The 72,089-nt window shown below is 41.8% G+C and overlaps 3 protein-coding genes across 3 annotated transcripts; all 3 read left to right on the top strand.

Annotated features, from left to right (window-relative positions):
* The first annotated feature begins 8,440 nt into the window (after window positions 1-8,440).
* Window positions 8,441-17,332, top strand: LOC124020036 (lymphocyte antigen 6D-like). The gene is made up of 3 exons (XM_046335461.1): window positions 8,441-8,602; window positions 16,258-16,368; window positions 16,868-17,332. Exons 1-3 carry the CDS (start codon window positions 8,551-8,553, stop codon window positions 17,092-17,094), a joined length of 390 nt encoding a protein of 129 aa, XP_046191417.1. The 5' UTR covers window positions 8,441-8,550; the 3' UTR covers window positions 17,095-17,332.
* Window positions 17,333-40,798: 23,466 nt separating this feature from the next.
* LOC124020034 (protein Bouncer-like) lies at window positions 40,799-44,668 on the top strand. The gene is made up of 3 exons (XM_046335460.1): window positions 40,799-41,007; window positions 43,589-43,699; window positions 43,936-44,668. Exons 1-3 carry the CDS (start codon window positions 40,956-40,958, stop codon window positions 44,151-44,153), a joined length of 381 nt encoding a protein of 126 aa, XP_046191416.1. The 5' UTR covers window positions 40,799-40,955; the 3' UTR covers window positions 44,154-44,668.
* Window positions 44,669-49,049: 4,381 nt separating this feature from the next.
* LOC124020040 (protein Bouncer-like) lies at window positions 49,050-52,898 on the top strand. Its single transcript, XM_046335465.1, has 3 exons — window positions 49,050-49,240; window positions 51,820-51,930; window positions 52,167-52,898. Exons 1-3 carry the CDS (start codon window positions 49,189-49,191, stop codon window positions 52,382-52,384), a joined length of 381 nt encoding a protein of 126 aa, XP_046191421.1. The 5' UTR covers window positions 49,050-49,188; the 3' UTR covers window positions 52,385-52,898.
* The last annotated feature ends 19,191 nt before the right edge of the window (window positions 52,899-72,089 follow it).

Here is a 72,089-nt window from a genome sequence, read left to right as displayed (position 1 = left end):
TGGTTCACAGTATCGAAGGCAGCCGATAGATCTAGAAGGATGAGAGCAGAGGAGAGAGAGTTAGCTTTAGCAGTGCGGAGCGCCTCCGTGATACAGAGGAGAGCAGTCTCAGTTGAATGACTAGTCTTGAAACCTGACTGATTTGGATCAAGAAGGTCATTCAGAGAGAGATAGCGGGAGAGCTGGCCAAGGACGGCACGTTCAAGAGTTTTGGAGAGAAAAGAAAGAAGGGATACTGGTCTGTAATTGTTGACATCGGAGGGATCGAGTGTAGGTTTTTTCAGAAGGGGTGCAACTCTCGCTCTCTTGAAGACGGAAGGGACGTAGCCAACGGTCAGGGATGAGTTGATGAGCGAGGTGAGGTAAGGGAGAAGGTCTCCGGAAATGGTCTGGAGAAGAGAGGAGGGGATAGGGTCAAGCGGGCAGGTTGTTGGGCGGCCGGCCGTCACAAGACGCGAGATTTCATCTGGGGAGAGAGGGGAGAAAGAGGTCAGAGCACAGGGTAGGGCAGTGTGAGCAGAACCAGCGGTGTCGTTTGACTTAGCAAACGAGGATCGGATGTCGTCGACCTTCTTTTCAAAATGGTTGACGAAGTCATCTGCAGAGAGGGAGGAGGGGGGAGGGGGCAGAGGATTCAGGAGGGAGGAGAAGGTGGCAAAGAGCTTCCTAGGGTTAGAGGCAGATGCTTGGAATTTAGCGTGGTAGAAAGTGGCTTTAGCAGCAGAGACAGAGGAGGAAAATGTAGAGAGGAGGGAGTGAAAGGATGCCAGGTCCGCAGGGAGGCGAGTTTTCCTCCATTTCCGCTCGGCTGCCCGGAGCCCTGTTCTGTGAGCTCGCAATGAGTCATCGAGCCACGGAGCGGGAGGGGAGGACCGAGCCGGCCTGGAGGATAGGGGACATAGAGAGTCAAGGGATGCAGAGAGGGAGGAGAGGAGGGTTGAGGAGGCAGAATCAGGAGATAGGTGGGAGAAGGTTTGAGCGGAGGGAAGAGATGATAGGATGGAAGAGGAGAGAGTAGCGGGGGAGAGAGAGCGAAGGTTGGGACGGCGCGATACCATCCGAGTAGGGGCAGTGTGGGAGGAGTTGGATGAGAGCGAGAGGGAAAAGGATACAAGGCAGTGGTCGGAGACTTGGAGGGGAGTTGCAATGAGGTTAGTGGAAGAACAGCATCTAGTAAAGATGAGGTCGAGCGTATTGCCTGCCTTGTGAGTAGGGGGGGAAGGTGAGAGGGTGAGGTCAAAAGAGGAGAGGAGTGGAAAGAAGGAGGCAGAGAGGAAAGAGTCAAAGGTAGACGTGGGGAGGTTAAAGTCGCCCAGAACTGTGATTTGCGACTAAGCTTTAAGCTTTAACAACTGATGTCTTGAGATGTTGCTTCAATATATCCACATAATTTTCCTGTCTCATGATGCCATCTATTTTGCCATCTATTTTGTGAAGTGTGCCAGTCCCTCCTGCAGCAAAGCACCCCCACAACATGATGCTGCCACCCCCGTGCTTCAGGGTTGGGATGGTATTCTTTGGCATGCAAGCCTCGCCCCTTTTTCCGCCAAACATAACGATGGTCATTATGGCCAAACAGTTCTATTTTTGTTTCATCAGACCAGAGGACATTTCAACAAAATGTACGCTCTTTGTGCCCATGTGCAGTTGCAAACTGTAGTCTGGCTTTTTTATGGCGGTTTTGGAGCAGTGGTTTCTTCCTTGCTGAGCTGTCTTTCAGGGTATGTCGATATAGGACTCGTTTTTACTGTGGATATAGATATGCTTTTGTACCTGTTTCCTCCAGCATCTTCACAAAGTCCTTTTGCTGTTGTTCTGGGATTGATTTGCACTTGGCACCAAAGTATGTTCATCTCTAGGAGACAAACGCATCTTCTTCCTGAGTAGTATCACGGCTGCCTGGTCCCATGGTGTTTATACTTGTGTACTATTGTTTGTACAGATGAACGTGGTACCTTCAGGCGTTTGGAAATTGCTCCCAAGGATGAACCAGACTTGTGGAGGTCTACAATTTTTTTCTGAGGTCTTGGCTGATTTATTTTGATTTTCCCATGATGTCAAGCAAAGAGGTACTGAGTTTGAAGGTAGGCCTTGAAATAAATCCACAGGTACACCACCAATTGACTCAAATGATGACAATTAGCCTATCAGAAACTTCTAAAGCCATGACATAATTTTCTAGAATTTTCCAAGCTGTTTAAAGGCACGGTCAACTTAGTGTATGTAAACTTCTGACCCACTGGAATTGTGATACAGTGAAATAATCTGTCTGTAAACAATTGTTGGAAAAATTACTTGTGTCATGCACAAAGTAGATGCCAAAACAATAGTTTGTTAACAAGAAATTTGGGGAGTGGTTGAAACACTTAGGTTGGAGTCATTAAAACTTGTTATGTAAACTTCCGACTTCAACTGTATGTAATCTTTTATAACTAAATCACGTCTCGCTTCTGATGTCGGTAACAATTCTTTGATGACCATCACTCTGGTGGGTAGCTAGCTAGCATCACGCCGGCTGGTAGCTAGCTCCATCGACAGAAGGCAAACATTTACAGTCCTTCGGTGATATGGAACAATCCTCTTCCAGAAGCTGAACATACTTTTTCTCCAACATTACTCCAACATAAGTTACTTTCTAAATTCGGCTCTTCTCTACTCGTTATCGTTCTTTAACTCTCTGCTCCTTTTGCAACACATTTGAGGGTGATGTAGTAAACCTGTCGATGTTACATTGAACTGGGTGAATGGAATATGAATGACAGTAATCCAATATGCTGCAATAGAAATAAGGCCATGCCCATGAAAAAAATAATCGTCCTCCCTCATCTTAAACGACACCGACCACCACTGGCTTAGAGTTGGCCTAGGCTGTAGGCTATATAAGATCATTTCTTCTCTTTTCTTTTTATAAACGCATTTCACGCAATTCTACTACACATTATATGACTGTAGAAATTAGCAGAATATTTTTTAATAAGACAAATTACAGGGCTACTGCTGACACTGACAAACAGATCACTACAAACAACCTTGTCTGCAACCATCTAATCTAGGCCTATGAAAAGGGGAGACAGAAATTATACAAAATGAAGTCCATCTAACCTGGAGCAGGAAATGATTGTTCAAAAATAAAGTTTCAATTTGCACCGATCTATTGAGTGAATATGTGCACTCACCTGGGATATGGACAATACTCTCTGCTGGTGTCAATAAGGCTACGGATTCACAGTCCTTTGAATCCCTTCACCTCCCCACGCAGCTAGACACAGGTCGTCTGCAGCTCCAACTCCACATGTTGGGAGGAATCACAAAACATACCCCATACAGCACTGTCCCTGAGGTTGCTTACACTTTGGCCCACTTCACCCACAAACAAGAGGACTCTTCAGAGAGGTAGAAACCCTAATTCGATCTCTGTTGCATCCTCGGAGAGGACGTTCTCCAGTCCTCACCACTTTTTACTTTCCTTAAACAATACTTGTCCACCTCAGTTGTCAGAGATTTGAGCACTAAATGCATTAGGGCATCGCATGCATAGGCCTATAGGCTTATGCGTCCACTGTATGATAAGAGCAGTAGAGAGCTCACATAACACAAGCCAATGTTTATAGGGGTTATATGTGTCTCTTCCTTGGCCTGGGCTATTGTTTGCATTCAAGACAAGGTTGTTTTTGTCAGAGTAGCCACTCATTTCGGTCATTTGCGTGGCATTCAAAATGATTCCGCTAACGCCTTCTCTCATGTAAATGACATAGAAATGTCTTTACAGAAGGCTCTTTCTTTTAACCTGCTAAATAATGTCCCCCATGTGTGGAAATCCTAAAAACGCATCTGCTCAACTGTATGCCACTACACAAATGCAATTATAGATGCATGTAATGCTTTATTATGAAGGGGATTTTTTTTTCTTCTTAACCCAACTCTAAACGTCTTCCCTCTGCTATGCATACGGGCGAGCAAGCACATGCTCTGAGGTAAAAATGTGTGTGTGTGAATGTGTGACTAATATATCCAACCTCTTCTATTCTAAGGGCTTACTTTGTGTGTCTTAATTCCTGGCAATGTGGTGCGTCACATGTTTGTGAAAATTCATACAGGGCTTATTTATTTACAGGAGGTTAACACATTTCCATAGGGATAGATTGAGGACTAGATTGAAGTAGTACATTTTATTCACGATTATCTTACTTTACAATATAAAACAATATATATATTGGACCTTAATTGTTGTATTAAGGTAAAAAAAATATCTTGAAAGAAGATGCATTACTGTGAAAACCAAAAACTGCATTCCACAGTAAGAACCTCATACCAATGGTCAAGCATTGTGGTGGTAGTGTGATGGTTTGTGGATGCTTTGCTGCCTCAGGACATGTACGACTTGCCTTAACAGAAAGAACCATGAATTCCACTCTGTATCAGAGAATTCTACAGGAGAATGTCAGGCCGTCTGTCTGTGAGCTGAAGCTGAAGTGCAGCTGTGTCATGAAGCAAAACACACAATCAAAGTCTACATGAAGATTGTTATAAAGCAACAAATGTTAAGTTTTGGAATGGCCTAGTCAAAGTCCAGACCTAATTCCAATTGAGATGTTGTGGCAAGACTTGAAACGAGCAGTTCCTGCTTGAAAACCCACGAATGTCACTGAGTTAAAGCTGTTCTGCATGCAAGAGTGGGCCCAAATTCCCCCACAGCGACGTGAGAGACTGATTTACAACTACAGGAAGCATTTGGTTGCAGTCATTGCAGCTAAAGGTGGCACATTATGTTATTGAGTGTAAGGGGGCAATTTACTTTTTCACACAGGGGAATTGGGTGTTGCATAACTTTGTTAATTACATAAATAAAATAAGTATACATTTGTTTTGTTATTTGTAAACTCAGGTTCCCTTTATATAATATTTGGTTTTGGTTGAATCAGAAAGGGGCCAATACTTTTTCACGGCACTGTATCTACTCTATAAGATATTTAAAAAAATAAAAAAAATCTGCTTAATCTCTGAAATGTTTTCCTTAATGTGTTTTTCTGTGTAAACAAGAAAGACCAATGCCATGTCAAAATCCAAAACTGTGAAGCCTTGCCAGTAGACTATTTTTTATGGGGAGGCAGGGTAGCCAAGTGGTTAGAGCGGTGGACTAGTAACTGAAAGTTTGCAAGTTCATATCTCCCAGCTGACAAGGTACAAATCTGTCATTCTAACCCAGAACAGGCAGTTAACCCACTGTTCCTAGGCCGTCGTTGAAAATAAGAATTTGTTCTTAACTGACTTCCCTAGTTAAATAAAGGTAAAAATGAAGACTACTGTCTTCTACTTTTTTCCCCCAAAAGACAGTGCTGCTCCTCTTTAGTAAAATGAGCTGTATGCAACCATGTGCCTTACCTGCCCTGTCTCCGTCACATTTTCCAGGGAGAGGAGGAGAGCCTACACTACTCAGGAGTTTTAACCACAGCATCAGCATGTCCCTCCCTTGGTCTCTTCTCACACCACCCTGGGCACACTGGGCAGGAGGCCAACAAGTTTCTCCTTTGTTTCTTACTGATATGACCATTATTTAACAATTGTGTTTTTGTGATCTAGTGTTTGCTTTCTGGGTAGAGCACTCGAGGCATTGCATTGGGCGACATACAGTCATTTAAAAATATATATAAGAGTGATTGAATTTGTATGAGAGGATCCAAAAGAATCCTCAAAAGCTTGTTCAGTCGATCTGTGTTTGAGTGTGTGCTTGCGTATGTTATGTTGTATGGAAATGCATGTATAGTCTGAAGTTGGAACAATGAAAAACAATTAGTGTAACAGCACATTATCCGTGACAGTATGCCTGTTGCTCACAGAGTCATGTGACATGCTCCCTCACCAAGCCTGCTGGCTTCACCACACCCTTCCCTCCGCAAAAAAAAATAATAATATCTTACTCCTAGTCCTAAGATCTACAGTAGGCTCTTTCTTACAATTGTTTTTCAAAATAATTTTAAGCCAGCTGCAACTCCAGAAAAAAACACCTTTGGAGGGAGATTTATTGTCCACAATTACATTATAATCAAAAGCTCTACCTCTCCAATCCTTTCCATACTCCCATTTCTCCTCTCTTGTATAACTCCTGGGATCTCTTCTGCTGCAGTGACTGATCAGAAGAGAGATTAGCATTGTTGTTCACTCCCAAATGCCCTTTGCTTTAATGACAACAGTTGAGAAACATGTCAGAGACTCTGGGATCTGTGGGCAACACAAAGACTGCATTCAGGGTTTGAGGTAATGACTCTGATGAAGGCATTTCATAACTGTTTTCCTCTGAAGAGGAGACACAACCGCTCCTTAAAGCCACAAACAGTCTTTCCTGCTCAAGGTCACCGACCATGCAAATGCATACAGTATCACAAACAATATTTACTCAATCACCGAAAATCTTGCAACAGGGTAGGGAAACAATGATTCAAGATAAACTCAAGCAGTTTTTCAAAAGTAACCAATATTTGCTTTTCCAGTTACACTGGTGGGAGTCAATGTTAACTAATTTGCTAACTGTTTGGTCTTTTGCTGACTCAAACCTGAAAGCTGACATATCATGAGCACAATTTAGAGATGCTTGCACAGACTGCAAGACCAGACTTCCGACTGGGCACACTACTTCATTTCATTGTGGATAATTGGGTAATATTTGATTGAGTCCTTGATCAAAGATTACAACCTACTGTATAGTCACCCACTGTATAGTTTCATCTAATAGCAGAACCATAGCAGAACCAAATGACCTGGATTGCAGTTGAGATTACTTTAAAAGTACTGCCGTTCGAAATTCTGCGCAGATCAACCTCAATGTGGCCATGGATGTGTTACTCATTTTAAGGTTAAATGTGAGATTACTTTGTGAGATTATAGCCTTAACTTTAGGCTATTTACTGTATTAAAAAAAAGTTATATTGAATTGTGTTTGATTGACGGCCAGTAACTGAAAGGTTACTGGGTCGAATTCCTGAGCTGACTAGGCGAAAAATCTGTTGATGTGCCCTTGAGCAAGGCACTTAACCCGAATTGCTTCTGGAAAAGAGCATCTGCTAAATGACAAACAAATTGATAATGCAACTAAATACCAACATTTATAGGAGATGTACCTACTCCAACATATAATTTGTTAACGTCTTGATAAGTTAATGGGCTATTTATTGTATTAAAACAATTATGTTGAATTGTGTTAATTGATAAGTTCGATTACTAATTGATATGTTGGAGTCACATCTCCATCGCAACCAAAAATGATAGAAAAGGACTAAATAAAATCATACTTCATGTGAAGTTTGTTTTAGTCCTATTCTTTAATTTACATTTTTGGTTGAGATGGAGGATGTGAATCCAACATATACCTTTATTTTATTTTTTTACACACACTGGAATTAAAACATCTACTTCAAATGTTCAATGTTGACAACCAAACACAATTGAATAGCACAAAATATCATTACATTTGACATCAACCAGAGCTTGAAACACTAGGCCTATTGTAGTGTCTATTTGTTTAGTTAATTCTGGGTTGATGACTTTGCAAATGCTATATACTGTAGGCCTAAATAACATCATTGATGATTGATAAAGTATGGTCACATTTCATTTCCTCTGTTAAGCCTACCCTTTGGAATGTCTTCCGTAGCAACAGTGAACATATTTCATTTCTTTAAGTGGAGATGTCTCAACAATCATTCTCAGGATAGTATGTTGGTAATAGTCAGTGACAAATATGATAGCTGGGCTGAGCTTGGTTAAAACCTTGGATGGGAGGCCAAGAGGTAGCTGTAGATAGATCAATTCTCCAATAGGAGGTGCTGCCCAGCCTATCGTTTTTTTTCCTTCATAATAGTGGATATAACATTGAACATTTGATGTTGTTCTAAATACAACATGTATACATATTTTATTCAAGGTTTGTCTGTGTTGAGATTTGGTTGTCATGATGACATAATCCTGTGGTTGAATTTTCACCCCGCCCATTTACAAAAAAAAAGTTTTAAATTGATGACTTTTTAAAGCATTTGTATTTTCCACGTAGATTCCACGTCACACTTAGTTGACAAATTACGTTGAAACAACGTTATTGCACCAGTTTGTGCCCAATGTGTTACCAGGAAAACAAGCAAACAAAACAGAATAGCAATCTTGCATTGCAGAAGCCAAGCCAATAACGGAAATAATTGTGTTTCTCTTAGTGCCGGAGGAAGATCGTTTCTGTTCAGACAACTTCAGACAGTGATCTATTCTAGCATGTTGACACAGGTTGAATTGGCTTTACGTCTGTGCTCAGTGGGTCCGCTCTCTTGATGGAATTTATATCGGCAACGTTCAAGAACGTTTAGCAACTGAACGTGGCCCAGACACTTCTATGTTGAATAGGATAACGGTGACGCGTCTGTGAAAATGGGTGGGAGATCATAAATAGCGAGTTGGTGACGAATTTTTATGTTTGATCACATTAGCTAACTGTCCATATAGCGGCACGGAAAAAAACTCTGGTAAAGTTGTCGACACTGATCTTTTTTTTTTTTTACATTTTCCAAGATGAACAGAATTCTTCTCAGCATTTTCGCAGTTGGCCTGTGTTTTTCAGTTGGTAAGATACAATTGTTTGTCAACTGTATTTGTTTGCTTATTTCAATCGTTGTTTAGTTAGCCTATCATTTTGATAGCCAAAGCAAAATGTTTGATACGATTGTAATGAGTTGGGTAGTCAAAATTATGTTCGTTTTTTCACAATTCGAATGCTATGTATAATTTCAATGTATTGTAAAGAGGCATTAAAGTTTATCATATAAATAGGCAAGCTTTACACCCGAATACAACCAATTAGAAAATTTGGACGTCTTAAACCGGTGTTTCTTATCTTTTGCCCAATTATTGGCAAAAGAACTGGTCTGATTGGTCAAAATACCAATTAGTAGTGTAAAAATATCTCAAATGGGCTGCCTGTGTAAACGCAGCCTAGTGTTTGTAGTTGAAGGTTGAGATTCTCCCATACGCAGGTTACAATAAAAATCATGTCCACAGACCGTTTACAGTGTAAGGAAACCATTATGTAATTTGGGGGAAACTTTCTGAGCCTTTCTGAGCTAATGGTTCAGAATATTCAACTGTAAAGACTAAATAATCTATTATTCTTGCCTTAATGTATGACCCATAGTTGAGGTCACTTAGTTCCGCTAAACAAGTCTTTGTCCCCATCTTAGGTTTCAAACCACACCCTTATTATATCATTTTCTGCAGTTGTCGACCTTGATTGAGTTCTTCCTGAATTGTGAATATGTATTCCTCATGACCTTTACCAAATATTTTCGGGAACACGATCTCATACAACGTTTGCATAGGTTCCCTAACAAAACATTTTAGTGAAACTAAGACATGAGAAAATGTAGTTCTGCTGGCTTCCCCTTTTGGCCCTTAACTTGGAGAGTATCAGTCATTCTGAGTGTAGTGCTCTAGGGCAGTGGTTCCCAAACTATTTATAATCCCGTACCCCTTCAACATTCAACCAGCTGCGTACCCCCTCTAGCACCAGGGTCAGCATACTCTCAAATGTTTTTTTTTTGTTGCCATAGTTGTAAGCCTGCCACACACACACACACACCATATGATACATTTCTTAAACATAAGAACGAGTGAGTTTGTCACAACCCGGCTTGTGAGAAGTGACAGAGCTCTCATAGGACCAGGGCACAAATAATAATATAACAATGATCAATAATTTTGCTCTTTATTTAACCATCTTACATATAAAACCTTATTTGTTATTCGAAAAATGTGAATAATTCACCACAGGTTAATGAGAAGGGTGTGCTTGAAAGGATGCACATAACTCTGCAATGTTGTGTTGTATTGAGAGTCTCTGTCTTAAATCATTTTCCACACAGTCTGTGCCTGTATTTAGTTTTCATGCTAGTGAGGACCGAGAATCCACTCTCACATAGGTACGTGGTTGCAAAGGGCATCAGTGTCTTATTAACAGTGTGATTTGGCAAGGCAGGATATTTTGAGCGCAGCCTACTAATCCAGAAATCTGGCTGCTTCTGATTAAATTACATTTTCACACAACCGCTCCTTGCAATTTCGATGAGGTTCTCTTGTTCAGATATTGATAAGTGGATTGGAGGCAGGGCATGAAAGGGATAACGAATCCAGTTGTTTGTGTCATCCGTTTCGGGAAAGTACCTGCGTAATTGCGCACCTAACTCGGGTGCTTCGCTATATCACATTTGACATTGTCCGTAAAATTAGGTTAATTTGCACACAAAAAATCAAACATTGATGGCAATACCAGTGTGTTGTCCTTGTTAATGCAGATAGAGTAGAGCTCCAACTTCTTAATCAGCCTCAATTTTGTCCCGCACGTTGAATATAGTTGCAGAGTCCCTGTAATCCTAGATTCAGATCATGATATCTAGCGCTGCTCATATCATTGCATAGTGCAGGAAATACACGAGAGTTCAGGAACCTTGCTTTAACAAAGTTAACCATTTTCACTATCGTGGCTCAAATGTCTTTTAACCTGTCAGGCATTTCTTTGGCAGCAAGAGCCTCTCGGTGGATGCTGCTGTGTACCCAAGTGGCGTCGGGAGCAACTGCTTGCGTTACCACTCCACTATGTCTCCCTGTCATGGCTTTTGCACCATCAGTACAGATAAAAACACATCTTGACCACTAGTCTATTTGATGACACAAAGCTGTCCAGTACTTTAAAAATATCCGCTCCTGTTGTCATGGTATGCAGAAGGGAATATTTTACTTAATTGACCCCCCAGAAATTTAATGGACATATACCAGGAGTTGTGCCAGGCCCGCCACGTCTGACTCATCCAGCTGTAAATGCATAGAATTCACTGGCTTGCATGCATGCGAAGTAATTGTTTCTAAATCCTCTGCCGTGTCACTGATGCGTCGTGAAAGTGTTGTTTGATGAAGCCATTGTCTGTATAGTTTTTTCTACCTTTTCCCCTAGCATTGTCCCAGCCTGTAGAGCTGGTATGTGTCTCTGGATGTGGGCCTTATTTTTTTAACCATTTATCAATTTTCGAGCAAACAGAATGAGCAGCAGCTACGTTTGGCTACATACGGACTGTTAATGGAATTCTCAAGAGGGTAACAGTTAATGTGATTGGATGTTAATTATTTGACTAGGCTACCTATATTTGACTGTTATTTCGCTGAACACTAGATGATTTTATTTTATTTTTGGCAGTGAAACGAGGCTACTCAGGCGAGAACCTCACCCAAATGTATAGCCCCGTTGGAAAATATAAATGGACTGTTTGAAAATGTGGAGGCATTTATTTTTTATTTAAAAAAGATATATATATATAAAAATTATAGATTTGATATGTGATTCACATTTTTAATGGGCGTACCCCCGACAGCATTGCTGGTACCCTAGTTTTGGCTCCTAGGGTGTATTCCCTAGGAGCTAAAAGGAATTAAATGGGGAGGGGCCTACCTCAGATTGGAATAAACGGTTTCCATTGCCAAACATTTTATAACTGTTTGCTACGATCTTTGTCTAATGAATACATACACCCCTGGTGTCACAGGTTTGATTCACGGCCAGTTACATTGATGCCGTGACTCTAATCACTTGGCAGATGTGTAGGCTAATGAGCCTCTTAGTATACTGTGTGGAGAGCAGGCCCAAGGGAGTTGTCTGTAGCTCAGTTAGATTGAGCTCTACTTTAGTGTTAATGTTGTGACAGCGACATTAAGAAAGCAGTTAAGGTTAGGTGTTTGGTCCTAAGCCTTGTGGGTGGAAGGTGTTGGCGATTTACAGGGAGTCATTAGTTTAAACCTTTCAGGGACACTATGGAGTAAAACTAGTATATATTACTGACTATCCTCAAGGTAAAACGTGTTTGCTCAATTAGGGTTGTGAAGACTGTCTATAGATATTATTTGACAACTGCATTTTGTAATTGTCAAATATACCTTTTTGATTTGATTTATTAGCATCCCCATTGAATACTTCTGATCCAGGCTCTTGGTTAGAAGACAGGACACACCATTGCAGTCTCAGGCAACATTGCCAGCATGTGGACAACTTTGGTATTATTTTTAGAAATCTGTATCAAGACTTGTTTCGCATATCAATATCCCAACACAAATGCCTTACTTTGAAGAGGATTCATCAAAATAGATTTTGACCAATGTTTGGTGTTTTAGAATCCCAGTTATGGTATCCATGGTTCCCATCATCATGGGGTCTCATAATGAACTTATAAATTACTTTGACGTAGTTGCAGTGAGTGAACTGTAGAGTGCAACAGTAGTCTGATTTGAACTGTGGTACTTGGCTTTGTGGTTATGGGCCCTGATCTGAAACCAGTTGAACAGAGTAACTTGATCTGCTCTCCCATTTGGCCAATTACACAATACAGCATTGGTTCTTTCATTAAATACACTATACCCAACCTCTTTATTAGTAATGTTACTGTTCCTTCCAATTCCACCACCAGTATGTCTCCAGTGTAAAAACTCATTACATGACATAAAAACAACACCAGACAATATACAAAAACATACACTGAGTGTACAAAACATCAGAAACACCTGCTCTTTCCATGACATTGACTGACCAGGTGAATTCTATGAGCCCTTATTGATGTCACTTGTTAAATTTACTTCAATGATGAAGGGGAGGGGACAGGTTGAAGGATTTTTAAGACAAAAGATGAAAGTGCCTTTGAACAGGGTATGGTAGTAGGTGCCAGGCTCACTGTTTGAGTGTCAACTGCAATGCTACAGGGTTTTTCACACTCAAAAGTTTCCTCTGTATCAACAATGGTCCACCACCCAAAGGACATCCTGCCAACTTAACACAACTCTGGGAAGCATCCCTGCGGAATGCTTTTGACACCTTGTAGAGTCCATGCCCCAATGAATTGAGGCTGTTCTGAGGGCAAAAGGGTGTGCGACTCAATACCAGGATGGTGTTCCTAATGTTTTGTACACTCAGTGTATATTTGCCTGGGGACTGTACATGGGACAATATAACTGATGGTCAGGTCAGTCAGTCCCCCCCCCCCGCTATCACACTTTGTCCTATCACACTTTGTCCATGTAATAATGATTCCCCTTATGTGGTACATATAACACAAACCATAGGGTTAATAATCATCATCAAGAACATTTCCAATGACAATGTGTGGTCTGCACAAAAGCAAAACACGTTGATAGTCATAGGCCACAGGAAAATTCTTGTAGCTTTTTTTGCTTGAGTTGTATGAGCAAATGTTTATTCATACTCAATGGGCACTGTGTCCTCAGTCCTCTTAAAGGTAAGAATAATGAGAGATGGTGGAGACCAATTGTGAACATCATCCCCCTAATCCGTATGACTCATTTCCCCGTGCTCCGTATTACCCAATCAAGGCTTGGACGCTCCTCCTTAACTTAACCCCTCATTGCCTCTGTAAATTACCTGTTGTGGCTAGAGTACAGCCAAGTGTGTAAGCCAAGAGGCAGCTTTGTTTGCGAAACCTGACTGTCACCTGTTTCACCTGTGTGTGTGTATGAGGCGGTGACAGATTGGTGGCGTGACATTTGCGAAGGGAACCAATTTGACCGGATTTCTGAAGGGGATAAAGTAAAGGTGTGGCCCCAAACCCCCCAGGCAGAGGCTGACAGAAATGTGCATCATGACTCATTTACGTAATGTTGGCCTGTATGTAATGGTAGGGGAAGAGGCATTCTGATGGAAGACTGCTGATTGTTTTCACTCTAAGTTCCGGTTTCCCAAGCAGATTTGAACCTATTCCTGAACTAAAAAGTGTGGTCAATACTCTCCATTTAAAATAGCTTTTTAAAACTTAATCTGTGTATCGGGAACGGCCACTTAGACCACATTTACACAGGTAGCCCAATTCTGATCTTTTGACCGATTATTGTCAAAAGAGCTGATCTGATTAGTTTAAAAACCAATAAGTGGAAAAATATCAGAATTTGGCTGCCTGTGTAAACGCAGCCTCAATACATTTTGGTGAAAGCATTCTTGAGTGGGAGGGTGTTTGACAAGTGGAAGTTTACTTGTGCGCTGGCATGTCTTACTCATCTGCGTTCTCTCAAGGATGTATTTGTCCTTCCCGGAAGGACACCTTATTTGATATTTGAACCTAAAGAATGGAATTCAAACATTGATTGAATGATCAGATCACTTGGCAATTACTTTTTTGGGATCTTTAGTCCACCAGACTAAAGTTCCCAAAGCTTCTGTGCATGTGCAGATCACATTCTGCGCAGATCACATTCTGCGCATGTGTATATATTTTCTACTTTATACGTAGAGAGCAGGCTACTCAGGTAAACGATGCTTGTTAAATAAAGTTACATTAAAGCTAAATCGATGTCTGCAAGATCACATAATGATAGTCTTTGATATAAGTGGACACCCAAGCCGACACAGATTCTGTTGCGTCCCTCTTTACATGTGATCAATGTGAGTCATTTGGTTGGATTGTGGGGATGCACTCAATGTACACTGAACAAAAATACGCAACATGCAGCAATTTAATTGATTATACTGAGTTGCAGTTCATATGAGGAAATCAGTTAATTGAAATAAATGTATTAGGCCCTAATCTATGGATTTCACATGACTGGGAATAGAGATATGCATCCACTGGAAAAATGGGACTCACGATGGATCTCGTCACAATATTTTTGTGCATTCAAATTGCCATTGATAAAATACAATTATGTTTGTTGTCCATAACTTATGCCTCCCCATACCATATTCCCCACTGTCACCATGGGGTACTCTGTTCATAACGTTGACAGCATGCCAATTGCAGGCTCCTTCAGAACTTGAGATGTTTGTGACATTGTGTTGTGTGACACAACTGCACATTTTAGAGGGGCATTTTATTGTCCCCAAGCACAAGGTGCACCTGTGTAATGATCATGCTGTTTAATCAGCTTCTTGATATGGCTCACCTGTCAGGTGGAAGGATTATATTGGAAAAGGAGAAATGGGATGTAAACTAATTTGTGCACAAATTAGAGAAATAAGCTTTTTGTGCGTATGGAATGTTTCTGTGATCTTTTATTTAATCTCATGAAGCATGGGACCAACACTAGATGTTGCATTTATATTTTTGTTCAGTGTATAACTTGTTTGTTTGGAACAGGAGTGGCATTCTTTGTAACCTGAGTCACTTGTGAACTCCTTTTCCATGGGGTGTGACCGAAACCAGTTTTTGGGAGGGGAAGGGGGGGGGATCAGGCGTTGGCATGGCATTTTTACAACCTTGCTAAGCAGCTCAATGTTCACAAATTGCTTAGATTATTTGTGTCAACCAGACATTCATAACTGAAGGCCAAAAATGAATAAAAATGAATTTGGTACCTAAATGTGACCAATATGCGTCGCTCATTTAAAATGGCAGCTATGCTGTTCTGTAGAATCGTCCCGTGACGACGTCTTTACCACTTGAATGGCATGAATGCAAATGGTCTGAGTAACTTTACTCAAACAAGGAACAAACAAAATGGTGTATTTACTGTATGTGTCAATGTGTGCACGTCACCTATAAACGTATGCCTTTCCATGATGGATCCAGTCATGGGATGAGTTTGTCATAAATACGACTTCATGGGCAGGTATTTAACTCCTTTAGGTACTTGCGTGTCTGTAGTGTTATTTGCAGAAGTCAGAACTTGCCCAGGGACTTTCCATCTTGCAACTAATTGGTTGAATTTATGGGTCTCACTGTCTTCCGGTTAATTATGTCGTTTATGGCGGACTGTTCCTCCTCCACCCCCTAAAAGCACCAAACTACTCATTATAAAGGGCATAAGAATTATGGGGCCAAAGGGTAGTTCCATGACCCAATTGGTTCTGTCTGGAGTGGCACTCACTGGGAAGCAGCCATTTTGTGTGTCCCTATCAAGAATTAAGGAAGGCTACACTCAAAGCATTCACCCTGTATTTTGAGAAATGGACAAATTGTCAAACAACTATGCCCTTCTATGAACTAACATCGTAAGAACTTGCGCAGGTTGGGCTTCTCATCCATTAAAGTGCACAGTCAGTAAAACCGGGGAGTGTCAACTGGCTAAACCATTGTTTGGACCATCCCATGTTTAGAGACAAACCGTCCCAATGACGTAGGATTGCATCAACAAAGCGGTCAAGGGAGTTGTCTACAAGAATGTTTACTTGAACATGAAGATAATTTGTAGAATGGCATATGGTAATATATTGCTTATTTATTTCCATCTCTGTTATCCCAGGCCAGGCTCTGAAGTGCTACAAATGTGACTTGGGCTTCTGGGACTTGTGCTACACCACCGAAGTCAACTGCAATGCCGGGGAGAATTGTTTCAGCGGTGTCGGAAAAGCAAGTAAGGACCCAATACCAAAGGACCCAAGGCCTGGCAGACACCAGTCATAGGTGGCTCATATGTGTCGTATAATTACATTGTAATAATTTAGCAGACGCTTTATCCAGAGCGAATTAGTCAGTGCATTCAACTAAGGTACTGTAGATAAACAAACACATATTGCAGTCATTGCAAGTAAGATGAAAGCAGCTATCAGCAAAATCAGTGTTGGTAAGAAAAGACAAGTTTGAATGTAAGGATTTTGTTTTGGCTAGTATGTTTTTACACCCCATGGTGCCTCTGTCCTCTTCAGAAGCAAACAAGGAAGGAAGACAAGCTGCAAATATTCCTTTTGCAGATGCTTAAATGTCACTTTCCAGCATTCTGTCTTGCGCAAAAGTTAATGAAAAACAACTTGCATTTCATAGTTTGTCAATTTTAAGAGGCCTTACTGTGTGTGCCGTTTGGCACGACAAAGCCTAAGTAATTCAGTTTTTTCTGTGTTCCTTTTCATCCACAGTTAAGTTTGTGGACATCAAGATGAAAGGCTGCCTGAAAGTGAATGAATGCAACAAGACGATCACAACCGATTTCCCTAACAGCTCCAACCGCACAGTGTACAACATAATGAAGGCCTGCTGTGACACGGACCTGTGTAACGCTGCCCCGGGCCTGCCCCGAATGAGCATCCTGCCCCTAGCCCTCGCCACCCTGTCCACTGCCTTCATGACCAAAGTCCTGGTGTAAAGGGGCGAATCCCTGTGTGGCCTACACACATACATATGCAGAGGTTGATATACATGTAGGTTGATGGTTCGCACACCCACACGCACTCATCAAACATTAGCACCAATCTGTCTGTGTGTATAAGAACTGCATTACGTTTGTATAATTTAAGCCAAGGAGGAAACATATGTTAAAGTGTACCATATACCAGCTAAACCTTTTAAAATGATTTCTATTAAAGAATTTGATTTGTCCTTGATGCCTCTGGAAATTTCTCAATTTGTTTTATGGCTCACTTGGAAATGCAGTTGTTCAAACACAGATTAGCAGACCCTTATTCAGTTGCACTTATGGAAAGCATTGAATTTAAACTATTTTGTATGGAATGCTCACATACAATTGGCAAGTTTCTATTTACATAATTGAGTTGATGTCTTCAGACACTTTAGTGTGATGGAAATCTGTCAGTCAGCATTATATAACCAATGACTGTTCATACTGACAATTCATTGATCTTCAACAGGGAGCTCAGCTAACAGACTATTTTCTATCTCTGGTGTTAGTTACGAATGCTTATTTCTAACCACTATTTCAAATAGACTTTCACTGTTAATTCTCCCATTATCCAGCCCCACTTGCTGTTGGGGAGCTCTACTGATCACTCAGTTTACAATGAATAATGCAATTGCCATGTGACCTCATGTTGCCCCAATTCTTGAGCTACGTGATGACCTAGACCAGGGGTGGGCAACACCAGTCCTCGAGGGCCTGATTGGTGACACACTTTTTTCCCCTACATCCCTAGCAAACACAGCTGATTAATAAAATTGATTAGGTGATTATGTCACTTGTGTTAGCTGGGGCTGGGGCAAAACTGTGCCACCAATCAGGCCCTCGAGGACTGGAATTGCCCACCCCTGACCTAGACCAAAGGAAGGAGGGACAATTGCTTGACTGTTCTGTCTTGCCACGTTCAAAACAACTGGGAACTCTGAGATCTCCGACTTCAGGCAGATCAAAACAACTGGGAAGTCTGGGGGGGACTAGCTCCGACTGAGGAAAAATCTGCCTGAATGATCATCCAAATTGGAATTCTGACTCGGGCCTCTTTCTAGAGCTCAGACTCTCTGACCCGAAGATACTGATGTCATGATTTGACCTGCTGTTTTTCAGTTGTTTTGAACAAGGCATCTATCTCTCTAGAAAGGGCAAACAACAATGTGGTTCAACTTGTGTTGACTAGGAATTGAAATGAATTCCTTTTTGCCTAAAGTAATTATTGTATTTGTCTTGCAAGATTAGAATGTATACTGAACAAAAATGTAAACGCAACATGAAAAGTGTTGGTCCCATGTTTCATGAGCTGAAATTAAAGATCCTAGAAATGTTTCATACACACCTTATTTCTCTCAAATGTTGTGCACAAATGTGTACATCCCTGTTAGTGAGCATTTTTCCTTTGCCAAAATAATCCATCCACCTGAGGGGTGTGTCAAGAAGCTGATTACACAGGTGCACCTTGAGCTGGGGACTAAAGGCCACTAAAATGTGCAATTTTGTCACGCAACACAATGCCACAGATGTCCCAAGTTTTGCAATTTGCATGCTGACTGCAGAAATGTCAATCAGAACTGTTGCCAGAGAATGTAATGTTAATTTCTTTAGCATAAGCCACCTCCAACATCGTTTTAGAGAATTTGGCTTGTTTACCAGCGGGATTGTCTGAGACCAGCAACCCGGACAGCTGATAACACTAATATTTCTGTCTGTAATAAAACCCCTTTTGTGGGGAAAAAACTCATTCTGATTGGCTGGTCTTGGCTTCCAATTGGGTAGGCCTATGCCCAGTCATGTGAAACCCATATATTAGGGACTAATTTATTTATTTCTATTGACTGATTTCCTTATATGAACTGTAAATCCGTTTTTTAAATATTGAAGCATGTTGCGTTTATATTTTTGTTCAGTATTAATATAGAGTTAAATAAAGCTTTTAAGTGCTATTTGTTTGTGTTATTATTGGGATTCTTTTCTAGGTTCATTTGAGATTTGTCTGTGGTATTTCCTTGTTTGGGAAGAACTGTGTACTAATTTAATGTTAGCCGTGTACTAACGGTAATGGGTTGACTGATTTAGGTATGTCTGATCACTTTGTTGCTTGTAAAACCTTTTTTAAACTGGAAATGTGTATACTCTGAGTGGCTGCAAAATAGTTTGAAAGAATTCAATTCATGTTTAAAACTTCTACAAAATCCCCTGCCTACTAAATGCTTTGCTATTTTCTATTGGCGTCATGATGTTTTTCCCACTCCCAAACAAACCATTCCTCAATGTGTAGCTTAGCAGGACATAGAGGTTTCCTTCTTCCCCTCTAGTGCCCACTCATTCAAAAGCTGGTGAAAACATTGTCGAAACATTTCTATTGTCACATGCCTCATACTTTCTATAACATGCCTATGTGTTCAGTAGTCAAGTACAAGCAGTATTTGCTAATAACCCAGTATTAGTATTGATAATAACCCATCCGCAACCGTCTGGGGCCTGCACCCTACCCTAACTCTCAAATGGATAGCTTTTGACGGGATGCAGACGTATTTTTTGAAAGTGAAATTTAGATTAAACGCAACTCCACAATTTACAATGAATGTTGAGCAGCGACTAGTGTAGGCAGACTGGTGCTCTAAAGTCACATAAAATAAACAACATTGTTCTGTGTAATTGCGGGCTATTCTTTTGGAGCTGAAATAAGTCGTTTTTCATAACTTGATTGTATCCTTTGCGAAATACGATTGCAGTTTTGAAATTGCAGTAAAAGTGCAGTAACTGCAGTCAGTGTTGTGGTACTCGAGACCACCTGGTGTCTCGGCCTTGTCTTGGTGTCAGATACATGTGTACTTACATAGTGTCTCTGTGTCAGATGCATTTGTACTTACATAGGGTCTTTACTCGGTCTCAGACAGTGAGGACTTAACATCTTCTGAGACTAGCAGAGTAGAACTTCCATTTGGTCAGCGCATAAAACCGCTTCGCCAAATATTCTTCAAACATGAATACATTATCTTAACAGCCTTCATATAGACATGTTTGAGCAGTGGCGAACCTTCAGTGTGTGACCGGTTCCTCATTCTGAAAGGACAGCAACCATAATAACAGCACACTCAAGTGAGAGAGCTCACTTTTTGTGAAACACAAAAGGGCCTGTGGTGTAGTGAAGGCTATAATGAGGTATAAGCAGTATGCCCACTTTTTTTGTGGGCATTGCATATACTCAGTGGCAACAGGTCATTCAAGGCAGGTGGGGCAGAGCGTACGGGTTGGTAATGTTCTCTAGTTGCGCCGTTATTGGCTCAGTGTTCTGTCACTCACGGGAAAACTAGGTCACCGCAAAATCTACAGTTGAGCTCGAAAATTCAAGCACTTGGGTGCTGCCATAGAGTTACATTAGAAGTGCCCATCCATAAAGGCTCAAGGTCATTGGCCACAGATAAAATGAAGTCAAATCACGTTATATCTACAGTAACTTTGATTGGACTGATCATGTCAACATCATACTTTCAAAATCTTAGCTAGCAAGCTAGTATTCATCATCATGAATCAAGTCGACAATCTACTGGCACATATTTTTTAATCCTTGTCATATAAAGAGAAATAATGAAGATAAATTATAGATATAACGTATCAGTGCTCATTGGCTATTGGACATAAACATTACACAACAAGTTGGAAATTGCAATTTCAGCAATGAGTGGTTTGGAAGGAATCAGTGGCTAACTGCAAGCATGGCAAAGCAATCACTAGCCTGCTATTCAGAGGAGTGGGTGTGTGGTCCAAGTCTGGGTTTAAGGGTTTCTTTTCCAAGCTTAAAAAGATAAACATTCAACATTGGCCAGGCTGTGAATCCAACATGACTTCTGCCACCTTCAAAACAACTGGAAATTCGGGAACAGGAAAATATCAGACTTCAGTGAGTTCAAGACAACTGGGAACTCAGAAAAAAAATGAGCTCCGACTGGGAAAATACATTTTGAACGGTCATCCAACTCGGAATTTCAAGTCGGGAACTCAGGCCTCTTTTTGGAGCTCCAACCTGAAGATTTATGACATCATTATGATTCGATCTTGTTTTTTGGATTTCCCAGTTATCTTGAAAGCACCATAAATCCAGAGAATGACAGACATTGATGACAAATTTTGATGACAAAATTTGCCCACAAAAGACTGCCGCACCACATTCCTGTTCAAGTGAGCACAGCACAACAAGGTGAGTCCAAAAATGTATTGTATGCTGCTGCATAAATTATGTAATATGCCAGGGAGACAGTATTACTTTCTTAGCTAAAGTATACTTAGGTGTATGTTGTGTAGTAGCCCATGTGCCTCACCCTAATAATGTGGTCCCTTTTCCCATCATAACTTAGCCTACTGTTCTGACTTGGTGGTGCACATGTAGCCTGTTTTAGAGAAATGTCATCATCAAATATTCTAAGAGCTTTCATTGTCTGCTTATATGCCCCCTTTATTTATCCTACGGTTCTGACTTAATGTACAGGGAGAATACTGTAAGAACGGCCCATGTTTTGAATTCTGTCTCTGTACATTTCAAAAGTGCTGAACAAATAGTTATATTGACAACGTCCGTCCTAGCTCGCTCATTAATGTCATAATCGAAATGACGGATTGACTCTTATCTACTCGTTGTCCCCTTATGCCATAGTTTGTACATCTCAATTGTCAGTAGAAACCACATCTGTTTTAGCAAGTCAGCCATATCAGCTGTTTTTTTAATGAGGCTGAATGAGGCTGAATTAACTGTTTCGCTACCAGACAAGGCTCTGCTGAAAGCCAGGTGTAGCAGTGGTAAGGTGTCAAGACTCGGCTACTGGGACAGATTTACTGTAAGGGGTGCATAACCGGTGGCAGGGAAGTCAGACGCAGGAGAGCAGAACTAGGTAATAGCCGGAGCAGTTTAATTGCAGAAAATAACGTAATAAAGAACAACAAGACATGGGTACAAAATCCGTCGCGCACCAGTCAACATGTGCACAAGCACTTACAATAAACAATTCCACACAAAGAAATGGGGGGGAACAGAGGGTTAAATACACAACACTTAACGAGGGAAATGAGAACCTGGTGTGTAGGAAAACAAGACAAAACAAATGGAAAATGAAAAGTGGATCTACGATGGCTAGAAGATTGATGACCCCAACCACCGAACGCCACCCGAACGAGGAGAGGAACCGACATTGGTGGAAGTCGTGACATTTATTTAGGCTCTAACAGTTTGTGGGCACCGTTGTCACTGTTATAGTGCAATTACTCTATTGTAAAGTGTTGTGGTATGTTGTGTAGTTGCTTTGCTAGCATGCATCTACATTTGTTCTACTTCCGGGTTGGAGCGAGTGGTCGCATCCCCACTTCGGTCCGCAGGTAGTATAACTTTTCATTACATTTCATTATAGTACAACGGTTTGATTTGTCTAATCTTAGCAATTTCTTCTTAGCTAGCTACATAGCCGTCTTTGTATCAAAGATAATTGCGTAATTATCGTATTTCGTCGTCCTAACGTAGTCTACACTGCTATCTGCCCAGCAGCTAGCCAGCTAGCAAACGTCCACCGTCTACCGAATAGCAGCAATGTAGAAACTATTACACTCAACTGAACGACTTGATTAGTGTAGTGTTAGCTAGCTACATAGTTGTCTTTGCTGTCTTCGTATCCAAGATAATTGTGTAGTTTAGAGTTTGTAGTCTTAGAGTGATTATCTTAATTTACCGAGGTTAGCTAGCCAGCTATTTGTCGTCCTTAACGTAGGAGACACTGCTAGCTAGCCAACAGCTAGCCAACGTCTACCGAATAGAACTCAACAACTCGGTCGCATTCCGCTTCGCTCCACAGGTAGTATCACATTTTCATTTCATTTCATTACAGTACAACGGTTTGATTTGTTTGATCGTAGCTAGCTACATAGCTAGCTACATAGCCGTCTTTGTATCAAAGATAATTGTGTAGTCTAGAGCGATTTTCTAGGTTAGCTAGCCAGCTATTGTCGTTCTTTTAACGCAACGTAACGTAATCAACACTGCTAGCTAGCCAGCTAGCCCCCGAATAGCAGCACTGTAGAAACTATTACACTCAACGGAACGACTTGATTAGTGTAGTGTCAACATCGCAGCCACTGCCAGCTAGCCTACAAAGTCAACAACGCAGCCACTGCCAGCTAGCCTACTTCAGCAGTACTGTATCATTTTAATCATTTTAGTCAATAAGATTCTTGCTACGTAAGCTTAACTTTCTGAACATTCGAGACGTGTAGTCCACTTGTCATTCTAATCTCCTTTGCATTAGCGTAGCCTCTTCTGTCACCTGTCAACTATGTGTCTGTCTATCCCTGTTCTCTCCTCTCTGCACAGACCATACAAACGCTCCACACCGCGTGGCCGCGGCCACCCTAATCTGGTGGTCCCAGCGCGCACGACCCACGTGGAGTTCCAGGTCTCCGGTAGCCTCTGGAATTGCCGATCTGCGGCCAACAATGCAGAGTTCATCTCAGCCTATGCCTCCCTCCAGTCCCTCGACTTCTTGGCACTGACGGGAACATGGATCACCACAGATAACACTGCTACTCCGACAGCTCTCTCTTCGTCCGCCCACGTGTTCTCGCACACCCCGAGAGCTTCTGGTCAGCGGGGTGGTGGCACCGGGATCCTCATCTCTCCCAAGTGGTCATTCTCTCTTTCTCCCCTTACCCATCTGTCTATCGCCTCCTTTGAATTCCATGCTGTCACAGTTACCAGCCCTTTCAAGCTTAACATCCTTACCATTTATCGCCCTCGAGGTTCCCTCGGAGAGTTCATCAATGAGCTTGATGCCTTGATAAGCTCCTTTCCTGAGGACGGCTCACCTCTCACAGTTCTGGGCGACTTTAACCTCCCCACGTCTACCTTTGACTCATTCCTCTCTGCCTCCTTCTTTCCACTCCTCTCCTCTTTTGACCTCACCCTCTCACCTTCCCCCCCTACTCACAAGGCAGGCAATACGCTCGACCTCATCTTTACTAGATGCTGTTCTTCCACTAACCTCATTGCAACTCCCCTCCAAGTCTCCGACCACTACCTTGTATCCTTTTCCCTCTCGCTCTCATCCAACACTTCCGACACTGCCCCTACTCGGATGGTATCGCGCCGTCCCAACCTCCGCTCTCTCTCCCCCGCTACTCTCTCCTCTTCCATCCTATCATCTCTTCCCTCTGCTCAAACCTTCTCCAACCTATCTCCTGATTCTGCCTCCTCAACCCTCCTCTCCTCCCTTTCTGCATCCTTTGACTCTCTATGTCCCCTATCCTCCAGGCCGGCTCGGTCCTCCCCTCCCGCTCCGTGGCTCGACGACTCATTGCGAGCTCACAGAACAGGGCTCCGGGCAGCCGAGCGGAAATGGAGGAAAACTCGCCTCCCTGCGAATCAAACTAGCAAGGGCAATGATCACAGTCAGTCATAACATGGCTAATAGACTAGCGCATCTATTGATGTAATTTTCTTCCTGGGGGTGTATTTGACCAGATTTGAATAAGATGTAATGTTGCTAAAATGCTTTAAATGCAACATTTTTTTACAAACATAAGTTATTTTGAAAGAGATGGCTAACAACAGCAAGCACGCTGCAATAAAAAACACTTAAATGTATTCTTGAAAGGGAGAAGCTAACAAATTAGCAACAACATCCTTCTGATAACACCTGCTGCAGCTGCTGAAATGTAGCCGACAACAAAATCTAGCTAGCTCGACCGTAGAAAACTACTGTTCGCTATTGTGCAGTGACCTGTTGGCCTTCAAGAAGCCAGAAGTTTCCATAAGTCTCTTAAAAACGGTCCCACCCATTAAGTCAAAATGTGATTGGTTGATTCAGCTGTCACATTTTTGCCCTAATACAGTTGAATGGTAGATGCCTTTATCTAGCTTCTGATGGCCGAGCCAATGGCTGACTTAGCTGGCTAGATTTATCTCCCCAGAGACCAGCAAAGAATCTTGATTGGATATTTTTCTCTCTTCGGTGTTAACCCTTTCCATTCCAAAATAAACTGAAGAGATTAAATCAGAAAATCATCCAAAATAGTAATTTTAGTATTATTATTATTATTATAATCAGTTTTTTATGAATTCTTAACCCTTCACTGAAGGCGTAGAAGACCCATTGTTCCCCACTATGTTTGGGTTAGTAATAATTAACGGATTGGCTCTATTTTCCTTCAGCACGCATTTTTTCACCATTTTGAATGTTTAAAGAATCCATATGATGTTCTGAAATATGAACCCAGCAATACTGGATATTTTGAACTCTTATTATGGTGGTGAGTTGACAAAATTACAATCAAGCTCTTGAATATTACTTTTTCTGATCTCGATCTTGACTCAGTCTCGGACTCCTTGTCCCCCTTCGGTCTCGAACACAACACTGACTGCAGTCGACTGGTATTTTGGATGCAGTAATTGCAGAATAACTACTGCAGTGTCCTGCAGTTGAGCTGCAGTTATACTGCACTGTAAAGTGTCAGTGTAGTTACAAATATTTCTTAATATAGATATTTCTGAAAAATAGTACAACAGTGTCTGCTATGAACAAACGTTTACACTATGGAATAAAATAAAACGTGTCTGACTATGAAAATGGCGCCGGAGGAGATGGCCGCCGTTTTACGGTCTCCTAACCAATTGTGCTATTATGTGGGGGTTTTCGCGATATTTGTAAATTATTTTGTACATAATGTTTCTGCAACCATATCTTACGGAAGAAAAGAGCTTCTGGATATTAGGACAGTGATCACTCACCTCGGATTAGACAAAGATTTCTTCAACAACAGCAGCAAGCAGGGCTCACACGATATTCTCCAAACACCCCACAGGGCAGACATCCCAATTATTCGCAAAAGGAAGTGATGCAGAGGGCCTGGGGGTCTGTGCATATTTGTAAACAACAGCTGGTGCACAAAATCTAAGGAAGTCTGTAGATTCTGCTCACCTGAAGTAGAGTATATTGTGACAAACTACAGGCCACACTACTTGCCTAAAGAGTTCTCAGCTACACTTTTCGTGGCTGTTTATTTACCACCACAGACAGATGCTGGCACTAAGACCGCACTCTGTCAGCTGTATAAGGAAATAAGCAAACAGGAAACCACTCACCCAGAGGCGGCGCTCCTAGTGGCCTGAGACTTTTCAACATGTCCCTGATTGAGTTTAATACCAACATGCTTCAAGCAGACCACCATAGTCCCTGTGCCCAAGAACACAAAGGCAACCTGCCTAAATGACTACAGACCAGTAGCACTCACGTCCGTAGCCATGAAGTGCTTTGAAAGGCTGGTAATGGCTCACATCAACACCATTATCCCAGAAACCCTAGACCCACTCCATTTTGCATACCGCCCTAACAGATCCAAAGATGATGCAATCTCTATTGCACTCCACACTGCCCTTTCCCACCTGGACAAAAGGAACACCTATATGAGAATGCTGTTCATTGACTACAGCTCAGCGTTCAACACCATAGTACCCTCAAATCTCATCACCAAGCTAAGCATCCTGGGACTAAACACTTCCCTCTGCAACTGGATCCTGGGCTTCCTGACAGGCCGCCCCCAGGTGGTGAGGGTAGGTAGCAACACATATGCCACGCTGATCCTCAACACTGGAGCTCCCCAGGGGTGCGTGCTCAGTCCCCTCCTGTACTCCCTGTTCACCCGCGACTGCATGGCCAGGCACGACTCCAACACCATCATTAAGTTTGCTGACGACACAACAGTGGTAGGCCTGATCACCAAAAACGACGAGACAGCCTATAGGGAGGAGGTCAGGGACCAGGCCGGGTGGTGCCAGAATAACAAACTATCCCTCAACGTATCCAAGACTAATGAGATGATTGTGGACTACAGGAAAAGGAGCACCCAGCACGTCCCCATTCTCATCAACGGGACTGTAGTGGAGCAGGTTGAGAGCTTCAAATTCCTTGGTGTCCACATCAACAACAAACTAGATTGGTCCAAACACACCAAGACAGTCGTGAAGAGGGCACGACAAAGCCTATTCCCCCTTAGGAAACTAAAAAGATTTGGCACGGGTCCTGAGATCCTCAAAAGGTTCTACAGCTGCAACATCGAGAGCATCCTGACCGGTTGCATCACTGCCTGGTACGGCAATTGCTCGGCCTCCGACTGCAAGGCACTTCAGAGGGTAGTGCGTCCGGCCCAGTACTTCACTGGGGCAAAGCTGCCTGCCTTCCAGGACCTCTACACCAGGCGGTGTCAGAGGAAGGCACTAAAAATTGTCAAAGACCCCAGCCACCCCAGTCATAGACTGTTCTCTCTACTACCGCATGGCAAGCGGTACCGGAGTGCCAAGTCTAGGACAAAAAAGCTTTTCAACAGTTTTTACCCCCAAGCCATAAGACTCCTGAACAGGTAACCAAATGGTTACCCGGACTATTTTCGTTGTGTTCCCCACCCCTCCAACCCCTCTTTTACGCTGCTGCTACTCTCTGTTTATCTTATATGCATAGTCACATTAACTATACATTCTTGTACATACTACCTAAATGGCCCGACCAACCAGTGCTCCCGCACGGTGACTAACCGGGCTATCTGCATTGTGTCCCACCACCCACCAACCCCTCTTTTTACACTTCTGCTACTCTAATCATACATGCATAGTCACTTTAACAATACCTACATGTACATACTACCTCAATAAGCCTGACTAACAGGTGTCTGTATATAGCCTTGCTACTCTATTTTCAAATGTCTTTTTACTGTTTTATTTCTTTACATACCTACACACACACATTTTGTTTCCCGCACCATTGGTTAGAGCCTGTAAGTAAGCATTTCACTGTAAGGTCTACCTGTTGTATTCGGCGTACATGACAAACTTTGACTTTATTTGAGATGTCTGAACAACAGAACAAGCTGTTAATTTCACTGTGGTCCATGTCTTCTATTTGAAGTCATGCACAAACTCATGCAGCTGGTGACTGAATTCCTGTCAGAGAGCTCATCCATGAAATCAGCTATAGGTGAAAGGACCCTGTGGAGAGGAGCAGCGGAAACGCAGTCGCTGGAGTGATGAATCACACTTAACCATCTGCCAGTCCAAAGGATGAATCTGGCTTCGGCGGATGCCAGGAGAATGCTACCTTCATGGTTCGTGGTCCTTTAGTTCCAGTGAAAGGAAATCTTAACGCTACAGCATACAATTGTTATGCGGGGCGGAGCAGGTGAACCCAAATGCAGACTCAGACGGAGACACGGATAGGTAACCAATGTATTTATTGAAAAGCAGAAGAGGAGATGGGGTGCAGTCCAGGGGAATCTCGGGCAGTTAGTAGGGAATCCAGACTGAGGCTGAGGGCAAGGAGATTAGGAACCGGGTAAGCAGGTATGGAGAGGAATCCAATGAAGCACTAGAGTGAGGATCCAGGGCAGGGAAGCAGGACTGAGGAGAAGGGTACCAGAGTCACAGCAGATGGGACTGTAGCAGAGAGAAAAAGCAGTGTGAGGCTAGGGAAAACAGGCACAACAGGATAACAAAATCTATGCAGGAACTAACAGCTAGAAATGCAGACTGACTGAGTAGATGCTACGATCTGGCATCGTGGAAGAGGCAGGGCTGAGTATTTGTAGGATTCTTGATTATGGAACAGGTTGCAGCTGGTGGGAATCTGCTCTGCTTCCAGCACACCTGTCTCCACTCACACAATCACATACACACAGAGAGAGCGGTAGAGAGAGAGCACTGGGGGAGTGGTGGCAGGTTAGGGAGGTCCAGGATGAGAAGTAGAGGGCCTGGCAGGAGCAGATGTAACAACAATGACATTCTAGACGATACGGTGCTTCCAACATTGTGGTAACAGTTTGTGGATGGCCCTTTCCTGTTTCAGCATGACAGTGCACCCGTGCACAAAGCGAGGTCCATACAGAAATGGTTTAACGAGATCAATGCGAAATAACTTGACATGCCTGCACAGAGCCCTGACCTCAACCCCATCGAACACCTTTGGGATGAATTGGAACGCTGACTGCGAGCCAGGATTAATCAACCAACATCAGTGGCCGACGTCACTAATGCTCTTGTGGCTGGATGGAAGCAAGTCCCTGCAGTATTGTTCCAACATCTAGTGGAAAGCCATCCCAGAAGAGTGGAGGCTGTTATAGCAACAAAGGGGGGAACAACTCCATATTAATGCCCATAATTCTGGAATGAGATGATTGACGAGCAGGTGTCCACATACTTTTGGTCATGTAGTGTTTTTCTCCCCTTAGTCTTTCGCCTCAGTGGATTGGCTGCAAGGGCTTAAGTCAACAAATATTAAACCACTTTGTTATGGCATGCCTAAATAAATTCAGGAGTAAATGTTTGCTTAAAACAAGTCACATTATAAGTTACATGGACTGACTCTGTGTGCAATAATAATGTTTAACATGATTTTTGAATGACTACTTCATCTCTGTACCCCACACATACATCTGTAAGGTTCCTCAGTCGAGCAGTACATTTCAAACACAGATTCAACCACAAAGACCAGGGTCTCACAAAGAATTGCACCTATTGGTAGATGTGTAAAAATAAAAAGCAGACATTTAATATCCCTTTGAACATTAAACTTTGAATGGTGTATCAATACACCCAGTCACTACAAAGATACAGGCGTCCTTTGTAACTCAGTTGCCGGAGAGGAAGGAAGGGATTTCAACATTAGGCCAATGATGACTTGAAAACAGTTACAGAGTATAATGGCTGTGACAGGAGAAAACTGAAGATGGATCAACAACATTATAGTTACTCCACACCGCTTTTAAAAAAAAGGGTTATTCGGCTTTTCCCATAGAAGAACCCTTTGTTTCCAGGTGTAACTCTTTTGGGAAACAAACCTACAACCACTGCAATGATTTTGATGTCAAGTTAGACATGTTTGACTTTTTTTTTAAAGAAACAACCGTTTAAGGGAATACTTTAGTTCCCCTAATCGTGATATTTCAACTGAACATGTAGGCTGCTCACCAGCACATACTCCGACTCCTTTTAAAAGTAAGTTATTTTGTACCTCCAGCCAAACGCAATCACCCTATTGAGACATATTTCAGACTTGTTGAAAAAGATGTTGATAATCTCCTTTGGAACAAACATGAGTACATACACTACCGGTAAAATGTTTTAGATCACCTACTCCTTCAAAGGTTTTTCTTTATTTTTTACAATTTTCTGCATTGTAAAATAATAGTGAAGACATCAAAACTATGAAATAATACAAATGGAATCATGTAGTAACCAAAAAAGTGTAAAACACATCAAACTATATTTTATATTCTTATAAGTAGCCACCCTTTTCCTTGATAACAGCTTTGCACAATCTTGGCGTTCTCTCAACCAGTTTCACCTGGAATGCTTTTCCAACAGTCTTGAAGGAGTTCCCACATATGCTTAGCACTTGTTGACTGCTCTTCCTTCAGTCTGGGGTCCGACTCATCCCAAATCATCTCAATTAAGTTGAGGTCGGGGGATTGTGAAGACCAGGTCATCTGATGCAGCACTCCATCTCTCCTTCTTGGTGAAAAATAGCCAGTACACAGCCCGGAGGTGTGTTGGGTCATTGACCTGTTGAAAAACAAATGATAGTCCCACTAAGCCCAAACCAGATGGGATGGCATATCGCTGCAGAATGCTGTGGTAGCCATGCTGGTTAAGTGTACCTTGAATTCTAAATAAATCACAGATAGTGTCACTAGCAAAGCACCCGCACACCATAACACCTCATACTACATGCTTTACAGTGGGAAATACACATGCTGAGACCATCCGTCCACCCACACTGCATCTCACAAATACACAGTGGTCTTTCAAAAATCAGATTTGGACTCCGGTCTAATGTCCATTCCACCAGTCTAATGTTGATTGCTCATGTTTCTTGGCCCAAGTAAGTATCTTATTATTATTGGTGTCCTTTAGTAGTGTTTTTTCCAGTGTTTCGACCATGAAGGTATGATTCACAAAGTATCCTCTGATCAGTTGAGGTTGAGATGTGTCTGTTACTTGAACTCTGTGAACTCCAGTTTCATCATAGCGCTTCATGGTTTTTGCAACTGCACTTGAAGAAACTTTCAAAGTTCCTGAAATGTTCTGTATTGACTGACCTTAATGTCATAAAGTAATGATTGACTGTCGTTTCTCCTTGCTTATTTGAGCTGTTCTTGCCATAATATGGACTTGATCTTTTACCAAATAGGGATATCTTCTGCATACCACCCCTACCTTGTCACAACACAACTGATTGGCTCAAACGCATTAAGAAGAAAATAAATTCCACAAATTAACTTTTAAGAAGGCACACCTGTTAATTGAAATGCATTCCAGGTGACTACCTCATAAAGCTGGTTGAAAGAATGCCAAGAGTGTGGAAAGCTGTTATCAATGAAAATGGTGGCTACTTTGAAGAATCTAAAATCTAAAATATATTTTGATTTGTTTAACACTTTTACTACATGATTCCATATGTGTTATTTCATAGTGTTGATGTCTTCACTATTATTCTACAATGTAGAAAATAGTAAAAAGAATTAAGAAAAACGTTGAATGAATAGGTGTTCTAAAACTTTTGACTGGTAGTGTATATTTCTAGAATTTACCTAAAGATTAAAAACAAGCTTTACTTGATTTACAATCCGATACGTCAGTCCTTATACGCCCTGCTGATAAGGGTGTGTCGGCTGTACTCGTGGATAAGACAGTTTATGTAAATTAGTGTCAAGGACAACTGCTTGACAACACCTTTTTCAAGAAACTCAGAAGTGACCCCACTTCCCAATTTCAGAGCACTATATTTACTGTCCTAGATGGGGTTTTACGATGGGTATTTAAGTTCTGGTCAAATCACCAAAAAAGAACACAACTTTTTCGCTATTCAATACCATAAAATTGCCACTTTCTATACTTTGCTGAAATTACACAGGAATGTTACAAAACCTCCAGGGCGCCCTATTGTAGCGGGTATTGATGCAGTAACAGCCCCTTTATCGAATTTTGTTAACTTTTTTTATTAGACCACTCGCAGAACAGCTCCCCTCCTTTTTGTAAAGGACATCAGCAGTATGATCTCTATTATTGAATCTGTCTTGATCCTCTCCCTGAGAATAGTTTGTTAGTTACTTTTGATGTTGAGTCGTTATACACAAATATTCCACACGAGGGCGGTAATTGATGCCATGGAACATTTTCTACTGCAACATAACCTTAATGAACTACCCCCCAGTGCATGGATTATAAGATTGGCTGAAATAGTACTCACACACAGCTACTTCATGTTCCTAAATTATTTCTTATTCAGACGAAGGGTACTGCTATGGGGTCTTCTACGGCTCCTAACTATGCTAATGTACATGGTTACATGGAGAAAAGGTAAATTCTCAATCCTTTCAACAAAAATATTGCCCAACATTATTATCTGGAAAAGGTACATTGCTGTCATTTTTGCTCTATTGAAGGGTGATGCAAAACAGCTCCAGACATTCCATGTTTTTCTGAGCACCTGAGATGTACTATGCAATCTGACACGCGTCAAATCCGTTTTCTTGATCTTTTGATTTGTGTGAGGACAATGATCTATTTACACTGACCTTTACAGAAAATCTACGGATTGTAACAGTTTGTTGAGGGCATATAGTTGTCACCCGCTTCCCTTTGCCCTACAGCCAAACAATCAGATTTCGACAGAAATATGTTTGAGATGCAAAGAAAATTAAAGGAGAGGAGGTCCTTCTGTAGCTGGTCCTTCTGTAGCTCAGTTGGTAGAGCATGGCGCTTGTAACGCCAGGGTAGTGGGTTCGATCCCCGGGACCACCCATACGTAGAATGTATGCACACATGACTGTAAGTCGCTTTGGATAAAAGCGTCTGCTAAATGGCATATATTATTATTATTATATTAGGTATAAAATGGTCAGATTAATACTGCCATTGAGAAAATTCAAAACAAATCGAGACGTGATCTCTTTCAAGGACAGTCTCGCAAAAAGAAGCATTCTTGCGTTCTTACTAACGTCACCTGCTATTCATAGTGCTCTGAACAAATTAAGGGAATCGTTCACAAACATTGGCACATTCTAAGATCCAATGACAGTATCAGTAATGTGTTTTCAGACCCTCCCTTGGTCGTACTCTCGCTGGGCAGAAACCTCAGAGATCAATTGATAAACTCTGATTTACCACCCCCAAATAGCCCTGTACAACATCTATTTGCGCCTCTACCAGATGGAAACTACAAGTGTAATGGCTGCGCTCAATGCAATGGCACTTACAAACGAATCTCGGTGCATCGTAGCACCATTAGGTGCCAAAACTCAATGTACCCAGTTGCGGCCCACTTTTTGGAAGCGAACCTCTCGATTTCGTCCCTACGTTATATCGCCATTGAATACGTCACACAATTTATTGTTAAAACGAGAGGCTGCCTGGATCTTTTACTTAAAGACCATTGCTTCTTTCAGTCTCAACATAGACTTTGATCTGATACCATTGTTGTGATTATTGTGATTTTGATATTCATTGTAAATGTTTGTAGTCCTATGCAGCCAAATTGTATCTATGATCATATGCTATGTTTTTTGTATGATCTATTTAAATCTGTAAATAATATCAAGTCACACCGGCCATGATTACAGACACTTGTATGTGTCCTTTGACATGATATAAACTAGTGACCCGCAGTGTTTGTTATTATACCCTGATGAAGACAGCTTGTCTGTGGAAACGTTGGTTATTAGGTTCTTAAATTATTGCATCTGAGCTCCTGGATTGTGCGGCTCTCCTTTTCTTTTTCAACCAAAAGGGTTCTACCTTGAACCAGAAAAGGGGTTCTTCAAAGGGTTATCCTATGTGGACAGCCGAAGAACCATTTTAGGTTGTAGATAGCACCTTTTTTTCAAAGATTGTACTTACATTTTTTTTATTTTTTTTAATATCCAAATACTTCCTTCGAAATGTTTTTGAATGTAATTGAAATACCTTACATAGTAATTGATCCCAGGCCTGGTGCATTCATGTGTGACAGAGAAATAAGTTAGATCTATAACATCCGGACAGTGAGATACATATAGTTGTGATTATTACAAGTTTATTCACCTCGATCCTCTGTTCTAGACATTCTAATTCTTTAATTTGTAATCTATCATTGGTAAAAAGGTGCAGTGTACCTCACTACTGTTATTTTTCACTGTCTTTTTACTTTAGCTTTTTATTTCTTTACATATCTATTGTTCACCTAAATACCATTTTTGTTACATAAAAATTGCACTGTTTGTTAGTAAGTAAGCAGTTCACTGTAAGGTCTACGACTGTTGTATTCGGCGCACGTGACAAATGAACTTTGATTTGATTTGTAATGAAACAGGCAGGCAGAATGAGCCTGCGGCAGTCAGAGAATCCTCAAGCTTCTGTGTGTAGTGGTTTTTATATAATCCACAGGAGAACCAAAAAATGAAGAGCGAAACCACGGCTGTCTTTTTGGCTTTTAAGTCGATCTGCAATAATATTGTGAAAAGACAGGACAGGAACAGATCAGTCTCCAATGCAACATCTGACAAGTTGTTCTTTCTCTCTCAGTGTTTTCTCGAACTCACACAATCACATTCATACATAAAGTCATAATGTATAGTATAAAATAATAACCAGTCCTTAATACAAAGAATGTATAATCTTAATTCTTAGACAATAGAACCATACCTGCAATAGTATTGTGAAAAACAGGACAGGAACACATCAGTTCTACACAGGAGCACGAAGAAAGGTAAAACACATATCCTGTCTCACATCCCCAATACATTGCTAGTTGCATTCAGTGTTGACAGTAGCAAAATACAACAACTCATGTACAAAAACACTGCAACATGAAACGTGAAATCGCCTCTATCCCATTCAGACCTTAGAGGACCAAAACTATAATCTTCCATCATGCAACTACAGCAGCAGTCGGCAGCTCAGCTAATCGTCTGCATCACAGAAAGGCATGCTAGCTAGCAACAGCAGCACTTTTTAGCACTCTGTAAACTATATTAATAACAACAATAAAACTCTGAACGTTACATGTTTCAATAGTCTCACACTCCCTTATAACAATATATACAGCATTAACCTTGGGATGTTTTATTTATTTCACGTTATGGACTACTACAAAGGAGTAATCTGCAACACATACCTTTCTCTCTCAGTGTTTTCTCGGACTGAGGAGAACAGGAGCTACGGGTAGTACCAGGGTGTTAGTAGGTGAAGCAAGCACCCAGATGAAATAAAGTACATTTAATGAAACCAAACCCGAAGGTGTTAACATCATTCAGCTACTGTAGCTGCCCACCTAACATCAACACGCAGCACCAGTAGCGCAACAATTAAAAATAGACACCAAAAGTAAAGTTCCTGGCGATCATAGCGATCTGACTCCCCCCTTCTGTCTGAACTTGAAATATTCCTGTTCGCGGGCTTGGGCCACTGACCCCCAACCTGGTTGTTATGTTCTGCATTGTGTACTATTCTAATCATTTGAAGTTTGATGGAATAACCTTTTTCACTCTTCTACACACACACCTTCTTAATTTCAGCAAACTTTAAGACGTGATGTTTATGGGACATATTGGAGTGCCAACAGAAGAAGCTCGTCAAAGGTAAGGCATGATTTATATTTTTATTTCTGCGTTTTGCGTGAAATATGTTTTCTCTCTTTTGTTTGCGGAGGTGATATCTTCAGATAATAGCATTGTTTGCTTTCGCCGAAAATCCTTTTTGAAATCTGACATGTTGGCTGGATTCACAACCCGTGTAGCTTTAATTTCAAATCAGATCAAATCAAATCAAATTTTATTTGTCACATACACATGGTTAGCAGATGTTAATGCGAGTGTAGCGAAATGCTTGTGCTTCTAGTTCCGACAATGCAGTGATAACCAACAAGTAATCTAACTAACAATTCCAAAACTACTGTCTTATACACAGTGTAAGGGGATAAGGAACATGTACATAAGGATATATGAATGAGTGATGGTACAGAGCAGCATACAGTAGATGGTATCGAGTACAGTATATACATATGAGATGAGTGTGTAGACAAAGTAAACAAAGTGGCATAGTTAAAGTGGCTAGTGATACATGTGTTACATAAGGATGCAGTCGATGATGTAGAGTACAGTATATACATATGCATATGAGATGAATAATGTAGGGTAAGTAACATTATATAAGGTGGCATTGTTTAAAGTGGCTAGTGATATATTTACATCATTTCCCATCAATTCCCATTATTAAAATGGCTGGAGTTGGGTCAGTGTCAATGACAGTGTGTTGGCAGCAGCCACTCAGTGTTAGTGGTGGCTGTTTAACAGTCTGATGGCCTTGAGATAGAAGCTGTTTTTCAGTCTCTCGGTCCCAGCTTTGATGCACCTGTACTGACCTCGCCTTCTGGATGATAGCGGGGTGAACAGGCAGTGGTTCGGGTGGTTGATGTCCTTGATGATCTTTATGGCCTTCCTGTAACAATGGGTGGTGTAGGTGTCCTGGAGGGCAGGTAGTTTGCCCCCGGTGATGCGTTGTGCAGTCCTCACTACCCTCTGGAGAGCCTTACGGTTGAGGGCGGAGCAGTTGCCGTACCAGGCGGTGATACAGCCCGCCAGGATGCTCTCGATTGTGCATCTGTAGAAGTTTGTGAGTGCTTTTGGTGACAAGCCGAATTTCTTCAGCCTCCTGAGGTTGAATAGGCGCTGCTGCGCCTTCTTCACGACGCTGTCAGTGTGAGTGGACCAATTCAGTTTGTCTGTGATGTGTATGCCGAGGAACTTAAAACTAGCTACCCTCTCCACTACTGTTCCATCGATGTGGATAGGGGGTGTTCCCTCTGCTGTTTCCTGAAGTCCACAATCATCTCCTTAGTTTTGTTGACGTTGAGTGTGAGGTTATTTTCCTGACACCACACTCCGAGGGCCCTCACCTCCTCCCTGTAGGCCGTCTCGTCGTTGTTGGTAATCAAGCCTACCACTGTTGTGTCGTCCGCAAACTTGATGATTGAGTTGGAGGCGTGCGTGGCCACGCAGTCGTGGGTGAACAGGGAGTACAGGAGAGGGCTCAGAACGCACCCTTGTGGGGCCCCCGTGTTGAGGATCAGCGGGGAGGAGATGTTGTTGCCTACCCTCACCACCTGGGGGCGGCCCGTCAGGAAGTCCAGTACCCAGTTGCACAGGGCGGGGTCGAGACCCAGGGTCTCGAGCTTGATGACGAGCTTGGAGGTTACTATGGTGTTGAATGCCGAGCTGTAGTCGATGAACAGCATTCTCACATAGGTATTCCTCTTGTCCAGGTGGGTTAGGGCAGTGTGCAGTGTGGTTGAGATTGCATCGTCTGTGGACCTATTTGGGCGGTAAGCAAATTGGAGTGGGTCTAGGGTGTCAGGTAGGGTGGAGGTGATATGGTCCTTGACTAGTCTCTCAAAGCACTTCATGATGACGGAAGTGAGTGCTACGGGGCGGTAGTCGTTTAGCTCAGTTACCTTAGCTTTCTTGGGAACAGGAACAATGGTGGCCCTCTTGAAGCATGTGGGAACAGCAGACTGGTATAGGGATTGATTGAATATGTCCGTAAACACACCGGCCAGCTGGTCTGCGCATGCTCTGAGGGCGCGGCTGGGGATGCCGTCTGGGCCTGCAGCCTTGCGAGGGTTAACACGTTTAAATGTCTTGCTCACCTCGGCTGCAGTGAAGGAGAGACCGCATGTTTCCGTTGCAGGCCGTGTCAGTGGCACTGTATTGTCCTCAAAGCGGGCAAAAAAGTTATTTAGTCTGCCTGGGAGCAAGACATCCTGGTCCGTGACTGGGCTGGATTTCATCTTGTAGTCCATGATTGACTGTAGACCCTGCCACATGCCTCTTATGTCTGAGCCATTGAATTGAGATTCCACTTTGTCTCTGTACTGACGCTTAGCTTGTTTAATAGCCTTACGGAGGGAATAGCTGCACTGTTTGTATTCAGTCATGTTGCCAGACACCTTGCCCTGATTAAAAGCAGTGGTTCGCGCTTTCAGTTTCACGCGAATGCTGCCATCAATCCACGGTTTCTGGTTAGGGAATGTTTTTATCGTTGCTATGGGAACGACATCTTCGACGCACGTTCTAATGAACTCGCACACCGAATCAGCGTATTCGTCAATATTCCCATCTGACGCAATACGAAACATGTCCCAGTCCACGTGATGGAAGCAGTCTTGGAGTGTAGAGTCAGCTTGGTCTGACCAGCGTTGGACAGACCTCAGCGTGGGAGCCTCTTGTTTTAATTTCTGCCTGTAGGCAGGGATCAGCAAAATGGAGTCGTGGTCAGCTTTTCCGAAAGGGGGGCGGGGCAGGGCCTTATATGCGTCGCGGAAGTTAGAGTAACAATGATCCAAGGTTTTACCACCCCTGGTTGCGCAATCGATATGCTGATAAAATTTAGGGAGTCTTGTTTTCAGATTGGCTTTGTTAAAATCCCCAGCTACAATGAATGCAGCCTCCGGATAAATGTTTTCCAGTTTGCAAAGAGTTAAATAAAGTTCGTTCAGAGCCAAGGATGTGTCTGCTTGGGGGGGGATATATACGGCTGTGATTATAATCGAAGAGAATTCTTACATGTGTGATTTCATGAAAGTTTGATTTTTATAGGAATTTATTTTAATTTGGCGCTCTGCATTTTCCCTGGCTTTTGGCCAAGTGGGACGCTACCAGCCCACATTTCCCAGAGAGGCTAGTTTCTTCTTAATCCAGCCACTGTGTCAGATTTCAAAAAGGCTTTACCGCGAAAGCACACCATGCAATTGTCTGAGGACAGCGCCCCGCATACAAAACTATGAAACACATTTTTCAACCAGGCAGGTGTGACACAAAAGTCAGAAATAGTGATATAATAAATGCCTTACCTTTGAAGATCTTCTTCTGTTGGCACTCCAAAAGGTCCCACTTACGTCACAAATGGTCATTTTGTTCGATAAAGTCCTTTATATCCATAAAAACTCAATAATCAATAATCCACCGGTTTCCGTCCTTCAAAATGCATACAAAATGAATCCCAAACGTTACCAATAAACTTATCCAAACGAGTCAAACAATGTTTATAATCAAACCTTAGGTACCCTAATACGTAAATAAACAATTACATTTACGACGGAGAATAGTATGTTCATTAGCGGAGATAAATAACAAAGAACTGGCTTTCCTCCACACTCATGGGAACACTACAGCCAAAATGGGAGCCACCTAGAAAAAATACAACTTCTGGCTCAATTTTCCAAAAACCAGTCTGAAACTCTTTCAAAAAACTGTTGACATCTAGTGGAAGCCCTAGGAACTGCAATCTGGGAGGTTTACGCCTTATAATAAAAGTGACGGCCATTGAAAACAGTGGTAGGCTGAATTGTTTTGAGGGGGGAAGGGGGTTTGTCCTCGGGGTTTCGCCTGCCATATCAGTTCTGTTATACTCACATACATTATTGTAACAGTTTTAGAAACTTTAGAGTGTTTTCCATCCAAATCGACCAATTATATGCATATCCTAGATTCTGGGCCTGAGTAACAGGCAGTTTACTTTGGGAACGCTTTTCATCCGGACATCAAAATACTGCCCCCAAACCCAAAGAGGTTTTAAGGGACTCTAGCACCACCAGCTGTTACCTCTTCTTGACAACTCTGTACTTAGATCTTCGGTAGAGGATCTCGTCCTTGATTTTGAGTTTATCCCAACGCATCAGCATTCTCAAAACTTGGGCAGTCACATGAGCCCTCTATCTCAACGAAGGTCTCCTCCTCCTCTCAACAAAGTACGCCACCCGTTGCCAAGACCTGATCCACCTTCTGTTTTCTCTCTATGACATCAGAAGAAAGGACTGGAAATGTAGCTGCTCCCCCTTCATGCTGAAGGATGCTAGCAGACTCGCATCCCACTCCAGACAGGATTCCAAAACTGCTTTCAGCCCTTCAGAAGAGACTTGAGCCAGGATCGCACCACCTTGGATATGGACTGACAGTTTGAATGCGTCCTGGATGGACTCTGAAGTCACATACTCTGGGAACTCACTTGCCTTCCTAGCTGCATGGAACGACTGTCGACTAAGTAGGTCTGCTGGGACATTCTGTGGGATGTACTTCAAGTCAAAGTCGAACGGGGCCAGTTTAGAGACCCACCATTGCTCACAGGCGTCTAGCTTTGGTTTCCTCATTATATATGTCACGGGGTTGTTATCTGTTAGGACTGTGAATCTAGCTTTGAGAAAACTCTGTAACTAAAAGCGCTATACAAATTAAAGTGTATTATTATTATTACACTCACACACGTGTTGGTCTGTCCGACTGTCTTTGTCTGATTGTCTCTCCCTCCTCCTCCTCCTCCACTTCCTCCTCTGTCTTTGTCTCTCCCTCCTCCTCCTCCTCTGTCTTTATCTCTGGGTAAGTACAGGTGTCGCCAAACATAACATCATACTCCCTTTGTTTGATTCTCTACCCTGCCATTGATCTGTAAGCACTTGTTAACCTTTTCTCCACCCACATCAGCCATTCCTCTCATACAACTCATCAAAATCTAAATTTATCCACTTATGGGTGTCATATGACCCTGTTGCCTGTTAACACCCTATTAACATCCTGTTTCCAAAATCTCCATCAGCACCGGACCGGACCCTCAGCATATAAATTGTTGTCCAAGTTGGTGCTCCTCATTCTACACAGCTCTACACCTCATTAAATTGCAATTTGGACTCTGGATTATCTGAGTTGCATTATTCCAATACTCATTATACTGACTATAGAACTTTGATATTTTTCCCTATACTTGGATAGAGATGAACAAATTAATGTGGGGATGTGTGGCGCTGGTGGGACTCTTTGTTGTCGGTAAGTTGGTTTTATTCTCTCTGGGAAGGTTATTATTATTATTCATTAGACAAATTGGGGCTTGTTCTAAAAATACTTTTTTGTAAATTGGAAAAAATGACAGGTAAAATCCATAACAGTTTTTAACTGATTCTTTGTTTGCGATCATGACAACGAATGTGAAGATGGAGATATGAAGAATGGGTGCGTAAAAAGTCAAGCTCGGTTGGATCATGCTTGCATGTGAGTGGAGTTGAGCAGTCGGAAATCCCGTTTATCGCTCATGGTGGTGGTCGCGCACGGCTCTGTACATCCTTTCCAACCACCTTTCCAACCGCTCCGATAAAAACCAGTCCTAGCTCACAAAAATAAAAAACTGCGACTCCAAATTCGCGCCATTCATTACAATCACAATTTAACCAACACCCATCTATTTGTGCGACTACCTGGACCTACGATTTGCTTTTGAAGTATTGAAACCAAACCATATGGATTTGAATGAAAAGTCTTTGAATAAACATGAACACGTGAATGGAAGAAGCGCACATAATTTCAAATAAGCTAAATGTCATATTCTACAGCATATAAACACTCAAAATAGGTCAATATCCAGACAGGGAGCCTAAGAAGGAATGGCAATGAATTATTTCGTCTATATTATTTATATTTCAAAGCTATAGCCTACAAATAAATATAGTGTGAATCGTTTGCGAGTGCGACACAATCGGCTGGTAGGGACATTAGCTTTGAAAACGGAAAACTCATTGAACATGGGAATATTGGGACAAAATCAATGATGGCCTATTGTATGGATAATAGAACAAGAATGAACGAAACGTTGAAGAGATCTGATTTTTAGTAAATAAATACTTTGCTACAATGACACACTTAGTTATCTACCCACCTGGTTTCTTTCTATTAGCATGTGCACGTAGTAAGAAAACCATCATGCTTTCGGGATAAGTGTATTTTCAGATTCCACAATGTTTCTGGACTCTACATCACCGCACTCCCTATCTTGCTCTTGGTTCTCATTCCTGTAAGTAACCTTGATTTAGCAAGGAAAATATTTAGCAAACTCCATGACAATAGCTAAACCAAGGGGCTATAGCAGCACACAAGTAGACTTCAAATGCATACTAGACCGGGTATTCCCTCAGCTCATGAAGTGTGCGCTACTGGAGCAGCGAAGGCTGCCGCTCCAGCTTTTGGGAATCTTGTTCTGCGCTCCAGTCAAATTGGGCATGCTCTATTCCTCGCTATGCTCCAGCTCAGCTCCACTCATACTCCGGTGGCCACTGACCTCGGATCTGTCTGAAAATATGCAAAATATTGACGAGATCCGAAATTAGGCTATATTTGAAGAATAAAATATCCAGATTAAAATAAATATTCTCAATAACTCAGATTTGCTCAGCGAATTTACCGTTTCCCACGCCAACGATCTCTGAATAGGCACAGCTGTATTTGAGCGAGGGAGAAGTGTTCAGGTAGACTATGTTATGACACATCCACTGGAGAAGTGTGGTGTATACCTTGGAATTATTGACAGAAAATGTAGTAGAAGGTGAATGTTTAACTTTTTTTGCACACATATCCAGATGATGCTGAGTACCATTTTGCTCTAACACTATTGGTGTGGGTAACCACCAGATTTTTGGTCCTTAAATACATTTTTGTTAACAAACTTCAAGCAGGTTGGAGAATACTGGAGTTCCAGTGAAGAGATTGCTTTTCAGTTAACCCGAATTAAATTGCCAGAGAATTACATTTTCATTTATCTACCATAAATCGCCTGCAACCTCGTTTTAGAGAATTTCGCAGTACGTCCAACCGGCCTCAGAACCGCAGACCGTAACCACGCCAGCCCAGGACATCCACATCCGGTAGACATGGATAATTGTTGCATTTATATTTTTGTTCGGTGTATTTATGGATAGTCAGGGGCACACTCCAACACTCAGACATAATTTACCAAAAAAACATTTGTGTTTCGTGAGTCCGCCACATCAGAGGCAGCAGGGAAGACCAGGGATGCTCTCTGGACTATTTTTCTGTCCTGCTAAGCATTCAAAATGTAATGTCAGGGAAAATGTATGGAGTAAAAAGTACATTGTTTTCTTTTCAGGGGTGTAGTGAATTAAAAGTAAAAGTAAAACATATACATTGTAAATTAAAGTACAGATACCCCAAAAAACTACTTAAATAGTACTTTCATGTATTTGTTCTTAAGTACTATACACCACTTCCTACTATCAGACGTCACCAAATGGGAACTTTAATAGGACAACACTCCGCTAAAAGTGCTTTTCAGTCCAAGAATAATTTCTCTCTGGGTGTATGGTTGTACAATCAATCATTTAAAGTATTCAAAATAGAGTCCTTCAATTCATTAATTAAACTGCCAGGTATTACCCTAATATTTATTTTGTGCTGGACTGGACTGAACAAAGAAAATAAAAAATAAATAAATGATGTGTATGTTTGTACATATGTCATTGTACAGTGTCATGATGACAGCAATCTTATTTGTTTCTCTCCTCTTTCTTATCTCTCCTCGTTGCTCTCTGTCTCTCCATCTTTCTCTCATTCCATCTCACAGCCGAGTCCCTGAAGTGCAACACATGTACTGTGGGGTTGTCCAGCCTTTGTTTTATTGGTTCAACTGCAGAATGTAGCACCGACCAGCCCAACTGCTTCACTGCAGAAGCAGGTACTGACCCTGTGGTTTCGTCCAAGTAGAAAGCTACAATAAAAATAGGTCATTGACTTACTGTGTAATTCTAGGTTATTACTGTATAATTCTTAGATCTGTGTAATTCTGTGTAATTCCCATTTCAGAATGTAATTTATCAGTTAATAATATCTAGTAATATTTGTACTGTAAAATAAAGTACTACCCAAACAAAAACTACCTGTATTTGCAATTGTTCTTCCTCCTTCTTCCAGTGTTCAATGCCACTAGCATCGTGAATCTCAAGCGCAAGGGTTGCCTGGCCACAGCTTTCTGCAACACCACTTCCACTGGTAGCATCCTGACAGCCGGCTACACCGTCAGACAGACCTGCTGCAGCACCGACCAGTGCAATGGGGCCGTAGCCATCCAACTCCCTCTCACTGTGGCCCTTGGTGCTGCCCTGGTGGCCATCTGGAGCACTTTCACTTAAACTAACCCTTCACAATAAGGAGACCTCCTCCATAGGTTTCCATTGAAGTGTATTGTAGTTCTTAAAAACACAATATACTGAAACTGTTTTTTTTTTCTGGGAAAGACTGCAATGTTTATTCAGGCTAGTTTCACTAAACTTTAGTTCCAAGTACCAACTCAAACTGATTTTACCTCTAGGCTAAACAACGTCCTACTACAGCATCGTAATGTACAGTTCAATCAATGTCATTGTATTTATATCGGGAACTTATTTGTGTGACGCAAGTACTTTTTAATGGCATAAATTCTCACTCATGTCACTATCAATTATCATTATCTAGCAACTTTTCATTTTCCCCAGTGAGTATGTTACACTCTGTACTCTTTTATAAAGATAACATTTCTATGTATTCTATGTACAATAAATAAACATATTACACGTTAAAGAATTATCTACAACTATGAGACACTACATTGTGTGTGTGTGAAATGGTTGAACAAATAATAAAATAAAGACTAAACACATTTAACTCACTTTTTGACTGAGCATTCCAATGTGACATAAATCCTGTCTGCATTCCTTCCTCTTCTATACCGACAAACATCCTCTTCGCACCTTCATGGATGAGGATAAAACTTGTTATACTTCATTATAGTAGCCTATAATCAAGTCTCCTATCATGTACGACCCACTTAGCAGGAAACTGGAATTTCCCACATTCATTTATTAGAAATCTTTCCTCACCATGCTCTAAGTCAGTGTTTCTCAAAATGTAGCCACCCCCCCCGCCAAAAAAGAAAAACAATGACACATTTATAATTATTTTTAAAGGAACTCCATTTTCACTGGGGGGGATTGTCCCAAAGCTGGAAGGAGGGCCCCGAGTGAAAAGGGCCCCATGCTCGAAGTGAGCACGTTTTGAGCCAGACTCATTCATTAGGGGTTAGGCCTACAACTCCTATTGTAAACAACAAACACTACCCTCCTACAAGATGAAGACTAATATTTTGATAGGGCTTTCTGTCCTGGTGGTCTTCATAACAGTGGGTAAGTCCTATCAGATAATTTGTTGCTAAGGCAATATTCAAAGACAGATACAGTACTAGGTTGTGATTTGATGAGTTTTGATGATTTAAGGTTTAATAGCAAATTCTGTACTCTGTGATTGTATTTTCTAAGGCTATAAATTGTTGATGTGGGATGATGGTACAGTCCCCTACATATGTGTTTGGACAGTGAAGATTAACATTTTTATTTGACTCTATACTCCAGCATTTTCGATTTGAAATCAAATGTTTCATTTGAGCCGACAGTACAGAACGGCACCTTTTATTTGAGCGTATTTTCATACATATCTGTTTTACCGTTTGGAAATGAAAGCACTTTATGTATCTAGTCCCACCATTTGAAGGTGATAAGTATTTGGACTAATTCACTTATGTGTATTAAAGTTTTCAAACGTTATGTTGCCTATTTGATCCCATATTCCTAGAACGCAACGACTAGATCATGCTTGTGACTCTACAAACCTCGTTGGATGCATATGCCGTTTGTTGTGGTTGTGTTTTGAATTATGTTGTGCCAAATAGAAAATAATAGTAATTAGTGTTATTGTGTTAAATAATAATGTGGATGCTACCATGATTACAGATAATCCTGTTCTTTCTAAGCTGCGTGGGCGTATTAGTCTGAGACTGCCACCCAGCTCCCCAGGACTGCCGAGCAGAAGAAATATCAGCAGCACAAGACTGAACATCACTCAACTTTCTAAAGTTTTCCCTGTTAACACTATCAATGTTTCCCTTTACTGTGGCAATTGTAATCGAATCAACGCAATATTAGCCACTTTCAATGCAACATACCAAAAACAAAACGAACTATGCAAAGCGTACTATACAAAACAAGCTATGCAATAGATGTTGTAGGCAGAAGGCATCGGAGTTGGATTCTATTTCTTTAATCTCTATGTACTCTACACTGACCAGTGCGGCAAAATCAAGTCAGAGCTGCAGTAGGCCTATATGCAGGTAGACCATTTCCATATATAGATCTGTGCCATTTACTATGAACTGAACTGTGTTTACAGCATGAGCGTCATGGGTAGATGCGCTTGTTTTGAGATCATAGCGAGAGCTACATGTGGCGAGGTGTGCACATTTTGTTAATATCCTTTGCTAATTAGTGAGTTATTAGCCCAGTTAAATATAATTTGTAGTCAGCAATACCCCTATTGTGACTCTACCAACCTTATTGGATGCATATGCAGTGATTGCTTCCTACAAGAGCACAAAACGTGTACATTTCTAGACATCTAGGGTCATTGTTTTGTTAGAAGGTGAAACTTCGCCCCCATTCTGAGGTCCTGAGCACTTTGGAGCAGGTTTTCCTAAAGGATCTCTCTGAACTTTGCCCTTTTCATCTTTGACTCGATCATGACTAGTTTCCCATTCCCTGCCGCTGAAAAACATCCCCACAGCATGATGCTGCCATCACCATGCTTCACCATAGGGATGGTGCCAGGTTTCCTCCAGACGTGACGCTTGGCATTCAGGCCAAAGAGTTCAATCTTGGTTTCATCAGACCAGAGAATCTGGTTTCTCATGGTCTGAGAGTCCTTAGGTGCCTTTTGGCAAACTCAAAGCTTTGACTGAGGGGTGGCTTCCGTTTGGCCACTCTTGTCAGGAACCGGCTCAAAAGCCCGTAACAGAAAGTGAGACAACATGGGGATAAGGAATAACAAAAATATATTTATTAACTGAGGTAACCTCACAACCCGTGTAGCTTTAATTTGGTATCTTACATGTGTGATTTCATGAAAGTTTGATTTTTATAGGAGTTTATTTTAATTTGGCGCTCTGCATTTTCCCTGGCTTTTGGCCAAGTGGGACGCTACCATCCCACATATCCCAGAGAGGCTAGTTTCTTGTTAATCCAGCCGCTGTGTCAGATTTCAAAAAGGCTTTACGGCGAAAGCACACCATGCGATTGTCTGAGGACAGCGCCCCGCATACAAAACTATGAAAAACATTTTTCAACCAGGCAGGTGTGACACGAAAGTCAGAAATAGTGATATAATAAATGCCTTACCTTTGAAGATCTTCTTCTGTTGGCACTCCAAAAGGTCCCACTTACATAACAAATGGTCATTTTGTTCGATAAAGTCCTTTATATCCATAAAAACTCAATAATCAATAATCCACCGGTTTCCCTCCTTCAAAATGCATACAAAATGAATCCCAAACGTTACCAATAAACTTATCCAAACGAGTCAAACAATGTTTATAATCAAACCTTAGGTACCCTAATACGTAAATAAACAATTACATTTACGATGGAGAATAGTATGTTCATTACCGGAGATAAATAACAAAGAACTGGCTTTCCTCCACGCTCATGGGAACACTACAGCCAAAATGGGAGCCAACTAGAAAAACTACAACTTCTGGCTCAATTTTCCAAAAACCAGTCTGAAACTCTTTCAAAAAACTGTTGACATCAAGTGGAAGCCCTAGGAACTGCAATCTGGGAGGTTTCGCCTTATAATAAAAGTGACAGCCATTGAAAACAGTGGTAGGCTGAATTGTTTGGGGGGGGTTTGTCCTCGGGGTTTCGCCTGCCATATCAGTTCTGTTATACTCACATACATTATTGTAACAGTTTTAGAAACTTTAGAGTGTTTTCCATCCAAATCTACCAATTATATGCATATCCTAGATTCTGGGCCTGAGTAACAGGCAGTTTACTTTGGGAACGCTTTTCATCCGGACATCAAAATACTGCCCCCTAGCCCAAAGAGGTTTTAAGGGACTCTAGCACCACCAGCTATTACCTCTTCTTGACAACTCTGTACTTAGATCTTCGGTAGAGGATCTCGTCCTTGATTTTGAGTTTATCCAAACGCATCAGCATTCTCAAAACTTGCGCAGTCACATGAGCCCTCTCTCTCAACGAAGGTCTCCTCCTCCTCTCAACAAAGTACGCCACCCATTGCCAAGACCTGATCCACCTTCTGTTTTCTCTCTATGACATCAGAAGAAAGGACTGGAAGTGTAGCCGCTCCCCCTTCATGCTGAAGGATGCTGGCAGACTCGCATCCCACTCCAGACAGGATTCCAAAACTGCTTTCAGCCATTCAGAAGAGACTTGAGCCAGGATCGCACCACCTTGGATATGGACTGACAGTTTGAATGCGTCCTGGATGGACTCTGAAGTCACATACTCTGGGAACTCACTTGCCTTCCTAGCTCCATGGAACGACTGTCGACTAAGTAGGTCTGCTGGGACATTCTGTGGGATGTATTTCAAGTCAAAGTCGAACGGGGCCAGTTTAGAGACCCACCATTGCTCACAGGCGTCTAGCTTTGGTTTCCTCATTATATATGTCACGGGGTTGTTATCTGTTAGGACTGTGAATCTAGCTTTGAGAAAACTCTGTAACTAAAAGCGCTATACAAATTAAAGTGTATTATTATTATTACACTCACACACGTGTTGGTCTGTCCGACTGTCTTTGTCTGATTGTCTCTCCCTCCTCCTCCTCCTCCTCCACTTCCTCCTCTGTCTTTGTCTCTCCCTCCTCCTCTTCCTCTGTCTTTATCTCTGGGTAAGTACAGGTGTCGCAAACATAACATCATACTCCCTTTGTTTGATTCTCTACCCTGCCATTGATCTGTAAGCACTCGTTAACCTTTTCTCCACCCACACCAGCCATTCCTCTCACACTACTCATCAACATCTCAATTTATAATATAATAATAATAATAATATATGCCATTTCTTTTATACTACAGTCATCAACATCTCAATTTGTCCACTTATGGGTGTCATATGACCCTGTTGCCTGTTACACCCTATTAACATCCTGTTTCCAAAATCTCCATCAGCACCTGACCCTCAGCATATAAATGGTTGTCCAAGTTGGTGCTCCTCATTCTACACAGCTCTACACCTCATTAAATTGCAATTTGGACTCTGGATTATCTGAGTTGCATTATTCCAATACTCATTATACTCACTATAGAACTTTGATATTTTTCCGTATACTTGGATAGAGATGAACAAATTAATGTGGGGATGTGTGGCGCTGGTGGGACTCTTTGCTGTCGGTAAGTTGGTTTTATTCTCTCTGGGAAGGTTATTATTATTATTCATTAGACAAATTGGGGCTTGTTCAAAAATACTTTTTTGTAAATTGGAAAAAATGACCGTTAAAATCCACAACAGTTTTTAACTGATTCTTTGTTTGCGATCATGACAACGAATGTGAAGATGGAGGTATGAAGAATGGGTGCGTAAAAAGTCAAGCTCGGTTGGATCATGCTTGCATGTGAGTGGAGTTGAGCAGTCGGAAATCCCGTTTATCGCTCATGGTGGTGGTCGCGCACTGCTCTGTACATCCTTTCCAACCACCTTTCCAACCGCTCCGATAAAAACCAGTCCTAGCTCACAAAAATAAAAAACTGCGACTCCAAATTCGCGCCATTCATTAAAATCACAATTTAACCAACACCCATCTATTTGTGCGACTACCTGGACCTACGATTTGCTTTTGAAGTATTGAAACCAAACCATATGGATTTGAATGAAAAGTCTTTGAATAAACATGAACACGTGAATGGAAGAAGCGCACATAATTTCAAATAAGCTAAATGTCATATTCTACAGCATATAAACACTCAAAATAGGTCAATATCCAGACAGGGAGCCTAAGAAAGAATGGCAATGAATTATTTCGTCTATATTATTTATATTTCAAAGCTATAGCCTACAAATAAATATAGTGTGAATCGTTTGCGAGTGCGACACAATCGGCTGGTAGGGACATTAGCTTTGAAAACGGAAAACTCATTGAACATGGGAATATTGGGACAAAATCAATGATGGCCTATTGTATGGATAATAGAACAAAAATGAACGAAACGTTGAAGAGATCTGATTTTTAGTAAATAAATACTTTGCTACAATGACACACTTAGTTATCTACCCACCTGGTTTCTTTCTATTAGCATGTGCACGTAGTAAGAAAACCATCATGCTTTCGGGATAAGTGTATTTTCAGATTCCACAATGATTCTGGACTCTACATCACCGCACTCCCTCTCTTGCTCTTGGTTCTCATTCCTGTAAGTAACCTTGATTTAGCAAGGAAAATATTTAGCAAACTCCATGACAATAGCTAAACCAAGGGGCTATAGCAGCCCACAAGTAGACTTCAAATGCACACTAGACCTGGTATTCCTTCAGCTCATGAAGTGTGCGCTACTGGAGCAGCGAAGGCTGCCGCTCCAGCTTTTGGGAATCTTGCTCTGCGCTCCAGTCAAATTGGGCATGCTCTATTCCTCGCTATGCTCCAGCTCAGCTCCACTCATACTCCGGTGGCCACTGACCCCGATCTGTCTGAAAATATGCAAAATATTGACGAGATCCGAAATTAGGCTATATTTGAAGAATAAAATATCCAGATTAAAATAAATATTCTCAATAACTCAGATTTGCTCAGCGAATTTGCCGTTTCCCACGCCAACGATCTCTGAATAGGCACAGCTGTATTTGAGCGAGGGAGAAGTGTTCAGGTAGACTATGTTATGACACATCCACTGGAGAAGTGTGGTGTATACCTTGGAATTATTGACAGAAAATGTAGTAGAAGGTGAATGTTTAACTTTTTTTGCACACATATCCAGATGATGCTGAGTACCATTTTGCTCTAACACTATTGGTGTGGGTAACCACCAGATTTTTGGTCCTTAAATACATTTTTGTTAACAAACTTCAAGCAGGTTGGAGAATACTGGAGTTCCAGTGAAGAGATTGCTTTTCAGTTAACCCGAATTAAATTGCCAGAGAATTACATTTTCATTTATCTACCATAAATCGCCTGCAACCTCGTTTTAGAGAATTTCGCAGTACGTCCAACCGGCCTCAGAACCGCAGACCGTAACCACGCCAGCCCAGGACATCCACATCCGGTAGACATGGATAATTGTTGCATTTATATTTTTGTTCGGTGTATTTATGGATAGTCAGGGGCACACTCCAACACTCAGACATAATTTACCAAAAAAACATTTGTGTTTCGTGAGTCCGCCACATCAGAGGCAGCAGGGAAGACCAGGGATGCTCTCTGGACTATTTTTCTGTCCTGCTAAGCATTCAAAATGTAATGTCAGGGAAAATGTATGGAGTAAAAAGTACATTGTTTTCTTTTCAGGGGTGTAGTGAATTAAAAGTAAAAGTAAAACATATACATTGTAAATTAAAGTACAGATACCCCAAAAAACTACTTAAATAGTACTTTCATGTATTTGTTCTTAAGTACTATACACCACTTCCTACTATCAGACGTCACCAAATGGGAACTTTAATAGGACAACACTCCGCTAAAAGTGCTTTTCAGTCCAAGAATAATTTCTCTCTGGGTGTATGGTTGTACAATCAATCATTTAAAGTATTCAAAATAGAGTCCTTCAATTCATTAATTAAACTGCCAGGTATTACCCTAATATTTATTTTGTGCTGGACTGGACTGAACAAAGAAAATAAAAAATAAATAAATGATGTGTATGTTTGTACATATGTCATTGTACAGTGTCATGATGACAGCAATCTTATTTGTTTCTCTCCTCTTTCTTATCTCTCCTCGTTGCTCTCTGTCTCTCCATCTTTCTCTCATTCCATCTCACAGCCGAGTCCCTGAAGTGCAACACATGTACTGTGGGGTTGTCCAGCCTTTGTTTTATTGGTTCAACTGCAGAATGTAGCACCGACCAGCCCAACTGCTTCACTGCAGAAGCAGGTACTGACCCTGTGGTTTCGTCCAAGTAGAAAGCTACAATAAAAATAGGTCATTGACTTACTGTGTAATTCTAGGTTATTACTGTATAATTCTTAGATCTGTGTAATTCTGTGTAATTCCCATTTCAGAATGTAATTTATCAGTTAATAATATCTAGTAATATTTGTACTGTAAAATAAAGTACTACCCAAACAAAAACTACCTGTATTTGCAATTGTTCTTCCTCCTTCTTCCAGTGTTCAATGCCACTAGAATCGTGAATCTCAAGCGCAAGGGTTGCCTGGCCACAGCTTTCTGCAACACCACTTCCACTGGTAGCATCCTGACAGCCGGCTACACCGTCACACAGACCTGCTGCAGCACCGACCAGTGCAATGGGGCCGTAGCCATCCAACTCCCTCTCACTGTGGCCCTTGGTGCTGCCCTGGTGGCCATCTGGAGCACTTTCACTTAAACTAACCCTTCACAATAAGGAGACCTCCTCCATAGGTTTCCATTGAAGTGTATTGTAGTTCTTAAAAACACAATATACTGAAACTGTTTTTTTTTCTGGGAAAGACTGCAATGTTTATTCAGGCTAGTTTCACTAAACTTTAGTTCCAAGTACCAACTCAAACTGATTTTACCTCTAGGCTAAACAACGTCCTACTACAGCATCGTAATGTACAGTTCAATCAATGTCATTGTATTTATATCGGGAACTTATTTGTGTGACGCAAGTACTTTTTAATGGCATAAATTCTCACTCATGTCACTATCAATTATCATTATCTAGCAACTTTTCATTTTCCCCAGTGAGTATGTTACACTCTGTACTCTTTTATAAAGATAACATTTCTATGTATTCTATGTACAATAAATAAACATATTACACGTTAAAGAATTATCTACAACTATGAGACACTACATTGTGTGTGTGTGAAATGGTTGAACAAATAATAAAATAAAGACTAAACACATTTAACTCACTTTTTGACTGAGCATTCCAATGTGACATAAATCCTGTCGGCATTTCTTCCTCTTCTATACCGACAAACATTCTCTTCACACCCTCATGGAAGAGGATAAAGTGAGTCCAAAGAAGTGCTGATCTGCGTAACGATGATGACAGGTGTGTGTAATGATGGCGAAGTGGCAGCCCGACGAGCCGGCTGAGGCGTGCAGGCCTGATGAACCGGTTGAGGCGAGGGAGCCTGACGAGCCGGCTGAGGTGTGGGAGCCTGACGAGCCGGCTGAGGCGTGGGAGTCTGACGAGCCGGCTGAAGCATGACGTGGGGTGGGAGCCTGCCGAGCCAACCAAGGCAAGGAAACCTCTCGAGCCAGCTAAGGTGTTGAAGCCTGACAAGCCAGCTGAGAAACCCCAAGTTCCTTCGGCAGCAGCACCCGGACCCGACGTCACCAACCAAAACAACCAAAAACACTCACTGATGCTTCCAATATTGGTGTCAGAATTCTGTGAGGACAGATGCTGGGAGACGAGAAGTAAGTACATGGAGTGAATATTTGATAAATAACTGTCATGAAACAAAACAAGGACAGCGTCTGGACAGTGGAAACAAAACAACATTAATACTGATACAGGGATCAAACTGAGGAACAGACAGATATAGGAGGGGCAATCAACAAAGTCATGGAGTCCAGGTGAGTCCAAAGAAGTGCTGATGCACGTAAATATGGTGACAGGTGTGCGCAATGATGGGCAGCCTGGCACCCTTGAGTGCCAGGGAGGGGGAGCAGGAGCAGGGCTGACAGATTCTCAAAACACAATACAAAGACATGTTGTCGTGGAAATTTCCTCTTCTTACCAAATCATGGGAGCAAACCACACACACAAGTCAGAGTTAGTTATCAACGTCCATTTTTAATTATATAAGCTCTATAGCATTTTGACTTTCAAAAGTTCAGTATCTCTAATGAAAAGTTGAGAGTCCCCACACAATGGCAAAATGGGATCCTTTATAGCAAGGATCACACATAGTCAGACAGCATAGACATAATTCATCGTTCAGCTTTGTCTCCTTTCCCAAACCCCACAACCATAAACCAATCCTCCAAATCAACAGGCATATATCAAATTGTCATTTAGATACAACCAACTCAAAATACAACCAAACTTGGACAAGCTCACGGATAGGAGAGTGAGGCTATAGGTTAAGATAAAAACAACATTAGAGGGAGCATAGAATGATCCCAGACACTGCCACCCTCCTTTCCCCACTGGGAAAGGTAGGGAGTAAAATATATGTTTACACATGATGACACTTTGACCTCTCCCCTCTCTGTGGCCCATGCAACTTAGTTTTGACATAGAACAGATAACTGCAACCTCGCCACAGTATTATACAAAAATACCCTTCTGATGAGAAATAAACTTACACACATTTGATAAATATAAAACATAGTACAAATGTTACCAACAAATTCTGAATCTTCCACAACATTGTCTAAAAGAATCCTCTGCCAAGGGCAACTACTGACAAGAATGATCTGTCAAAGTCATTGGGCTGCGGGACATTTACAGATATGTCTTTGACATGACAAAGGGGATTTTAGTTGTGCAGGGTTGTGCTTAGAGAGACAGCAAATGTATTGTTGTGTATGAGAACAATTGAAAGGTGCCATACTGTGTAAGAATTGCCCTTACTTTACACCTTCTATAGACCCCCAGCCCTTTCATTTTGTTGACTGATCTTCTTAAAAGCAGCTCCCAATGTCCCTCATTGTCCATAAACAATACCTGTCTCTGTCGCAACACTTAGATTTCCCCAATCTGTTGACACCTATACCAAAGTTCTTGGTAGCTAGCTTCTTAGTTTGGATCCATCGATGCAGTTGGCATCAGTTGCCGGGACTGCTTGTCTCTTTGCAGTGATCCTGTTGACCAAGGACGGGTCTGAGGAGCTATCTGACATCGCAGCTAGCCAGTTGCATATCAAGCTAGCGGGGTTTTCTTGAACGCGGCCTGTGACGCGGTTAGCCATTGTGGCTGGGACAACGGATTGTCCTGGGTTTGTGGCTGTCTAGAGCCCTACTGTTTGTTGTTTTCAATCTTCCCCAAAGATTGAATGTGCCATAGATCAATAATGACAAACTTCCTGGCATTGACAACTTAGATGGAAAGCTGCTGAGGATGGTAGCTGACTCTGTAGCCACTCCTATCTGTCATATTTTTAATCTGAGCCTAGAGGAAAGTCTTAGTCCTCAGGCCTGGAGGCAAGCCAAAGAATTCCGATACCCAAGAGTGGTAAAGAGTCCTTTACTGGTTCTAACAGCAGACCTTTAAGCTTGCTGCCAGCTCTTATTAACCACAGACTTTCAGCATGCTTATAGAGAAGGGCACTCACATGTACTGCACTGACACAAATGACTGAATCATCAGCATACATTGGTTGAAAGAAATTGCTAATAAGAAGATTGTGGGAGCTGTACTGTTAGATATTAGTGCAGCCTTTGAAAGTATTGACCATAACCATAAATACCGTATGTGTTATGGCTTTTTAAGCTCTGCCATATTGTGGATTCAGGGCTATCTATCTAATAGAACTCAGAGGGTTTTCTTTAACGAAAGCTTCTCTAATGTCAAACATGTAAAGTGTGTTGTACCGCAGGGCAGCTCTCTAGGCCCTCTACTCTTTTCTATTTTTACCAATTGTTTAATGCCACTGGCATTAAACAAAGAATGTGTGTCCATGTACAGTGGGGAGAACAAGTATTTGATACACTGCCGATTTTGCAGGTTTTCCTACTTACAAAGCATGTAGAGGTCTGTAATTTTTATCATAGGTACACTTCAACTGTGAGAGACGGAATCTAAAACAAAATCCAGAAAATCACATTGTATGATTTTTAAGTAATTAATTTGCATTTTATTGCATGACATAAGTATTTGATACATCAGAAAAGCAGAACTTAATATTTGGTACAGAAACCTTTGTTTGCAATTACAGAGATAATACGATTCCTGTAGTTCTTGACCAGGTTTGCACACACTGCAGCAGAGATTTTGGCCCACTCCTGTCATGTATTGTCATATTATGTCTTGTTCCTGTTCTTTCTCTTCACTCCGTCTCCCTCTGCTGGTCGTATTAGGTTACCTTCTCTTCCTCTCCTTCCCCCAGCTGTTCCTCATCTTCTCTAACTACCTCGTTCACCCTTTTCCCACCTGTTCCCTTTTTTCCCTCTGATTAGGTCTCTATTTCTCTCTCTGTTCCTGCTTCTGTCTTTGTCAGATTCTCGTTTGAGTTTCTCATGCCAGAACCAAACTATCGTCTCGTTTGCTTCACCCTTGTCCCGTCCTGTCGGAATCTGCCTGTTCATCTGATGCTACGTGTGATCAGGTACCTCTGTCCTCTACGACCCGCGCCTACCCAGAGAGACCAGCAGTCTGTCGCCGCTAACCCAGCTATTCTCCTCTGCTGCTAAGAAGGGGACTCTTCTGTAAATATCAGAAGGACTTTATGATTCATTTGTCGCCCTCTCTGCGGGTTGTCTATTTTGCCATTATATACATCTGAAGAGGATCTATGTCTTCCCTGTGTTTTGACATTAAAGGACTCTGTATTTGTTAAACCGCTTTTGGGTCCTCACTCACGTGCATAACAACTCCTTCATACAGACCTTCTCCAGACCCTTCAGGTTTCGGGGCTGTCACTGGGCAATACGGACTTTCAGCTCCCTCCAAAGATTTTCTATTGGGTTCAGGTCTGGAGACTGGCTAGGATACTCCAGGACCTTGAGATGTTTCTTATGGAGCCACTCCTTAGTTCAAATCAAATTTATTTATATAGCCCTTCGTACATCAGCTGATATCTCAAAGTGCTGTACAGAAACCCAGCCTAAAACCCCAAACAGCAAGCAATGCAGGTGTAGAAACATGGTGGCTAGGAAAAACTCCCTAGAAAGGCCAAAACCTAGAGAGGAACCAGGCTGTGGGGTGGCCAGTCCTCTTCTGGCTGTGCCGGGTGGAGATTGTAACAGAACATGGCCAAGATGTTCAAATGTTCATAAATGACCAGCATGGTCGAATAATAATAAGGCAGAACAGTTGAAACTGGAGCAGCAGCACGGTCAGGTGGACTGGGGACAGCAAGGAGTCATCATGTCAGGTAGTCCTGGGGCATGGTCCTAGGGCTCAGGTCAGCTGAAACTGGAGCGGCAGCACGGCCAGGTGGACTGGGGACAGCAAGGAGTCATCATGTCAGGTAGTCCTGATTAGTTGCCCTGGCTGTGTGTTTCGGGTCATTGTCATGCTGGAAGACCCAGCCACGACCCATCTTCAATGCTCTTCTAGAGGGAAGGAGGTTGTTGGCCAAGATCTGGCGATACATGGCCCCATCCATCCTCCCCCCAATACGGTGCAGTCATCCTGTCCCCTTTGCAGAAAAGCATCCCCAAAGAATGATGTTTCCACCTAAATGCTTCACGGTTGGGATGGTGTTCTTGGGGTTGTACTCATCCTTCTTCTTCCTCCAAACACCGCGAGTGGAGTTTAGACCAAAAAGCTCTATTTTTGTCTCATCAGACCACATGACCATCTCCCATTCCTCCTCTGGATCATCCAGATGGTCATTGGCAAACTTCAGACGGGCCTGGGCATGCGCTGGTTTGAGCAGGGGGACCTTGCGTGCGCTGCAGGATTTTAATCCATGACGGCGTAGTGTGTTACTAATGGTTTTCTTTGAGACTGTGGTCCCAGCTCTCTTCAGATCATTGACCAGGTCTTGCCATGTAGGGCTGATCTCTCACCTTCCTCATGATCATTGATGCCCCACAAGGTGAGATGTTGCATGGAGCCCCAGACCGAGGGTGATTGACCGTCATCTTGAATTTCAGCAATTTTCTAATAATTGCGCCAACAGTTGTTGCCTTCTCACCATGCTGCTTGCCTATTGTCCTGTAGCCCATCCCAGCCTTGTGCAGGTCTACAATTTTATGTCTTTACACAGCCCTCTGGTCTTGGCCATTGTGGAGAGGTTGGAGTCTGTTCGATTGAGTGTGTGGACAGGTGTCTTTTGTACAGGTAACGGGTTCAAACAGGTGCAGTTAATACAGGTAATGAGTGGAGAACAGGAGGGATTCTTAAAGAAAAACTAATAGGTCTGTGAGAGCCGGAATTCTTACTGGTTGGTAGGTGATCAAATACTTTTGTCATTCAATAAAATGCAAATGAATTACTTAAAAATCATACAATGTGATTTTCGGGGTTTTTGTTTTAGATTCCGTCTCTCACAGTTGAAGTGTACCTATGATAAAAAATTACAGACCTCTACATGCTTTGTAAGTAGGAAAACCTGCAAAATCGGCACTGTATCAAATACTTGTTCTCCCCACTGTATGCTGATGATTCAACAATATACACATCAGCAAACACAGCTAATGAAGTCACTGAAACCCTTAAAGAGTTGTAATCTGTTTTGGAATGGGTGGCCAGTAATAAAATGGTCCTGAACATCTCTAAAACTAAGAGCATTGTATTTGGTACGAATCATTCCTTAATGGATAGACCTCAGCTGAATCTGGTAATGAATGGTGTGACTGTTGAACAAGTTGAGGAGACTAAATTACCTTAGATTGTAAACTGTCATGTAGATTCAATGGTTGTAAAGATGGAGAGAGGTCTGGCCGTAATAAAGATAAGTTCTGCTTTTCTGACTGCACACTCCAAAAAGCAAGTTCTACAGGCTCTAGTTTTGTCTAATCTTGATTATTGTCCAGTCATGTGGTCCAGTGCTGCAAGGAAAGACTTACAGTAGTTAAGCTGCAGCTGGCCCAGAACAGAGCGGCATGTTTTGCTCTTAATTGTAATCAGAGGGTTGATATAAATACTATGCATGCCAGTCTCTCTTGGCTAAGAGTTGAGGACTGACTGACTGCATCACTTATTGTTATAAGAAACATTAATGTTTTGAAAATCCCAAATTGTTTGCATCGTCAATTTACACACAGCTTTGACACACACACTTATCCCACCAGACATACCACCAGGGGTCTTTCACAGTCCCCAAATCCAGAACAAATTCAAGTGTACAGTTTCAAATAGAGCCCTTATTGCATGGAACTTCCATCCATCTCATATTTCTCAAATAAACAGCAAACCTTGTTTAAAAAAAACAGATAAAGCAACACCTCGAGGCACAATGCCTCTCCCCTATTTGACCTAGATAGTTTGTGTGTATGCATTGATATGTAAGCTATGTGTGCCTTTTTTTAAATGATGTAGTTGTGTCCTTGAGCTGTTCTTGTCTATTGATGTTCTGTATTATGTCATTCTGTATTATGTTTCATGTTTTGTGTGGACCCCAGGAAAAGTAGTTGCTGCTGTTGCAACAACTAATGGCATAACAGCATAGGACCATGCAGAATCACCATAAAATATATAATTCTTCGAAAGTACTCTGGCTTTATGGATTGACATAACATATTTAAGCTGTACATTGCTCTGAGGCATCAAATATATGTTTGATTTTCAGATATAGCCAAAGAATGTTTATTTGTCAAAATCTAAAATGCAGGGGAGTGTACACTATTTATTGCTAACTCGCATAGAGAACTGGGTATTCAACAAGAATGTTATATGTTAAAATTAACATTAAACACAGTATGCAGTTCAGTGTGTCAGAGTGTGTATCAGGTGTAGTAAAGTGCAGAGAACTGTAGCTACAGATTGTTGCACCAGATAATGTGATTTAACCAAAGATTTTCGGTATCCATTACTGGGAGTTAATGGATAGGTTCTATATGGTGTAGCACAGAGAACTTTTGACCAACCTTACCTTGGCGATAGTGTCTTTGTCCTTGATTTGCATCCAGTTGCAGGGGTCCTTTTAAAAAGTTGAAAATACTCTGTTATTAAAATAAATACTTAATTAATAAAAAGTAAAAGAGAAGTCTTGAAATAGACAAGATGGCGGCATACACATTGTTAGATTACTTCATGGAGCAAAACTTGTATTCATTTTAATAACATAGCATTTTTAAAATTCAAACTGACCGCCTGCAACTGCACACAGACATTTTATGAAACTCCTGTTTCCACAAATCGAGGAAGAAGACAGCATCGCTAAGGTTGGACAGAAATTCACTGTGCTATACCAAACAGTACCTATCCTGTAACTCCCAGTAATGGAAACTAAAAATATGTGGCTAAATAACATTATCTGGTGTTACATCAGATGATGATCAGCAGATGATGGTAGAGTTGGTCATAATGAAATTGCCATTCACAAAGAAACATACAGTAAGAAAATACAGTATGATCAGTTCAGGGAATACTTGTACAACTGTGGGAGGAGTGTTGCCATGATCAAACTACCCTTCAGGTCCTCTTGAGTCATCTTCTGCTTAAAATCCAGCATATTGTCCAATCCATCGAGAAGGATACAGTTCACGGCAAGGGAGGCTGCTGAGGGTACGGTTCATAATAATGGCCGGAACAGAGCAAGTGGAATGGCATCAAACACCTGCAAACCATGTGTTTGATATATTTGATACCATTCCACCAATTCCGCTCCAGTCATTACCACGAGCCTGTTCTCCGAAATTAAGGTGCCACCAACGTCTGTGGTTCACGGGATACAGTTGTGTTACAATGACACACGCAGGCAAAATATTTATGTTTCTATCCCTAGAATTCACTCCAGGAAGAATCCCAGGCACCACATGGTAATATATTATGCTCTATTGATAACATCAACATTAGAGTAAAATAGTTTAACATGCATACACGTGCACAGGCACAGACATTACATTTAGAACAATATCTACCCTAATAGAAATAAATATTGCACAACCCTCAACCTTTGCACAGTGACCAGACCATACAAATGTACCTAGGTAGGTAGGCAGACAGTATCTAGCTGCAGCCATGTCTATCAAGCATGCTTAGGCAAATATTTTTTTAATAGTAGTAGTAATTTTAATAATCCTTTTGAGATTTTACAACAGTAAATTGGGGTATTATTATTTCTCCTCACTTTTAGCTAGTAAACTTAGCTAGCTATCTTGCTGGATAGCTAATAATTGTTATTTACATCTGTTCTGAATCCTATCTGGCATCATAACTATAATTGTATGAGGTTCAAATGCATCCACGTTCATAATCATAACAAATGTCAACCCTCATCAATTATGTTTAGTTATGATGCCAGATAGGATTCAGAACAGATGTAAATAACAATTATTAGCTATCCAGCAAGATAGCTAGCTAAGTTTACTAGCTAAAAGTGAGGAGAAATAATAATACCCCAATTTACTGTAAAATTATTTACAGGAGCTGATTGTACATGTTTACTAACAAGTTACAAAATCAAGGCATGGCGTATAACAAGTTAGCAGGTGCCAGGCTAACTAGCTGGACAACTCCTGTCATGTGTTAACATTTGCTGGTGAACCTAGCTGGTTGTTTACCCGTTGTAACTTGCTGTTTAGTAGCCATATCTAAGTCTAAAAAGAGAAAAGGTTTTACAATCAAGATACAATAAATCTCTGATTGGAAATTGCTCCCAAGGATGAACCAGACTTGACTTTTTTTCTGAGGTCTTGGCTGATTTCTTTTGATTTCCCCATGATGTCAAGCAAAGAGGCACTGAGTTTGAAGGTAGGCCTTGAAATAAATCCACAGGTACATCTCCATTTGACTCAAATGATGTCAATTACCCTATCAGAAGTTTCTGAAGCCATGACATCATTTTGTTAAATTTTCCAAGCTGTTCGAAGGCACAGTCAACTTAGTGTATGTAAACTTCTGACCAACTGGAATTGTGATACAGTTCATTTTAAGTGAAATAATATGTCTGTAAACAATTGTTGGAAAAATTACGTGTGTCATGCACAAAGTAGATGTCCTAACCGACATGCCAAAACAATAGTTTTTTTAACAAGAAATTTGTGGAGTGGTTGAAAAACGAGTTTTAATGACTCCAAGTGTATGTAAACTTTCGACTTCAATTGTACTTATTTTGTGGTAAAAGTCTTACACAGAGACATTCAAAGTCAATCTTAAATTAATCCATGTTAGATGTCAGCGCGCTGGAGAGGTTCTAACGAGCTCAATGCACCATAGTACACATGTCAATCAGGAGCTCTCCCTGGGCAGACCCAGCAGTTGTCTTATATATGGCTATACACAGACAAGTTATATTTGCATGATTTAGCATAATTCATTAATGATTACCGTTTTGTTTCATTCACACAATCGACCAATACTGTTTTACAACATGTGACAGACCAACACCTCACGAGGCTTCTCCTCTCTAAACTGACACCTTGGAACTGAGATATCTTTAGTTTGTTCTCAACGGCCTGAGCGTACTGCCAAATTGCAGCTACTGAGAAGAGGAGGATTTGTTCAGTCAAACACTTGCATGAACAGAGAAATTGGTTATAAGAAAAGCACTAACATTACAATTCCCATTACACCTATTTGAAGGTTTGTATCGAATTTGAATCGGGTTTTTAGGGTGGCGCTAAAGTTTTCAGAAGTGAACAGCTGCTGTCGCGGCTTTTGAGAGTCACGATGACTTGCAGTGTTGACTCAAAAAATGAATGCATTCAGTTGTACAACTGACTACATATCCCCCTTACCCTTGTCCCTGTCCCTTTCTTGTTTTTAATCTGCGTGAGAAGCGCCTGTTGGAAAGAGGCTGTATGACACAGAATATATATGCCATTTAGCAGACGCTTTTATCCAAAGCGACTTACAGTCATGTGTGCATACATTCTACGTATGGGTGGTCCCGGGATCGAACCCACTACCCTGGCGTTACAAGCGCCATGCTCTACCAACTGAGCTACAGAAGGACGTCATGACCCATCATAATTTAACGTACAGCGTCAGAGGGGTCAGTTTTCTCAACTTTTCTCCAATACAATCAGCCCATTACCATGTCAATCAACCCTTGAAGAGAAATGTAGTTCACACCCTATTTTGATTCCAACACAGCCGCTACAGTCCCATTCGTTTTCATTGCAGCCTCGTTTGAATGCCGCTGTTACGCAAATTTGTACGGAATGGGGTTAGACACTGTTACCTAGCTAGCTACTTAAGTTAGAAAAATAATTAGATTTCTCACACTGTAACACAAACATATGTTAGCGATACACAATATGAGTATCAGTAGATACACTAAAGTCAACTAGAACATAAATAAAAAGGTACACTGTCAAATGTGTGTTGATGAGAGGAATCACTTTAAGCCAGTGCGGTCTAGTCAGTACTTTCAGGATTGTGTTGCTAGTGTCCGCCTCCCCTTCAAAAAAGGGACAGGACCAGAGCAGGAAGCACAGGCCCACACAAGCTGTAGTCTTTCAGAGACTATAATTTTATTGTCAGCTTGTATATTTAGTGTAGTATCTTAAGATGCTTCTTAGATTGATGACACCAGACACGTAAGTACGTTTTAGTATTTAATTGTAACTTAGGAACTTACATTCCCAGAATGCACCTGGCGTAAGCTACATGAGGCTTTCTCAAGCATGTTTATCTATGGCAGACATAGAAAACGGCTACGGATAGCGTAAAGCAAACCTCCGTCTTGAGTCAATACTGCCATCTATTAGTAACATAAATATACCGGGTTACTACATTTAGCAATGAATCCACAAATAGGAACATTGCATAAAGACATCAAACGGCTGCATTGAACAAGGCCAACCATATCTACACGCACACAAAAACGTATAGTGTGCTCAGTATTACATAGAGCCATCAGGGAGCTCTCGCTCATCCCCTCCCCCCATCAATACACCTGAAGCTATCATAGGGTGCAAAGCCCAAAATTGGCTTTCTACCTGGGCAACTACTGTGAAACACTTCTCACTGACCTAGAAATGCCTCGGACATGATGAAAACAAGCCCAGATCCCTCAGGGTGAAATTCCTATTTAACAATTTTCCAGGCCTTCCTTTCACACACCCTAATATAGATGACAGGGAGCTCAGCCCCAGTGATGTACTGGGCTGTACGCACCACCCTCTGTAGTACCATGTGATCGAGGACGGTGCTATTGCCATACCAAGCAGTGATGCAATTCTTTTTGAGAATTTGAGGGCCCATGCCAGATCTTTTCAACCTTTTCAACCTCCTTTTCAACCTCCTCTTTTGGATTAATAAACATTGTAAGACTCCAACCATCTGCCTCATGTGTCTGCATCTGGGTCTCGCCTTGTGCCTTGATAGTACGAACTGGCCATGACAGACCCAGCAGACTTGGACCAGCCCCACCAAGCTGTCTCCCTGCAGGGAGCCACCATTGGCAGACATGAGGATTTGTTACAGGGCCTTTTGGAAGGTCTCAGTTTCTTGTCGGGAATGCCACGACTATGGGTCAAAGGCTATTATGGAGCAAATCAGGGAGTTAGTTCAGAGGCTGCCTGCCACCTCATGGGAAAAAAAACAATCAGCCAGTAATTTTTCCCTATCTGTGGTGAGTTTGTACAGTCTATCTTGGCTCCCTGAGAACCCTGCTTTACCACCACCGGAGCAATATTCGGGGAATCATGGTACCAGCCTGGGTTCTTTTATTTTTGAGCTACAGCCATCTTCATTTCCTTCAGACCGATTGAAGATGGCGCATATAATTACGCTAATGTCGGGAAGGGTGCTCTCCTGGGCTACGACAGTTTGGGAGCAACAATCCTTTTGTGATCATCTGGGGGAATTTATGGCAGAGTTGAGAAAGGTATTTGAGTCTCCGGTATCCGGGAGAAAGGCAGCCAGTAAACTGTTTGACTTACGTCAACTACGTCAACAAGTGTGGCAGACTACGCGGTTGATTTTCGCACATTGGCTGCCGAGAGTGCCTGGAATCCGGAGTCTCTTTTCGATACTTTTCTGCACGGATTATCTGAGGAGGTAAATGATGAGCTAGCTGCTTGGGAATTACTGGTGGACCTTGACTCCCTTATCGCCCTAACCATTAAAATCCCAGGTGTGGGAGGAGGTCTGGTCTCCGGCACACTCGTACACCCGCTATGGCTCGTTCACCTTCCGAAAGAATCCGGAAGTTTCTGAAGGCAGCTTTTCCGAGAGGATTCGAAGCCACCAGAGCCCTCTCGTGAATCTACAACGGGTGAGTTTGATACTCCTGAGCCTATGCAGTTGGTAATCCAAATCAAATCAAATCAAATTTGATTTGTCACATACACATGGTTAGCAGATGTTAATGCGAGTGTAGCAAAATGCTTGTGCTTCTAGTTCCGACAATGCAGTGATAACCAACAAGTAATCTAACTAACAATTCCAAAACTACTGTCTTATACACAGTGTAAGGGGATAAGGAATATGTACATAAGGATATATGAATGAGTGATGGTACAGAGCAGCATAAAGTAGATGGTATCGAGTACAGTATATACATATGAGATGAGTGTGTAGACAAAGTAAACAAAGTGGCATAGTTAAAGTGGCTAGTGATACATGTATTACATAAGGATGCAGTCGATGATGTAGAGAACAGTATATACATATGCATATGAGATGAATAATGTAGGGTAAGTAACATTATATAAGGTAGCATTGTTTAAAGTGGCTAGTGATATATTTACATCATTTCCCATCAATTCCCATTATTAAAGTGGCTGGAGTTGGGTCAGTGTCAATGACAGTGTGTTGGCAGCAGCCACTCAATGTTAGTGGTGGCTGTTTAACAGTCTGATGGCCTTGAGATAGAAGCTGTTTTTCAGTCTCTCGGTCCCAGCTTTGATGCACCTGTACTGACCTCGCCTTCTGGATGATAGCGGGGTGAACAGGCAGTGGTTCGGGTGGTTGATGTCCTTGATGATCTTTATGGCCTTCCTGTAACAATGGGTGGTGTAGGTGTCCTGGAGGGCAGGTAGTTTGCCCCCGGTGATGCATTGTGCAGTCCTCACTACCCTCTGGAGAGCCTTACGGTTGAGGGCGGAGCAGTTGCCGTACCAGGCGGTGATACAGCCCGCCAGGATGCTCTCGATTGTGCATCTGTAGAAGTTTGTGAGTGCTTTTGGTGACAAGCCGAATTTCTTCAGCCTCCTGAGGTTGAAGAGGCGCTGCTGCGCCTTCTTCATGACGCTGTCAGTGTGAGTGGACCAATTCAGTTTGTCTGTGATGTGTATGCCGAGGAACTTAAAACTTGCTACCCTCTCCACTACTGTTCCATCGATGTGGATAGGGGGGTGTTCCCTCTGCTGTTTCCTGAAGTCCACAATCATCTCCTTAGTTTTGTTGACGTTGAGTGTGAGGTTATTTTCCTGACACCACACTCCGAGGAGTGGCCAGCTGGTCTGCGCATGCTCTGAGGGCGTGGCTGGGGATGCCGTCTGGGCCTGCAGCCTTGCGAGGGTTAACACGTTTAAATGTCTTACTCACCTCGGCTGCAGTGAAGGAGAGGCCGCATGTTTTCGTTGCAGGCCGTGTCAGTGGCACTGTATTGTCCTCAAAGCGGGCAAAAAAGTTATTTAGTCTGCCTGGGAGCAAGACATCCTGGTCCGTGACTGGGCTGGGTTTCTTCTTGTAGTCCGTGATTGACTGTAGACCCTGCCACATGCCTCTTGTGTCTGAGCCATTGAATTGAGATTCCACTTTGTCTCTATACTGACGCTTAGCTTGTTTAATAGCCTTGCGGAGGGAATAGCTGCATTGTTTATATTCGGACATGTTACCAGACACCTTGCCCTGATTAAAAGCAGTGGTTCGCGCTTTCAGTTTCACGCGAATGCTGCCATCAATCCACGGTTTCTGGTTTGGGAATGTTTTTATCGTTGCTATGGGAACGACATCTTCGACGCACGTTCTAATGAACTCGCACACCGAATCAGCGTATTCGTCAATATTTTCATCTGACGCAATACGAAACATGTCCCAGTCCACGTGATGGAAGCAGTCTTGGAGTGTAGAGTCAGCTTGGTCTGACCAGCGTTGGACAGACCTCAGCGTGGGAGCCTCTTGTTTTAGCTTCTGCCTGTAGGCAGGGATCAGCAAAATAGAGTCGTGGTCAGCTTTCCCGAAAGGGGGGCGGGGCAGGGTTTTATCCAAGGTTTTACCACCCCTGGTTGCGCAATCGATATGCTGATCAAATTTAGGGAGTCTTGTTTTCAGATTAGCTTTGTTAAAATCCCCAGCTACAATGAATGCAGCCCCCGGATAAATGGTTTCCAGTTTGCAAAGAGTTAAATAAAGTTCGTTCAGAGCCATCGATGTGTCTGCATGGGGGGGATATATACGGCTGTGATTATAATCGAAGAGAATTCTCTTGGTAGATAATGCGGTATACATTTGATTGTGAGGAATTCTAAATCAGGTGAACAGAAGGATTTGAGTTCCTGTATGTTTCCTTCATCACACCATGTCCCGTTAGTCATGAGGCATACGCCCCCACCACTCTTCTTACCAGAGAGATGATTGTTCCTGTCGGCGCGGTGCGTGGAGAAACCCGTTGGCTGCACCGCATCGGATAGCGTCTTCCCAGTAAGCCATGTTTCCGTGAAGCAGAGAACGTTGCAGTCTCTGATGTCCCTCTGGAATGCCACCCTTGCTCGGATTTCGTCAACCTTGTTGTCAAGAGACTGGACATTAGCAAGAAGAATGCTGGGAAGTGATGCGCGATGTGCCCTTTTTCGGAGTCTGACCAGAACACCGCCTCGTTTCCCTCTTTTTCTTTTGGATTAATAAACATTAAGACTCCAACCATCTGACTCCTGTGTCTGCATCTGGATATAGCCTTGTGCCTTGATAACCTAGGCCGTTCTGATATGACAAATTGAGTCTCCTTTGGTAGCGTTACATTCACTAATTACATGATATTCATTCCACTGTAATGACTGAACCACATTTAATTAGCAAGCTTGTAGATGAGAGAACCCAGTGAACAGTCCTGGTTTCAGGGCTGTACCATTTGTATAATATCAATTTATATAATAGAGTAGACCACTCATCTTATTCTATATACATACAGCTTTTGATCATTAATTACTGAGTGAATTATGGGTAAGTCATTCTGTTTTCTTGCATTCTTCAACCTGATGCCATTCGTGACAAGCACATGTTCAGTCAGGTGTTTCTATCTACAGTACCTACGGAATCATTGTTTGCATTGTGTTTTAGATGATTCATCAACTTCTCTTGCCTCTCATCCATGTTCCATAGCCCAGTCATTGACCTGTAAGCAGTGCAGTGTTTGGAGTCTTTGGGACATCATTCTTTTCCACGAACATGGTGTGAACATGGTGTGTGACTCCACTCAACTGCTACACCGGAGAAGCACGTAAGGAAACTTGAATGATGAAGAACTGTAGGTTACGTGTGTGCACAGTCTGGTCTCATAGAATAGACATAACATAGTAAACGTAAATCCGGGACGCTCAAATTAGTATGATATGTTACATTTGGTTACATAAGACAGATGGTAGCCACCTAGCTACATAGCTAGAATTTGTAACATATACATTTTGCAAATTTGTAATATATAGTACGTTACATATAATTGTCATTTGGAACATTGCATACAAAATGGGTGATGGACATCCACAAATGAATACATACCATACTAAATGGGGTGTCTCAGATTTACAAACAGAATTCAACTAAATGCTCTGAGACCAGGTTGCAGCGCACTGCAGAGGCCTGTCTGAGGCTTGACCACTTTGGCCAATCAGAACGTTAAAGAGAAATTTAAATTCACCATGTGTCTGCCTCTCCTTCCAGACTCACATTAAGCATCTCCAATCCAAAATGAAATCTAGAATCGGCTTCCTATTCGGCAACAAAGCATCCTTCACTCATGCTGCCAAACATACCCTCGTAAAACTGACCATCCTGCCGATCCTTGACTTTGGCGACGTCATTTAAAAAATAGCCTCCAATACTCTACTCAGCAAATTGGATGTAGTCTATCACAATGCCATCCATTTTGTCACCAAAGCCCCATACAATACCCACCACTGCGACCTGTATGCTCTTGTTGGCTGGCCCTCGCTTCATATTTGTCGCAAAACCCACTGGCTCCAGGTCATCTATAAGTCTCTGCTAGGTAAAGCCCCGCCTTATCTCAGCTCACTGGTCACCATAGCAGCACCCACCCGTAGCATGCGCTCCAGCAGGTATATTTCACTGGTCATCCCCAAAGCCAAAACCTACTTTGGCCGCCTTTCCTTGCAGTTCTCTGCTGCCTATAACTGGAACAAATTGCAAAATAACTGAAGCTGGAGACTCATATCTCCCTCACTAACTTTAAGCATCAGCTGTCAGAGCAGCTTACCGACCATTGCACCTGTACATAGCCCATCTGTAAATAGCCCACACAACTACCTCATCCCCATACTGTTATTTCTTTCTCTCCTTTGCACCCCAGTATCTCTACTTGCACATTCATCTTCTGCACATCTATCACTCCAGTGTTTAATTACTAGATTGCAATTATTTTGCCACTATGGCCTATTTATTACCTTACCTCCCTAATCTTACAACATTTGCACACACTGTGTATAGACTTTTCTATTGTGTTATTGACTGCCCATTTTTATATTCCCATGTGTAACTCTGTGTTTGTGTAGCACTGCTTAGCACTATCTTGGCCAGGTCGCAGTTGTAAATGAGAACTTGTTCTCAACTGGACAACCTGGTTAAATAAAGGTGAAAAAAAATCATAACTCCACAGACCCCCTCTTGCACAATGGAACCCAGAATGATATGTGACCACGTAGGTCATTACTGTTCTTTCTAGGACCCCTAACCAGACAAGCTACCTGCAAAGCCCAAAGAGCCTGACCCTCTCTGGAAATTGCTGTACCAGTGCTTGGGATATTTAGCCTATATTGGCTGTTGGTTGAGATGCACAGCCTGTTTTAACTATGCCAGGGTGAGCAATTGGAAATGTGAATTAGGCCAAGTTGGAGGTAATAATGCATTTAGGTTATAGTGTATTGAGATGCAAATAAACCACACCAAAAGCTTGATTTTATGGCTGTTTTATGAATTTCCTGCAATTCTCCATAGTAATGATTTATGTTCACTACTTGGTACACTGATTTGATAGCATGTTTAGTCTATAAAAATTAATTCTATGAATCGATAGTTAACCTCTCTGTTTTCTTTTATTCTGTAATAGGGTATATTATAACCATGTGTTCAATCAAAACGTATTTATGGTACAGTGTAAGTTACACAATACAATCAAATGCCTATTCGCAAACTAAATGTCTCCTCGCAAACAGTGCAATGATATTAAGTTATATGTATTTGTATTGACATTAGGCTATAGCATAAAAATAGTTATATCGCACAGTCGTAGGCTATACTGCAAATTATTGTTGTTTGTTTCTGAACTGGCCGAATGGCACAGCTAGCCTTTAGCTATTTTTCAGCACCACAAGTTAGTTCATTTCTTTAACATCATTGTGCGATCCTGGCGCTGTCCTTTCAGAACCATGAAGGGTGCTCCAATCGCTTAAAATAACACTCATCGAAATCTGTTTTCTACACCTAATAGTCCTACTGATCACATTATTATTACTAATATAAGATTATCACTTCTCAAAATGGTGCAGGGTTCAGTAAAGTTAGATCAAAGCTGAGTAAATGTCATGCAAGATCCCATAATGATTCATTTGCATTTTAAATAACAGACCCGAATATATTACCATAGCATAGTAGGCCTATAACATTACTGTTACACCAAAAATACTTCTAATTTCTAGTGATGGTTAGCTGAAGCTGAATATTAACATTTTTTTTCTCCTGTGCCAAAACTCAACAGAGCATGCCACAAGGCAGGATATACTGTAACGTTCGTCATCATCGTCTGAGGAGTATGAAGGATCGGAGGACCAATGCGCAGCGTGGTACGTGTTCATGATGAATTTATTAAACACAGAACACTAAAACAAAAATAGCAAAGATAATGACACGAAACAAATCAGTCCTGTCTGGTGACATACACAAAGACAGAAAACAATCACCCACGAAACACAGGTGGGAAAAGGCTACCTAAGTATGATTCTCAATCAGAGACAACTAACGACACCTGCCTCAGATTGAGAACCATACCAGGCCAAACGCAAAACACAACATAGAAAAACGAACATAGACAACGCCATTAAACGGTCATTTACCACCTTCACAAGTGCTGTCTCAGTGCTATGATGGGGTCTAAAACCAGACTGAAACTTTTTGTATACATTGTTTGTCTTCAGGAAGGCAATGAGTTGCTGTGCAACAGCTTTTTCAAAAACAATTGAGAGGAATGGGAGATTCGATATAGGCCGATTTGTTTTTTTCTGGGTCATGGTTTGGCTTTTTAAAGAAAGGCTTTATTACTGCCACTTTTAGTGAGTTTGGTACACATCCAGTGGATGGAGAGCCGTTTATTATTTTCAACATATGAGGGCCAAGCACAGGAAGCAGCTCTTCCAGTAGTTCAGTTGGAATAGGGTCCAGTATGCAGCTTGAAGGTTTAGAGGCCATGATTATTTTCATCAATGTGTCAAAAGATATAGTAATAAAAAACTTGAGTGTCTCCCTTGATCCTAGGTCCTGGCAGAGTTGTGAAGACTCAGGACAACTGAAATTTGGAGGAATAAGCTGATTTAAAGAGTCTGTAATTTGCTTTCTAATAATCATGATCCTTCCTTCAAAGAAGTTCATGAATTTATCACTGCTGAAGTAAAAGCCATTCTCTCTTGGGGAATGCTGATTTTTAGTTAGCTTTAGGACAGTATCAAAAATAAATGTTGGATAGTTCTTATTTTCCTCAATTAAAGTTGGAAAAATAGGATGATCGAGCAGCAGTGAGGGCTCTTCGATACTGCACGGTACTGTCTTTCCAAGCTACATAAATTGAGTTCCTCAGTTTGGTGGTTAACTGATTTTTGTACTCTGACATCCTTGGATAGGCAGAGGGAGTGTGGAAGAGCATCTAGGAATCTTTGGGTTGTCTGAGAATTTATATCACAACTTTTGATGATCCTTGGTTGGGGTCTGAGCAGATTATTTGATGCGATCACAAACATAATAAAATGGTGGTCCGATAGTCCAAGATTATGAAGAAAAACATTAAGATTCACAACATTTATTCCACGGGACAAAACTAGGTCCAGAGTATGAATGTGGCAGTGTGTAGGTCCGGAGACAAGTTGGACAAAACCCACTGAGTTGATGATGGCTTCGAAAGCCTTTTGTAGTGGGTCTGTGG

Source organism: Oncorhynchus gorbuscha, unplaced genomic scaffold, assembly GCF_021184085.1.
Source record: "Oncorhynchus gorbuscha isolate QuinsamMale2020 ecotype Even-year unplaced genomic scaffold, OgorEven_v1.0 Un_scaffold_750, whole genome shotgun sequence".
Classification (NCBI taxonomy): Eukaryota; Metazoa; Chordata; class Actinopteri; order Salmoniformes; family Salmonidae; genus Oncorhynchus; species Oncorhynchus gorbuscha.
This window is presented reverse-complemented; position numbering and strand designations above follow the sequence as displayed.

Bases quoted from the DNA above. Each gene is read 5' to 3' on its own strand.
- LOC124020036 (XM_046335461.1), top strand. From the start codon at position 8,551: ATGAACAGAATTCTTCTCAGCATTTTCGCAGTTGGCCTGTGTTTTTCA. The intron at 8,603-16,257 runs GTAAGATACAAT...CTGTTATCCCAG, and splicing joins TGGCCTGTGTTTTTCAGTTG to GCCAGGCTCTGAAGTGCTAC. The intron at 16,369-16,867 runs GTAAGGACCCAA...TTTCATCCACAG, and splicing joins CAGCGGTGTCGGAAAAGCAA to TTAAGTTTGTGGACATCAAG.
- LOC124020034 (XM_046335460.1), top strand. From the start codon at position 40,956: ATGAACAAATTAATGTGGGGATGTGTGGCGCTGGTGGGACTCTTTGTT. The intron at 41,008-43,588 runs GTAAGTTGGTTT...TCCATCTCACAG, and splicing joins GGTGGGACTCTTTGTTGTCG to CCGAGTCCCTGAAGTGCAAC. The intron at 43,700-43,935 runs GTACTGACCCTG...TCCTTCTTCCAG, and splicing joins CTGCTTCACTGCAGAAGCAG to TGTTCAATGCCACTAGCATC.
- LOC124020040 (XM_046335465.1), top strand. From the start codon at position 49,189: ATGAACAAATTAATGTGGGGATGTGTGGCGCTGGTGGGACTCTTTGCT. The intron at 49,241-51,819 runs GTAAGTTGGTTT...TCCATCTCACAG, and splicing joins GGTGGGACTCTTTGCTGTCG to CCGAGTCCCTGAAGTGCAAC. The intron at 51,931-52,166 runs GTACTGACCCTG...TCCTTCTTCCAG, and splicing joins CTGCTTCACTGCAGAAGCAG to TGTTCAATGCCACTAGAATC.